General features: G+C 40.1%; 2 protein-coding genes across 2 annotated transcripts; one reads left to right on the forward strand and one right to left on the reverse strand.

The window, feature by feature from the left end:
• Positions 1 to 29,410: 29,410 nt before the first annotated feature.
• On the reverse strand, positions 29,411 to 33,746 carry LOC122023930 (E3 ubiquitin-protein ligase WAV3-like). The gene is made up of 2 exons (XM_042582373.1): positions 33,350 to 33,746; positions 29,411 to 31,567 (listed from the first exon to the last, which is right to left on the reverse strand). Exons 1-2 carry the CDS (start codon positions 33,572 to 33,574, stop codon positions 29,705 to 29,707), a joined length of 2,088 nt encoding a protein of 695 aa, XP_042438307.1. The 5' UTR covers positions 33,575 to 33,746; the 3' UTR covers positions 29,411 to 29,704.
• A 23,366-nt stretch (positions 33,747 to 57,112) lies between these two features.
• Positions 57,113 to 57,487, forward strand: LOC121997741. Its single transcript, XM_042552349.1, has 2 exons — positions 57,113 to 57,349; positions 57,401 to 57,487. The coding sequence occupies exons 1-2, from the start codon at positions 57,113 to 57,115 to the stop codon at positions 57,485 to 57,487; spliced, it is 324 nt and encodes a 107-aa protein (XP_042408283.1).
• The last annotated feature ends 14,602 nt before the right edge of the window (positions 57,488 to 72,089 follow it).

Genomic DNA, 72,089 nt, shown 5'->3' on the forward strand with positions numbered 1-72,089 from the left:
ATTTGCTTCTACCTTTTTGATAAGGTTCGCGTCCCAGTTCTCGTACGGTAGTGGCTTGCCGGCGCCGTTATTTGGCAGTTGAAGCCCGGTTTTGACGATCATCCAGACTTCAAAGTGAGTCTGGAGATACGCCTCCATCCAACCCTTCCAATCTCCAAAATCATCTCCGGAGAAAAGCGGTGGGCGAGCAGTGTTGTAGCCTTCTTGATGGGTCATCTTAGAAAGACAATCTCGCAAAATAAACACAATAAAACTTGTTCCAAGACTTAGTCTTGGATTAGTAATGCGGGAGAGAAATAAAAATAGTAATTCAAGAATTTTGAGAAAAAATAATAAAATATTATTAAAATAATATTAAAAAAATATTACTACAAATTTTTGAAAATGCAATATTTTGTTAATTCCAACCAATGGTGAAAAGATGAAAAATTAATTTTTCAAAAACAGTTTTGGAGGGAAAAAAAAACGAAAGGCGTAAGGTTATATTTTTAACCTATATAAACGACAAAGCTACGAAAAATGCTTGAATGGTGGTTGCACCAATTCAAAGCGACCCCGCTCTGATACCAATTGATGGATCGAAAGCGATAGAGGGGGGGTGAATAGCGCTCGTGGCTATTTCATTTTTCGAAATCCGTAAATCGTATGTGAAACTAATAGAGTAATAAGCAGCGGAATAAAGACAGTCAAACACAGAGACACAGGGAATTACTTCGTTCGGAGCCTAAGGCGACTCCTACTCGAAGGCCCGCGATCCTTTATCGCTTCCGGTGGGCAACAACTATAATATCATGAATAAGTACAAGGAACTAAGTACAACTGGAATTGAAACAATACCGACAACAAAATAATAACTGAAGCTTTAGGTTGTCGGCGACTGTAACAGCACTTTAGAGTCGTTTCTTGAGCAGCACACAGTAGAAGGAAGGCTTGTTCAATTGTTGTCTTTGGCTGCACCCCCGACCCTCTTTTTATATGAGGTTCCGGGCGCCTGGGACCTTTCCGGGCGCCTGGAGTGTGACGTGGCCAGCCAACTAGGTTGCTCCACGTGGTGAAGTCGCGCAGGGGATAAAGTTTGGTCCCGGGCGCCCGGACCACCTTTTTCCAGCAGGTTCTTCACCTGCAAACCAAGGTTAGTCCGAGCAAATACCCTGCAAGACAGCGTTAGAATCTGATAGAACATTGTAAAGAATAAACGACAGTCTTCGGACTGTCCGAGTCTGACTTCGGATTCCCTACCGGAAACCCTAGGTCGACCCGACGCCTAATGTTCCCTCTACGAGGAACGCGTCCTCACCTACTCCCCTCAGGAGAGATTACCTGATGTCAGTCCGGTCCTCCAGACCGACTGGACTTTCCGCCTAGGGTTACCACCCCCTAGGACCTAGGGTTACCGCCCCCTAGGGTTCTTCTCCACCTAGGGTTACCACCCCCTAGGACCTAAGGTTACCGCCCCTTAGGGTTTTCCTCCACCTAGGGTTACCGCCCCCTAGGACCTAAGGTTACCACCCCTTAGGGTTTTCCTCCACCTAGGGTTACCACCCCCTAGGACCTAAGGTTACCACCCCTTAGGGTTTTTCACCTGCCTAACCGCAGCTAGGACTTTCCTGAAACACTCATTCAACCATGTTAGATTCACACACTGACTTAACTTTGAATCCTTTGCCATTATCAAAACTAAGGTTCGATCATTGGATGCTTCCCGCACCAACAGGCTTTATTCACTATCTATCAAGGAGTAGATGAAGCCACTTTTGAGTTGATTGCTCTAGCAACAACATCACAAGAGGCTTGGGAGATATTGAAGATAGCATATGATGGAGTAGATAAAGTAAAGAAGATTCGTCTACAAGCTTTACGAGCTCAATTTGAAGCACTACAACAAGAGGCTTCAGAAATAATTTTTGATTATTTCTCCTGAGTTATCTCTATTGTTCATCAAATGAGAAGAAATGGCGAGGAGCTAAAAGATGTTCAAGTCGTTGAAAAGATCTTAAGGTCTTTAGACTCAAAGTTTGATTTTATAGTTGTGGAGATCGAGGAATCAAAAGATTTAGAGGTGATGGCTGTGGAAGAGCTTATGGGATCCCTTCAATCATATAAACAAAGAATATTGAAGAAAAGAGGAGGAAGAACTTTAGAGCAGGCATTCCAAACCAAACTATCATTCAAGCAGAATGAATCATCAAGAGGAGGTCCTCAACGAGGAAGGGCTTCTACATGGAGAGGAAGAGTTGGTTGTACTTCTAACTCCAATTGGCACACTCAAAATTAGAATGACAGAAATGAAGGACATGGACATGGACATGGAAGAGGTCGTGGTGGAAGCCGACGTCAAGGCCGTGAACGAGGTAGAAACACTGGATGGAGGTATGATAAAACTAAATATCAATGTCGTATTTGCAAGAAGTACGGTCATCACTATAATGAATGTTGGTATAACACTAACAATGGAGAAGAACAAGTGAATCTCGTCAATAAGGAGGTGGACAATGAAGGACCAGTATTGTTGATGGCATGCGATGGGCCGGAATCTGTCCAACCTATTAAATGGTTCCTAGACACAGGAACATCAAACCACATGTGTGGGTAAAAGGAGTTATTTACAAAGCTTGATGAGAGACAAATAGGCAATATCACCTTCGGATATCCATCATAAAGGTTAATTAAAGGAAAAGGTGACATTTTGTTTGAATTGCAAAATGGAAAGAAGGTATGCATCTCAGATGTTTATTATGTTCTTTATATAAAAAATAATCTTTTGAGTATTGGTCAATTATTGGAGAAAGGATATGATATACAAATGAAAGACTTAACTCTTAGTATGTAACGCCCGCCCTCCCACTGCTTAAGGAGGGATGGGGTTACTTACTTACATACGTGCATACATATAAAATCATGGCAGTGGAAACAGTTACTTAATTTTTTTTCTACACTAATCATCATGCTTATCATACTGAACATGTAGACTTACTAGTATTCATGCATACAACTTAATTAATACCAACTACTTGAAATATAATTCATGATATCATAGGCATACTAGCATGAAATATGAAGAACATAAGTGCATAACTATCCATACTAGTTAAAGTACTATCAAAGCATAAAGATAACACATGGTTCATATGGAAACTTAGAACTTAAAACATATAGCAGTTTTCTTCCACCGTGCCACTGCCACACACACACTTGCCCTTCCTGCTGCTCCTTTTTAGTTTAGCTATTCCTTTCCTTTTTCTGAAGTACAAGGAAACATAAAAAAAACTATAAGCCCATAGGCTCAGTAAGTCCCTTTCCTACTCACAAAAATCATGATTCATGCATGAACATAAAGTGATAACATGTTCATTTGGTAAAGTCATATCATATCATGTGAGAGCATAAACATAAAGTCATATCATATCATGTGAGAGAATAAACATAAAGTCATATCATATCATGTGAGGACATAAACATAAAATAGTAACATGATCATCTAAATATCATGGACATATTTCAAGAGCATCTTTAAGAAGCATAAAGAAAACATATAACATGAACTTGTAGATGCAAGATGTTCTATTGAAAACATGTATTATGAAATGAGTATATGCAAGATGTCCTTTTGAAAACATATATCATATACATACTTAAACATAATCTCAACATGAGGACCCGACTTGTACCACATACATACATAAATGCGCACATCCTAAATAGATTCAAGGTAGCTAATCTTGAACCTAATAGGAACTAGGCCAGTTTCATAGACCATCGACCTAGGGGCACTTAGGAGTCCATCCCTTTTACTAGACCCGTTTCATAGACCATCGACCTAGGGGCGCTTGTGGAGCCCACCCTTGGTACAAGTTATACAAAGTAAAATAGCATGTCATATCATGTCATATCATAATATATCATGTTCTTGTCATTTCATAACATTGCATATTCTTGTCATATCCAACTTAAGGGAAGCATCTCTTAGGCTTTTCATCTTACGTAAGCCTTGCATAAACATAGCATGATGGCACCAAGTGCACATAACATATAACATATCATAAAAACATAACATGATAACATGAAGTGCACATTATATAGCATCTCATAAAATATAACATGATAACATGAAATGCACATATCAATTTATATGGTGACATAAAAATTCATCTCATATCATAAGAATCAACATCATACATGCTTAAGGTTTTTGAAACTTCCTACAAGCCCTAAATCATGCTTGGCCGAAACATATAAACATACATCATAGATTTTCAAACAACATAGATACATGAAATCAACTACCTAAGTCTTCATAATCATTAATCATAGCATGTAAGACCTTAGGAACCCTAGGTAGCTTCTTAACCTCATTCTTCTTATCTAGGCCGAAACATGAAGGCATGTTTTAAATTTTCCTTAAATCAATTTAAAGCATGAAACTTTTGCAACTTACATAGCATAGCAAGTGAGTCCTTTGGTAACCATAAGTGAGGTTCTAACTCTAATATTCAACTTTGGCTGAAACCTCAAGGTGGTGTTTCTAGGTTTTTCATGCAACATAAGCCATGGAAATTTAACCTAACATTGCATAGGAAACCATACATCATGAGGAAGCATAAAACAAGCATGGTTAGATTTCAAAACCTTGCCCTAGACCTTGTGTTCATCCTTGGCCGAAACCTAAGGTAAGACTCTAGGTTTTGTTTATACATCATATAGCATGAAAACTTAACTAACCACATGTAATAGATCATGTATCATGAAGGAGCATAAACAAGCATGTTTAGATTTCAACACTTTGATCTAAAACTTATGTTTCATCTTGGCCGAAACCTAAAGTAAAGTTCTAGGTTTTATTTATACAACATGTAGCATGAAAACTTAACTAACAACATGTAATAAATCATGTATCATGAAGGAGCATAAACAAACATGTTTAGGTTTCAATACTTTGCTCTAAACCTTATGTTCCATCTTGGCCGAAACCTAAGGTGAGGTTCTAGGTTTTATTTGTACAACATGTAGCATGAAAACTTAACTAACAACATGTAATAAATCATGTATCATGAAGGAGCATAAACAAGCATGTTTAGGTTTCAATACTTTGATCTAAACCTCATTTTCCATCTTGGCCGAAACCTAAGGTGAGGTTCTAGGTTTTATTTGTACAACATGTAGCATGAAAACTTAACTATCAACATGTAATAAATCATGTATCATGAAGGAGCATAAACAAGTATGTTTAGGTTTCAATACTTTGATCTAAACTTCATGTTCCATCTTGGCCGAAACCTAAGGTGAGGTTCTAGGTTTTATTTGTACAACATGTAGCATGAAAACTTAACTAACAACATGTAATAAATCATGTGTCATGAAGGAGCATAAACAAGCATGTTTAGGTTTCAACCCTTTGATCTAAACCTCATGTTCCATCTTGGACGAAACCTAAAGAGTGGGGTTCTAGACCTTTTGTTACAACATGAAGCATAAATTGTAAACTTGACAACCCTAAGTGACCACAACTCCTCATCTTGGCCGAAACTTGCAAGAAAAATCCCTAAGTCTTTTTTTTTTAACAACCTTTAAACATAAAGCATACGAAAACTATTGTATTGCAGGTGAGGGGATACTTACCTCTCTCGCTTAATTCCCTAAGAGAAGTAACCTTGGTTGTGAGGCTTTTCCTAGAGAGAAACTTATTTGCTTGGTTCGGCAATGGTGAGGAAGAAGAGGTTTGGTTTCGGTGGAGAGGAGGAGGGAGGAGGAAGAGAAGAAAAATGAAACTTTCTCTTTCTTTTCTCCTTTTATTCCAAATGAAAGGAAGAAGGAAAAATAAATTTTTCCTTCCCTTTTCTTTTACTCATCCTAAATGAAGGGAGGAAGTAAAACTCTCTTTTCATTGTAAGAAGGGGAAGGAAACTTGGACTTCTCCTCTTTAGTGAAGAGAGCCTTCACTTTCCTTACCTTTAACCATAATTTCCCTCTTTTCATATCAGCACACCCCTGCTGGGGCTACTGGATATAACATGGAACCACTTACTAAGAGGTCCAAGGTTCAATCCTTGGACATGTCTCTTTTTGGTTCTTTTTATTATATTTTTTTTTTAAAGAAGAATCCACATGAAACCTATTTAATCATGCATAAATTTATGTAAAATTTCTAGGGATCCTATGGGTGTTACAGTCTCCCATACCTAATAAAAGTTCATCCTCGAACTTAAAATAGCTCCGAGTAACTAAGGTGGCCTAGGACTTCATGCTGAGTGCGTCAGCCACTTTGTTCGTTTTTCCCATATGGTAGAAGATCTCGCAGTCATAGTCCTTGACTAGCTCAAGCCATCTACGTTGTCTCATGTTTAGGTCCTTCTGTGTGAAGAAATATTTTAGACTCTGGTGATCTGTATAAATCTTACACTGTGCTCCATATAAATAATGCCTCCATATCTTGAGAGCAAAGACCACGGCTACTAGCTCTAAATCATGAGTGGGGTAATTTCTTTCATGTTCTTTGAGTTGCCTAGAGGCCTAGGCAATGACCTTGTCGTTCTGTATGAGTACGGCTCCAAGTCATAATCTGGAAGCGTCGTTGTACATATCGAACCCTTCGTTACCTTCCGGAAGAGTGAGAATTGGAGCACTGGTCAGTCTTCTTTTCAATTCTGTGAAACTCTTCTCGCAATCGTCTGTCCATTCGTACTTCTTATTCTTCTGGGTGAGAGCTGTCATAGGGGCTGCAGTTCTGGAGAAACCCTCTACGAACTTCCGGTAATAGCCTGCTAGCCCGAGAAAGCTTCTGATCTCACTGGCATTCTTTGGCCTGTTCCAGTTGCTCATAGCTTTAATTTTGATTGGGTCTACCATTACTCCATCTTTAGAGATAACATGACCCAAAAAATGATACTCGATCGAACCAAAACTCGCATTTGGAAAATTTCGCATACAGCTGCTTCTCCTGAAGAATTCGCAAAACTATGTTCAGGTGTTCGGCATGCTCCGCTTGAGTTCTCGAATAGATGAGGATATCATCGATGAAGACGATCACAAATTTGTCAAGAAATGCTGAGAATACCAGATTCATCAGGTCCATAAACAAGGCAGGAGCATTTGTCACTCCGAAGGGCATAACTACAAACTCATAGTGTCCGTATCTTGTTCGGAAAGTCGTCTTTGGTATATCATCCCGTTTCACTTTTACTTGATGATAGCCAGACCTTAAGTCAATCTTAGAGAAGATGGTGGCACCCTTTAACTGGTCAAACAGGTCGTCAATCCGTGGTAGAGGGTACCGGTTCTTGATCGTCACTTTATTTAGCGCTCGGTAGTATATGCACATTCGCATAGACCCATCTTTCTTCTTCACAAACAGTACTGGAGCTCCCCATGGGGAGTGACTAGGGCGGATAAGTCCCTTGTCGAGTAGCTCTCGTAGCTGTTCTTGAAGTTCCTTCAATTCCGCCAGCGCCATACGGTAAGGTGCTTTAGAGATCGGTTTAGTACCCGGAATCAATTCGATCTCTCTATTTGGGGCTAACCCTGGTAGTTCGTCGGGAAATACCTCTGGGTAATTGCATACAACTTTGACATCTTCCAGCTTCAGTTCCTCTGCTTGACTTGTATCAACCACATGTACTAGAAACTCAGTGCATCCATTGTCTAACATCTTCTGTGCCTTTAAGGCTGATAAGAATTTCTTAATTTCTCTCCTTGTCTCTCCGATAAATTCGAACGTCGGTTCTGCTTCTGGCCGGAAGACCACTTTTCTCTTACGGCACTCTATCGAAGCACCGTACTTGCTCAGGAAATCCATGCCCAATATAATATCATAATCCTGCATATCAAGCACTATCAGATCACAGTAGAGTTCTCTGTCTGCAATTCTGATGGGCGCGGCTCGCAACATATGAGTAGATGGCATTACTTCTTCCGAAGGCAGGGTCGTTAAGAATTTGCAATCTAAGGCTTGGGGTGGCATGTCTATCTTTCTTGTGAACAAGGTAGAGACGAACGAGTGTGTTGCCCTGCCCCAGTATCAAATAATACAGTAGCATACTGATTGAAAATAAATATCTGACCTGTGACAATGGTAGAAGCATTCGCCACATCTTCCTTAGTGAGGGAGAAAATTCTGGCATTCGTCGTAACTGGCGGGGCCTCCAATCGCCCTTGACTTATCTGAGGACCTTCTATCGCAGCCTGCATCAGGTGTAGCTGTGGGGGAGCACCTCTGTTCTGGACAAACTGCTGAGGAGGTGTCTGACTTTGGGTAGGATAGTTTCTGGCCATATGTCCTTCCAATCCACAGTTGTAGCACTTATTCGTGCCCATACGACATTTTCCAAGATGCTTCTTCCCACATGTGGTACACTGAGGAAACGTAGGTTGCTTGCTTGCTGGACCACCCTTAGAGTCGTTCCATTGCTTCCTCTTGCCACTGTGGTTTCCTTTCCAGTTGGCTTTGTTGTTTTGAGATTTTTGTCCTCCTGGCTGGGCTTGACTTTTGCCCTCGTTCAGCGCCTTCAAGTAGTGTTCGGTGATCAGGGCACTACTGATTAACTCTTCGGCAGTCTGTTGTCTATTAACTCCACCGGTCACATTCAGAGCTATCTCGGGTCTGAGCATCTTCAGCATAAGTCTGACCCTTTCTCTTTCTGTGCTGACCAACTCTGGGCATAGGCGCGCTAGATGGTTGAATCTCTTCACAGCTTCATTAACTGAGAGGTCACCTTGTCAGAACTCGGTGAACTCGTCATAGTGCTTGTTTGTCACACGCATGTGGAAGAATTCCTCGAAGAATTTAGTCTCGAAGTCCGTCCATCTCATTTGATTTACTTGTCTCTTTGCTTTAACTCGGTCCCACCACATTCTGGCATCGCCCGTAAGGCAGAACGATACACATTTGACTTTCTCATGTTCAGGCCAGTCCAATAACTCCACTATGCTCTCCATAGTCTTGAACCAGGCTTGGGCGTCCCATGGCTCACAGTTACCGGAGAAAGCTTCCGGCTTCAGTCTCTGCCAATGAATCAGATACGCCTCCTGATAAACCACTGGAGTTGGGCCTACCGGTGGTACAGGTGCCGGTGGCACTGGTGCAGCCGCAGGTATGACTGGCATCGTATTCTGATTCCCTGGTGGGGTAGCAGGGTTCCCTTGCTGATTCATCAGAGTATTTATTATTTGCTGCTGTTCTGTGACCTGACGCTGAAGTTCAGTGACTACATGCATCAGATCAGGTGGAGGTACTGTCTCATCGGCTCTAGTATTGCGTCTTCTAGCCATGCTTATCTTCCTGAATGACAACAAGGCTAGCATAAGTTATTATTATTTCTAATCTACCATCATGCATACTTAAACTAAAACTGTAACTTATCATAATAAAAAAATATGGAGTAGACATGCATACTTAAATTAAAGCATTCCTTATGATACAAAAAAAATAGAGTAGGCATAGAAAGTCTTACTTGGAGCGGTAGGATGTAGGCTTGATGTGTGTGTAGTGGAAAGGCAGACCTGCTCTGATACCAAATTGTAACGCCCGCCCGCCCTCCCACTGCTTAAGGAGGGACGGGGTTACTTACTTACATACATGCATACATATAAAATCATGGCAGCGGAAACAGTTACTTAATTTTTTTTCTACACTAATCATCATGCTTATCATACTGAACATGTAGACTTACTAGTATTCATGCATACAACTTAATTAATACCAACTACTTGAAACATAATTCATGATATCATAGGCATACTAGCATGAAATATAAAGAACATAAGTGCATAACTATCCATACTAGTTAAAATACTATCAAAGCATAAAGATAACACATGGTTCATATGCAAACTTAGAACTTAAAACATATAGCAGTTTTCTTCCACCGTGCCACTGCCACACACACACTTGCCCTTCCTGCTACTCCTTTTAGTTTAGTCATTCCTTTCCTTTTTTTGCAGTACAAGGAAACATAAAAAAACTATAAGCCCATAGACTTAGTAAGTCCCTTTCCTACTCACAAAAACCATGATTCATGCATGAACATAGAGTGATAACATGTTCATTTGGTAAATCATAACATAACATGAGAGAGCATAACATAAAGTCATATCATATCATGTGAGAGCATAAACATAAAGTCATATCATATCATGTGAGAGCATAAACATAAAGTCATATCATATCATGTGAGGACATAAATATAAAGTAGTAACATGATCCTCTAAATATTATGGACATATTTCAAGAGCATCTTTAAGAAGCATAAAGAAAACATATAACATGAACTTGTATATGCAAGATGTTCTTTTGAAAACATGTATCATGAAATGAGTATATGCAAGATGTCCTTTTAAAAACATATATCATATACATACTTAAACATAATCTCAACATGAGGGCCCGACTTGTACCACATACATATATAAATACGCGCATCCTAAATAGATCCAAGGTAGCTAATCTTGAACCTACTAGGAACTAGGCTCGTTTCATAGACCATCGACCTAGGGGCACTTAGGAGTCCATCCCTTTTACTAGGCCCGTTTCATAAACCATCGACCTGGGGGCGCTTGTGGAGCCCACCCTTGGTACAATCCATACAAAGTAAAATAGCATGTCATATCATGCCATATCATGTCATATCATAACATATCATGTTCTTGTCATTTCACAACATTGCATATTCTTGTCATATCATGAAGAGTGCTCTTGATCCCAACTTAAGGGAAGCATCTCTTAGGCTTTTCATCTTACGTAAGCCTTGCATAAACATAGCATGATGGCACCAAGTGCACATAACATATAGCATATCATAAAAACATAACATGATAACATGAAGTGCACATTATATAGCATCTCATAAAATATAACATGATAACATGAAGTGCACATATCAATTTACATGGTGATATAAAAATTCATCTCATATCATAAGAATCAACATCATACATGCTTAAGGTTTTTGAAACTTCCTACAAGCCCTAAATCATGCTTGGCCGAAACATATAAACATACATCATAGATTTTCAAACAACATAGATACATGAAATCAACTACCTAAGTCTTCATAATCATTAATCATAGCATGTAAGACCTTAGGAACCCTAGGTAGCTTCTTAACCTCATTCTTCTTATCTAGGCCGAAACATGAAGGCATGTTTTAAATTTTCCTTAAATCAATTTAAAGCATGAAACTTTTGCAACTTACATAGCATAGCAAGTGAGTCCTTTGGTAACCATAAGTGAGGTTCTAACTCTAATATTCAACTTTGGCCAAAACCTCAAGGTGATGTTTCTAGGTTTTTCATGCAACATAAGCCATGGAAATTTAACCTAACATTGCATAGGAAATCATACATCATGAGGAAGCATAAAACAAGCATGGTTAGATTTCAAAACCTTGCCCTAGACCTTGTGTTCATCCTTGGCCGAAACCTAAGGTAAGACTCTAGGTTTTGTTTATACATCATATAGCATGAAAACTTAACTAACCACATGTAATAGATCATGTATCATGAAGGAGCATAAACAAGTATGTTTAGATTTCAACACTTTGATCTAAACCTTATGTTTCATCTTGGCCGAAACCTAAAGTAAAGTTCTAGGTTTTATTTATACAACATGTAGCATGAAAACTTAACTAACAACATGTAATAAATCATGTATCATGAAGGAGCATAAACAAACATGCTTAGGTTTCAATACTTTGCTCTAAACCTTATGTTCCATCTTGGCCGAAACCTAAGGTGAGGTTCTAGGTTTTATTTGTACAACATGTAACATGAAAACTTAACTAACAACATGTAATAAATCATGTATCATGAAGGATCATAAACAAGCATGTTTAGGTTTCAATACTTTGATCTAAACCTCATTTTCCATCTTGGCCGAAACCTAAGGTGAGGTTCTAGGTTTTATTTGTACAACATGTAGCATGAAAACTTAACTAACAACATGTAATAAATCATGTATCATGAAGGAGCATAAACAAGCATGGTTAGGTTTCAACACTTTGATCTAAACTTCATGTTCCATCTTGGCCGAAACCTAAGGTGAGGTTCTAGGTTTTATTTGTACAACATGTAGCATGAAAACTTAACTAACAGCATGTAATAAATCATGTATCATGAAGGAGCATAAACAAGCATGTTTAGGTTTCAACCCTTTGATCTAAACCTCATGTTCCATCTTAGTCGAAACCTAAAGAGTGGGGTTCTAGACCTTTTGTTACAACATGAAGCATAAATTGTAAACTTGACAACCCTAAGTGACCACAACTCCTCATCTTGGCCGAAACTTGCAAGAAAAATCCCTAAGTCTTTTTTTTTTTTAACAACCTTTAAACATAAAGCGTACGAAAACTATTGTACTACAAGTTAGGGGATACTTACCTCTCTCGCTTAATTCCCTAAGAGAAGTAACCTTGGTTGTGAGGCTTTTCCTAGAGAGAAACTCCTTTGCTTGGTTCGGCAATGGTGAGGAAGAAGAGGTTTGGTTTCGGTGGAGAGGAGGAGGGAGGAGGAAGAGAAGAAAAATGAAACTTTCTCTTTCTTTTCTCCTTTTATTCCAAATGAAAGGAAGAAGGAAAAATGAATTTTTCCTTCCCTTTTCTTTTACTCATCCTAAATGAAGGGAGGAAGTAAAACTCTCTTTTCATTGTAAGAAAGGGAAGGAAACTTGGACTTCTCCTCTTTAGTGAAGAGAGTCTTCACTTTCCTTACCTTTAACCATAATTTCCCTCTTTTCATATCAGCACACCCCTGGTGGGGCTATTGGTTATAACATGGAACCACTTACTAAGAGGTCCAAGGTTCAATCCTTTGTCATGTCTCTTTTTAGTTCTTTTTATTATTATTTTTTTAAAGAAGAATCCACATGAAACCTATTTAATCATGCATAAATTTATGTAAAATTTCTAGGGATCCTATGGGTGTTACATAGTATTCATGATAAAAGTAATAATCTTATTACTCATGTCACAATGACTAAGAATAGAATGTTCCCACTGAAGTTAAGCATCAATGAAGAGAATTGCTTCAAGACAAACACTATGGATAGTTCCACTCTTTGGCATCTTCGATATGGGCATCTAAACTTTGAAGCATTAAAGCTACTTTCAAAAAACAACATGGTATTTGGATTACCAAAGATTGAAAGTTCCAACCATCTATGTGAAATATGTGTTGTAGGAAAGCAACAAAGGAAGTCATTCAAAAAGTACAATCAGAGGCAAGCATCTTCACAACTTAAGCTTGTGCACTCTGATGTTTGTGGACCTATCAAACCTATCTCTTCTGAAGTAAACAGATATTTCTTGACTTTCACTGATGATTATAGTGGAAAAACTTGGGTATATATGCTGAAAAAGAAGAAAGAAGTTTTCACCAAATTTAAGCAATTTAAAATTTTGGTTGAAAAACAAAGTGGATATCAGATAAAATATCTGCGAACTGATCGAGGAGGTGAGTACAGCTCGTTAGAGTTTGAAAATTTTTGCAAAGAAAATGGTATTCTTCATCAACTCACAATGCCTCAAACACCACAACAAAATGGTGTTTCGGAAAGAAAAAATCGAACTATTCTAAATATGGTTCGATGTATGTTGAAAGAGAAAAATATCCCAAAAGAATTTTGGGGAGATGTTGTTGCTTGTGCTGTATATTTATTGAATAGGTTTCCCACTAAAAGAATTGGAGACATAACCCAAGAGGAAGCTTAGAGTTTACACAAACTAAAAGTGGATCATCTTCGTATCTTTGGGAGCGTAGCATATGCAAAAGTACAAGAAGAGAAGTGGACAAAACTTGAAGATAAAAGTCAGAAGTGTATTCTCTTAGGCTATTGCGAGAATGCTAATGGGTACAAATTATACAATCCCATAACTCAAAAGCTCGTGGTATCAAGAGATGTGGAATTTGATAAAGAACAAGCATGGAATTGGAACAACAACAATAATGATGACATGAAGCAAATCTCATTTGAAGAAGATTATAAAGAGAAGGAAGACAAGCAAAGAGAAGAAGTATAATTACCCCAACAAGTTGATACTCAATCAGAAAGTGACGATTCAAACAGTCCAATTGTGAAAAAGATGAAGAGCATCCAAGATATATATGACTCCGGCCGAGCAATTGATGTTGATTTTGCTCTTAATAATTTGTGCTTATTTGTAGGATATGATCCTATAACCTATGAAGAAGCATCCAAGGATACAAAGTGGAGAAAAGCAATGGAAGAAGAGATTCATACTATAAAGAAAAACAATACATGGGAGTTCACTTCACTTCCACAATGACACAAAGTTATTGGAGTCAAATGGGTGTTCAAAACAAAGACAACTGCAAAAGGAGAAATTGAAAGGTACAAAGCAAGGTTGGTTGCTAAAGGATACAAGCAAAAGTACGGGATTGACTATGAAGAAGTCTTCACACCAGTAGCCCGGCTTGAAACAGTAAGGTTACTCATCTCTCTTATAGCTCAAAGAAGATGGAAGATATATCAGATAGACGTAAAATCTGCCTTCTTAAATGAAAATCTTGAAGAAGAGGTTTATATTGAGAAACCACCCGGTTTTATCATCAAAGGACAAGAAGAAAAAGTATATAAGTTAAAGAAAGCTCTTTACGAACTCAAGCAAGCCCCTAGAGCCTGGAACTCAAGAATTGATGAGCATTTTATAAAGGAAGGTTTCACAAAGTGTCCCTATGAGCATTCTTTATACTTGAAGAAGAATTCATATAGAGATATTCTACTGGTATATCTTTATGTGGATGATTTAATTTTTACAAGTAATAACATCTTCATGATTAGAGAATTCAAGCAATCAATGGAGAAGGAGTTTGAGATGATAGATCTAGGATTGATGAGATATTTCTTTGGCATTAATGTACAACAAAGAGAAGAGGGGATCTTTGTATCACAAGAAAATATGCCAAAGAGATTCTGAAGAAATTCTCAATGGATTGATTCTGAAAATACAAACTAATTTAAAAACTAAAACCACATAAATGCATGTTGTTACTTGTTTTTTCTTGCATATGTTTTCACTAACTTAACCAGGTTGTCATTCCATCAAAAAGGGAGAGATTGTTGGTGCGGTTAGCACTAACGATTTAACCCAGGTTTTGATGAATGGCAAATAGGTTAAGTTAGGTTTGTCGTTATCTAATGCTTTGATCGAGTATGCAGGCTAAGTCCAGACAGGTCGACGGGCTGACCGGATGTCTGGCACGAAGTCCAAGCGGGTTGACGGGCTGACCGGACGCTTGCCGAGAAGTCCAGCTAGGTCGACGGGCTGACCAGATAGTTGGCACGAAGTCTAAGCGGGTCGACGGGCTGACCGGACGCTTGGCACGAAGTCCATCTAGGTCGACGGGCTAACCGGATAGCTAGCACAAAGTCCAGACGGGTCGAAGGGCTGACCGAACATCTGGCAGGTAAGTAAAGGTAAGTCACTGGAGGAGAGTGACTGTGAGGACGCATCCCAGTTAAGGGACAGTAGGCTTCAGTCCAGTTTAGGTCTATTTTGGATCCCTAAATTGAGACCTTGACTAGGTTCTGGTCTCGGGAAAACAGGATCTAACTCATAAATCTATATAAAATGTCTATAAATAAATTTTTATAACTCTATTTTGTAGATACAAATGTAGAGCTTCAAATTCTACACGCGTAGCAACTGACAGAGCTTGATTCCGAGTTCGGAGTCAAAAGTTATGACCTTCGGAAGATGACTGTGTCAAACAAGTAGTTGGAGACGACTCGGATCAGCCAGATTCGAACTCTCCTCATCTGATCCGAATTTTTGGGATCTGATAAGCTCTGGAGACCCCTCCAAAGGGCTATAAAAGGAGGGGGTGAGCAAGCTTCAAGGACACAACTCTCAGAACGAAGAATCTGCTTCCTTGTGCTCCTGCTGCGCTGCGATCTCCGACAAGCTTTTCCTTTCTGTTCTAAGTCTTTTTATTGTTGGTAATTTTTCCTTATTAGCAATATTGTACTTAAATTGTAATCTATATTTCGAATTTCTAGTGAATTGTCCAACGAAAGTACTCACGGAGTACGGGCCTTCGAGTAGGAGTCGTCACAGGCTCCGAACGAAGTAAATCCACTGTGTTCAATTTTCTTATTCCGCTGCGTTTATACTCGTTGTTTTTCGAATTGATATTCACCCCCCCCCCTCTATCGACGTTTCACGATCCAACAAGTGGTATCAGAGCAGGTACCACTCTGATTTGGTGCAACCACCAATCAGAGAGGGGGAGAAACATTTCTTTTAATTTTTTTCGGCTTTCAGTTTTTCGCATAACTCCAAACTAGTATTATTACCTTTTTGAAATTTTTTTCGTAATTAAAACTAAATTGGTGCAACACCGATTTAGCTCTTTTTCATTACTCTTCTTTCTTCCCACACTGCTAATCTAAGACCAAGTCTTGGCACCACTTTTTAGTTTTCCATCTTCAGCATTCAATGACTCTTCTAGAAGGACGGAACCCTCACGAACCACCACCATACGATCAAGATTTCAACTACTGGAAGCGATTAATGGAATGCTTCTTAGGAAGCTTAGATTTCGATTAAGTGCTAATATTGAGAAAACCCTCTCAGGACTCGGAACTGAACAAAAATGTAAGTAAAATTATTTGTAGTGTTTTACCTAACAATGTTTTATGCAGACTAGAAAAGTGCAAGAATGCGTGTGAGCTTTGGACCCAGTTGATCAAGCTTCACGAGAAGTCGTTGGAGTCAGACGATCAAGCCAAAATTGAATCCGAACTCGAGTCAGATCCAACGGAGAAGCCTGCTGAATTAGGGGTTGCGCTCAAGGTTAGTAATATTTACCAAAACACCCTTGCTAGTAGTAGTTTAAAATATGTGCATGTTAATTTGGATATGTCTGAAAGTATATGTGAAAATAGTGTACATGACAATACTTGCAAAAATACCCCTAGGATATTTTCTGATAAAATAAATATAATTAATTCAGAAAATACAGAAAATACCCCTAGGATATTTTCTGATAAAACAAATATAATTAATTTAGAAAATGCAGAAAAACTAAAAATAATTAATAAATCTAAAAATTCAAATTTAAACCTAAAAAAATTTGAAAATTCAAACAAAAAAGATGATAAGGTCAATATTGATCTAGATAAAATTAATAAATTATTTAATCTAGACAATATTAATCTAGAAAGTCTTATTCAAACTCGAGATAATCTAATTAACAAAAAATTAAATATTAAAGATAAAACTTATCTAATAAATTCCACTAATTATATCAACATAAAAGGTAAAGAAAATATAAGGATAAACTCAAACACTCTGATAAAATCAAAAATAAATTTAACAAATTTAAAATTAAATGTTAAAGATAACATATTAAACGAAGATAACCTGAAAATTTTAAAATTAGCGGTTAATAAAATATTAAAAGATAAACCTTTAAAGAAATATAATTTAATTAATTCAAATTTAAAAATTAATAAAAACTCAATCGTTAACGATAATCCATTAAATAAAGACAATTCAATTAACTTAATAAAATTAAAATTGAAAGAAAATTTAAATATTAAATATACTCTCTTAAAGAAGGATAATTTGACCAATTTAATTAATTCAAAATTAAAAACTTAAATCTAAATTACAAATTAAAACTAAAACAAAAAAAAAATCTTAAAAGGAAAATCAATAATTTAGGGGGAGGCTCCAGAATAGCTAGCACCTCCAAAACTAACTTACCCGACAGGGTAACCAATAACTAATGTACCTGGCAGGGTAATTAGGACTAGTTCAAAAGGGATAATAGTTTAACTTGACCAACGGTACTGGTGAAGTCTTGGATGATAGTACGTTAGGGAAACTTAGTCTATGCATGTCTAGGAAGATATGGCTTCGACCTGGTGCATTTGGCTAAGTGGAACTGACCAAAGCTATCCTTTATGGATCCTAACCAGTTAGACCAAGGTTTTGTACTAAGTCCAGTGGATAGGACTATTTGGAAAACCTCGAAGGCATGGTTACTCTAATCATGTCCAAGTGACTCACCATAGCCCAGAAGTTTATCCAAAGAATGTCTATTTGTTAGATCCAAAGCTAAACCTGAATCTAACACAAAGTTAAACCAAACCCTAAAATGGAATCTAATTCATCCCATAAAATAATAGGATTCCCTGATTGATAATTTAGATCGGGTGAGATACTAAGGACTTAAAATTAAATTAAAATTAAAGAAAATTAAATTAAAATTAAAATTACAATTAATTTAAAATTAAAGTAAAATTAAAATTAAAATTAAAATTAAGTTAAAATTAAAATTATATTAAAAATATTTTTAATAAAAAAATTAGTTTAAAAAAAATTTAACTTAAAAGAAATTATTTTCTTTAAAAAAAAATCATTTTACAAACCTTTTAAAAATTATTTTTAAAAAAAATCTTCTAAAACTCCTTTTAAAAACTATTTTAAAAATTATTCTAAAAATATTTTTAAAAAACTATTTTAAAAATTTTTTTAAAAATTTTTTTAAAAAAAACTATTTTAAAAATACTTCTAAAAACAATTTTAAAAATTATTTTAAAAATCTTTTAAAAAACTATTTTAAAAATACTTTTAAAAACTATTTAAAAATTATTTGAAAAATATTTTTAAAAAACTATTTTAAAAATCCTTTTAAAAATTCTTTCAAAAATTATTTTAAAAAATACTTTTAAAAATCCTTTTAAAAATTATTTTAAAATGATTTTAAAAATCCTTTTAAAAACTATTTTTGAAATTATTTAAAAAATACTTTTCAAAATTATTTTTTTAAAAAAAATTTATTTCAAAAATCCTTTTAAAATTTTTTTTAAAAAAAATTCTTTTAAAAATCTTTTTAAAAACTATTTTAAAAATTATTTTAAAAATCTTTTTAAAAATCTTTTAAAAATCCTTTTAAACATCCTTTTAAAAACTATTTTAAAAATTATTTTAAAAATCTTTTTAAAAACTATTTTAAAAATCCTTTTAAAATCCTTTAAAAAATTATTTGAAAATTATTTTAAAAACTCATATAAAAATCATTATAAAAACTCTTAAAAATTATTTTAAAATTATTTTAAAAAACTCTTTTAAAATCATTTGTAAAAATTATTTAAAAATTTTTTAAAAATTTATTTTAAAACTCTTTTAAAATTAATTTTAAAAATTATTTAAAAACTCTTTTAAAAATTATTTTAAAACTTATTTTAAAAATCATTTTAAAATTATTTTAAAATTTTTTAAAAAACTCTTTTAAAAATCATTTAAAAAATATTTTAAAAAATATATATTTAAAAATTCTTTTAAAAACCATTTTAAAAATTACTTTTAAACTCTTTCAAAAATCAGTTTAAAAAAAAAAGTCTTTTAAAAATTAAATCTTTTATAAATCATTTTGTAAAATTCTTCTTAATATTATTTTTCACTTTAATAAAATTTTGTTAACTTAAAAAAATTATTCTTATTGATTATTTAAACTTTAAAAATTATTATTTAGATTTTAAACTTTTTTTTACCTTAAACATTATTTTAATCCTAAAATTATTTTTAAACTTAATTTAACCTAACTGAAAATTAAAACTTAATATTGAAATTACAATTAAAATTTAAAATTTTAACTTAAAACTTAAAACTTAAACCTAAATTAATCACTGATATTAATTTAAATCTAAAATCAAAATTGAATTGAACGTATGTTAATTGCCATTAAATAATTATAAAAATTATTTTAAAATCCTTTTAAACATTATTTTAGAAATCCTGTTAGAAATCCCTTAAAGATAATAATAATAATAATTCTTTTAAATCCTTTTAAAACTTAGACACCTAACTTAAAAACTTAAATTCCGTTAACTTTAACTTTAAACTTAATTATGTAATTAATAAGTAGAACTTAACTATTTAAGTTTAACTTCATTTGAGAACTAAAATTGACTTGAATTAAACCTTACTTAACTGTGTCTAATAATTTTAACTTCATGCTAACTTCAAACTAAATTAATCCCACTTAAAAGGAAGTAAATAAAAAAAAATTATAACTAACACTTTCATTGACAACTCAATCAATTAATATGAAATTTAAATTATTTTATTAAGTATTAAATTATTAAATCAAGTAAAAATTAATCAATAAATATTGATAATGGCCAACTATTTTTGATTTAATAAAGTTTATCTTATTAAACCTTAAACTGAAGCTTAAGCACCTAAATCTAATATTAATTATTGATTAATCAAACTCAAATAAACAATTATATCAAGGATATAGAGATAAATATGTAAATAATATAAGTGTTACCAAATCCCCTAGAACACTTAGGTAGACAAATGTGTTAGGGCTTGAAATTTAACACACTCAAACCTTAGCATTATTGTAACGACCCACCTTCTGGGTACTGGCTGTAAGGCCGGTCGCTACAATTACTGCTGTCTATATGCTGTGCGGAAAATCTGGGCTAATTAAAATTTTGCTAATCTAATTGCTGGGAACGCTGTAACTGAATGTTCTACATGTACCTAATAATTGTACACATGCTAGGGAAGGTATTCACCGCTGATACCGGACTTCTGATCGGTCCACAGACCGGTCCACTGACACTGTTACGGGGAAGAACCTTTGGATCGGTCGACTGACCGATCCATGACTCACTATTGTTTCTGTACGCACCTGGATCGGTCTGCCGACCGACCCAGGACCTCACTGATCGGTCGGACTGACCGATCCAGTGGCTCACTGATCGGTCAGCTGACCGATCAGTGGTGTGCTGTTCGCGATCCCACTATCGGGATTCTTTCTGTTCGCGGCTGGATCGATCTGTCGAACGATCCAACTATGAACAGAGAGTTAGGACTGCCGAAAGCAGCTCCCTGATCGGTCTACCGACCGATCCGAGACCCCCCCTGATCGATCTGCTGACCGATCAGGGGTTTCTGATTTCGTATCTGAAACTCTGATATCAGCACTGCTTCGTGCCAAAACCTCACTCACAACTATCTAATGCATAATAACTATTCTAATAACATGTAGTAACAATTCTAAACTTAAGCTTAAGCAAGGTTTACTGGCTCATGGCATTTTAACAACTTAAAGTGCATGAAGGTATAAATTCTAAAAGTTCTAATTGTCTAAATTGTGCATAAGACATGAAACTGAAACTAATAACTAATGAGTGCTAAAGTAAATGCTAAATCCCCAGAGGGTCTTTTATTCCAGTTCCTTCCACACACATCTTGATCTGCATTGACCTCCAGCCTCCACTGCTAGTCCACTTTCCTTTTTCCTGTATATGCAGTATAAGGAAAATAGTATCTGTAAGCTAAAAAGCTTAGTAAGAAATCATCTACCTCACTAAAACGTGCAACGATACCAACATGCTTTTAAAGAATGCTATTTGAAAACATGTACTGGCATGACATACCATGGTTGCAAGCATAACTGAAATAACTGAACATGTAAACTGAATCATGGCATAGCAACTAATCATATGAATCAATAAAGATGAACTGCCCGAACATATAATAAGCTAAACTGATACTGAATTCAAACTCAACTAACATAACTAATTCTGAGTTTTGAAAACTAATTCATAATAAGTGAAAATACATAATCATGCTGTTTGGGCCCGGCAACTGTACTTGCTGTGCGCGCATCCCTAACTAGACCCGGGTTTGCAAGTCCCGAATTTAGTAGGGTTAACTAGGTTATCTAAACCTAGGGACGACTGTGGGAGTCCAACCCATGGATATCTGATCCAGTACAGTGCCACTGAAAATAAAATACTGAATATAGCTAACTGTTTTAACTTGCTGTTTCTAGGTTATCTGAACCTAGAGCTAGGTTATCTGAACCTAGAGGCGACTGTGGGAGCCCACCCATTGGACCGTAGTCCCATAAAACTGAACTAAACTAAGGTGCTATTTTAAATGCTCCTAATGCATTTAACTGAGCTATTAACATAACTGAGGTGGCATTTAGCTACACTAACATTTTACCGGACACTTAGTGTGCTCAAACTCTCTCCTCTAATAGGGAGATCACCTCTAGGCACCCAACAACGTCTAGAACCTCCAGCTAAAGGAGAACAACGTGTCCGGCCCGTCTAGAGGTGCTCAACTAGATCCCTAATCCTCGAGGAGGGTTAAAACACACCCTATGTGCCGAAAAACCTGCATATAGCTAAAACTACAAGTATGCAATCAAACGAAAGCTATTATACTGCAGGTGAGGGGTTTCTTACTTGCGTGCTAGATTTCTTACAAATCTAATCGCTAGAGATTCCGGTGGAGACGACCTCTCGACGATTCGCTCGCGTCCACGCGTTCTTCTCGCGGAGGGAAACGTCCTCGTATCGAAGATCTCGCCGGAAAGTGCTCCTAGAGCCCTTGGGGCTTGATGTGCCGAGAGAGGAAGAAGAGGGAAGAGGCGGCGATGAGGTCTCGGTGGTGAGGGTTGAGAAGTTGCCGAACCCAAAATAAACCAAAACCTACTTAAGTTCTTAATTTATATTAAGTGGATTATTGAACCCAACTCTAATATAAATATAATTGGTTCCTCTTTCTTTCAGCACGGCCCTACTGGGTTCACCGGTTACTAAGGCTAACTAAAGGTTTAGCGGACCCGAGAGGTCCCGGGTTCGATTACCGCGTAAACCATTTTGCTTATCTAATTATTTTTGCTACTTCCGCTACTTAGAAAATTCCATAAAAATATTCTAAAATTCCAGAAAAATAATAGAATATTTCTAAAAATAATTTGAGAATTTTTGGGCGTTACAATTATATCAAGGGGGAGTAATAAATAAGGAGGATTAATAAATTAAAGGAGTATCAAATTCAGGGGGAGGTTTATTTTTTTAATTATCTCCTTAAGTGTTATTTTTTAATCTTCTCTTTAAAATCTCTCTAGAAAATTCTACCTCAATTTTTTTTAAAAAAAAAATCTACTTTGAATATTTTTAGTAAATATTTTCAAAATTTTATGTCAGGTTCAGGGGAGGAATTAATTAAAATTTTCCCTTTATTTAAAATATTTTAAAATTTGTGTTTGAAAAATGTTTTCTTAAAAATTTCTTAAACCTATTTTTGAAAACTAACTCTTATAAAACTAAGTTGCTTTTAAGAATTGGGTTTTACTTTTTATTGAAAATTGATTTTGAAAATTAGATTTAACTTAGTTTTGAAAATTGAATTTAAAAATCTAGTTCTTAAAATTTGATTTTACTTAATTTTGACAATTTGATTTGAAAGTTAAATTTTACAAAAATTAGTTTTAAAAATTGCTTTATTATTGAAAATTGTGGAAATTAGATTTTTCAAAACTTAAGTTTACAAACTAAGCTTCTCAAAATCATTTTCCTTAATTTTGAAAATTGAATCTTTTACAAACTTAGTGTTGAAAAATAAATTTCAATAAGTTTTGAAAAATAGATTTTTCAAACTTAGTTTTGGAATTTTGGTTTTGAAAACTTATGTTTGAAAAGTGTTTCAAAGTTGAAACTTGTTTTGAAAATTTAAAACTTGATCTTGAAATTTAGAACTTATACACTTATGTTTGAAAATTAGACTATCTAAACTTAGCTATTTTTCTAAAAGCTAAAAGCTAATGCTTTAAACAAGTTTCCAAAAGTTTAAACTCCCCCAGATTAACTTGACATTATTTCTTACTTTGTCTGAAGTCTGTATTGATGCTTACTTAATCCATGCTTACTTTTGATGAATGCCAAAGGGGGAGGGTTAGGTGGTTAAGTTAGCTAAACCAAACTGAAAATACAAACTAACTTAAAAACCAAAATCACATAAATGCATGTTGTTACTTGTTTTTTCTTGCATATGTTTTCACTAATTTAACCAGGTTTTCATTCTATCAAAAAGGGGGAGATTGTTGGTGCGGTTAGCACTAACGATTTAACCCAGGTTTTGATGAATGACAAATAGGTTAAGTTAGGTTTGTCGTTATCTAATGCTTTGATCGAGTATGCAGGCTAAGTCCAGACAGGTCGACGGGCTGACCGGATGTCTGGCATGAAGTCCAAGCAGGTCGACGGGCTGACCGGACGCTTGGCGAGAAGTCCGGCTAGGTCGACGGGCTGACCAGATAGCTGACACGAAGTCCAAGCGGGTCGACGGGCTGACCGGACGCTTGGCACGAAGTCCAGCTAGGTCGACGGGCTGACCGGATAGCTGGCACAAAATCCAGACGGGTCGAAGGGCTGACCGAACGTCTGGCAGGTAAGTAAAGGTAAGTCACTGGAGGAGAGTGATTGTGAGGATGCATCCCAGTTAAGGGACAGTAGGCGTCGATCCAGTTTAGGTCCATTTTGGATCCCTAAATTGAGACCCTGACTAGGTTCTGGTCTCGGGAAGACAGGACCTAACTCATAAATCTATATAAAATGTCTATACATATATTTTTATAACTCTATTTTGTAGATACAAATATAGAGCTTCAAATTCTGCACGCATAGCAACTGACAGAGCTTGATTCCGAGTTCGGAGTCAAAAGTTATGGCCTTCGGAAGATGACTGTGTCAAACAAGTAGTTGGAGACGACTCGGATCAGCCAGATTCAAACTCTCCTCATCTGATCCGAATATTTGGGATCTGATAAGCTCTGGAGACCCCTCCAAAGGGTTATAAAAGGAGGGGTGAGCAAGCTTCAAGGACACAACTCTCAGAACGAAGAATCTGCTTCCTTGTGCTCCTGCTGCGCTGCGATCTCCGACAAGTTTTTCTTTTCTGTTCTAAGTCTTTTTATTGTCGGTAATTTTTCCTTATTAGCAATATTGTACTTAACCTGTAATCTATATTTCAAATTGCTAGTGAATTGCCCAACGAAAGTATTCACGGAGTACGGGCCTTCGAGTAAGAGTCGTCACAGGCTCCGAACGAAGTAAATCCACTGTGTTCAATTTTCTTATTCCGCTGCGTTTATACTCGTTGTTTTTCGAATCGATATTCACCCCCCCTCTATCGACGTTTCACGATCCAATAGATTGTTATGCTATGGATACTCCAGTTGAATATGGCATTAGAATGACAAAAGACGGAGAAGGTAACCTTGTGAATCCAACTTATTACAAGAGTCTTACGAGTTGCCTCAGGTATCTGACATGCACAAGACCTGATATATTATTTGGAGTTGGTTTAGTAAGCAGGTACATGGAAACTCCAAAAACTTCTCACTTATATGCAGCTAAGAGAATTCTTAAATATATCAAAGGGGCAATTGATTATGGACTTCTTTATTCATCAACGAAAGATGTGGAGTTTTTTTGTTTCAGTGATAGTGATTGGGCTAGAAGTTATGATGATCGCAAGAGCACTACTGGATATGTGTTTTATCTTGGTAATACTGCATTTACTTGGTCTTCAAAGAAACAATCAATTGTTGCTCTATCAACTTGTGAAACTGAATATATTGTTGCAGCATCTTGTGTTTGTCATGCTATTTGGCTAAAGAGATTACTCCAAGACCTTAAATTGCAACAAGAAGCTCCTACCAAGATCTATTTGGATAACAAATCAGCAATTGCTTTAGCCAAAAACCCAGTTCATCATGAAAGATCCGAGCATATTGATACTCGCATTCATTTTATAAGGGAGTATGTTAAGTCAAAAGAAATAGAATTGCTCCATGTGAAGTCAAGTGATCAAGTAGCTGATATATTTACAAAGCCTCTAAAAGCAGAAGCTTTCCAACACCTAAGGAATTTATTGGGAGTTCAAGGAAGAATAAGTTTAAGGGGGGCAAATGTTGGCATATAAACTTATTCCAAGAGATAAATTGGCTTCTTCAAATGCAAGAATAATGCCAAGAACAACTTGACTTCATCAATCATGCAAGAGAGTTATCAAAATCAATTTGACATCATGTTACTCTTCATAAACAAAGTAAAGTTCAATTATTTTATTAAGTTCAATGAAACTTGTTATGACAAGAGTCATTAATATAAAAAAGAACAAAGTCTAATTGTCTTATGTTTAATGATATAATATATCAATCTAAGTATATAAATAGGACCTTGTATGATGAACAATGACAAATAGTAATATTTTCTCTTCATAAAGTTTTTTCTCCCATTCTCATACTTTGTTACAAAATCTCTCTTATATTCTTATTTTCTCATCCTAGTTCCACCAAAATTCCAACAAAAAGAGCTTCAATTCTTGCGTAGATTTATATGTATAATATAATCAAGTCATGGACTTGTTTAAAAGTTAAATATAGCTAAGAGGTGTAATCCAATTCACGAATGTTTAGTTGTAATCGTAAAACAGATGATTACGCTCATCTCTTTGCTAATAATCCGTTCCAGACTACGTAAAAGAAAACTAACTTATGAGTAGCTGAACCAAACATGCATTCCACATCATTTGAACAAGGATGGTGGTGGCACCACCAACAGCTGGCTTAGCTTGTCATCAAAAGTGGAAGCTACGGGCGGCTCTTTTTGCGCAGGAGCCAACTGTAAAGCGATGGAATTAGCTGGGGACTCCAGAAAAGTAACTATAAGCGAGTGGTACTGGATATGAAGCTGCTGTATCAGTCACAGCTGGAAGCATGAATGGAACATCAAGCTGGGCCAGTTTAAAGGAAACTGATGCTTAAAAACATTGCAAATGACTTAATAGGAAGTAGTAATAGTAGTAGTAACTGCATGCCATTACTAAAAACCACTGAAAAGTGTCTAAATTGCTTCTTCTTTTTTGTTAACTCTTGTAACAAATCTAGAAATATATATAATCAAACCTTTAATTGCAGTAAGAAGTATTCTTCATGGGCATTAAACAATATAAAAACTTTTAAATGCCAAGTTATTCCATGTCTCCCATGGGAAAGTAGAACTTACTTTTCCTTATTTCAAAATATTAATCTCATTTAAGATTTTAATCTTAATTCTCTTATTATTTTTTTTTTCTTTCATGCTTTTGTTTTTTTTATTACTACCCAAAAAATGGATTGCGTTTGATAATGGCCCATTTATTATACGATTTAAGTGGCCCAACTTTTGCCGCCGCAAACTGGCCCACTTAGCACAGTCGTAATATGCACAGAAATTAAAATCAAGTGTCACGAGTGTAGCACAGACTGCAAACAGGTTGTTCGTAGGCTTTAAAAGTATGCTTAAAACTGTAAATGAATGTAAAATCTTTTATATTTCACAGAGGGAAAATGCATAATTATATATCAAAAACATGTTTGTTTGAAGTAGCTAAAAGTCCATGCACATCACATGCAAATTAATTAAAGTCTTATTCTCTAATCGATGTATATAACACGTTATTATGATCCAATTAATTTTAAAAGTGATTGATTTGATCCTATGAACGATTTTTATCGGTTAAAATTGAAAAGCGCAAATGGCTCTTGAAGTGACACTCTACTATCAAGTGTAGTTTAAACACCACGAGTGTTGATAATTATTGATTTTTTTCGTATTCTCTTTTATCTCTCAATTACATACAACATTATTTAATCTCCTCTCTTTCTTCTCTCTTAAATTTTTTCTCTTCTCATTCCTAATTAATTTAAACGCATTCTAAATTTGTTTATTTTTAATTTTAATTTTAAAACTCTAATAAAAAAAAATAAAATTTGAATGTGCCTTATGGACAAAATCAAATTTGAAGAATTTGTGAAGGAAAAGTGCATGATAGCCGCCATATTGCAGCAAATACATGCAATGAAAATCAAATATTTATGAACGGGATGACTGATTCACCACTTAAGCAACAAAATTATGATCAATTCATCCCGTTGGATGGATGTTACTTGGTGAATCAGGTTTTTTCAATGATCAATTCAAGACTGGATTTAACCACCGGAGACTTCATGTTTGCTAGCCGGAAACAACATTTTTTTATATATATATATACATTATCTTTTTAGTAACTCCATGGAATCGTAGCATCCTCAACAGTTCAATGCTCCCGTCCATAGTGACCGGTTAAAGCTAGACACAAGTTCTTCTTCTTGATATTGAACTCCTATTGTCTGTTTATCCAGATTGAGGACCTACGGAAGGGGGAAGAGGCTGTCCGCTTACTTGCGTGTGAGGACCTCCGAGCAGAGCTATAGATCGACTGTGGCTTGAATGGTTGAGGCGGAAATTAAAGTGGTTCCGCCCTATTTGGATAGGCAAAAACTTATTCACAGATGAATCGGTGGTTGGATTTTTAAATTTGGATGATTATTTCGGAATAAGTAAATGAAGAAAAAGATAGATAATTCATTCTTTTTATTTAATTTTTAAATTCCTCTTTCCAAATATAGAGAGCATTAAGAAAAAAAGATAGACCAATTACCTAATGGCTCTCCTAATATGTAGTGAGATAAATATAGATATGTAAATGTTAGATATAAAATGGGATAAATTTTAGATTGTTTTCCTGAAAATTACGTAGAAGATATCATGTATCTATCACGTGCAATACACCCTGGATATATAGAGAGCATCAAGGATATGTAGAGTGGATATACAGAGTGATGGCCACTGTTGGTGGTAAAAATTGTCAAAGAAAGAAGTTAAGATGGCATCCAAATTCTAAAGATTGGAACCGTCCAGCATGGACCACAATTCCCACCCACATGCAATCGATCCTCAACCCTGACAGGACGGGGTCCAATTACCACATGCAAGGTTCCATGGAAAGAGGAAAAGCTAAATGTGACACTATAAGTCATGTGGAAGTCGATGACTAACCTGCCAGTCAAGAGCTCTACTACAGAGCGAGAGCAAAACAGGTGACAGACATAGGAGACACATTGTCCAAGCTCTCTGTACACCTCATGTTTGGCTTGAAGGGAACGTAAGCTCTGATCTTGTACTGTCACGAGTCACGAGTCACGAGTCACGAGTCACGAGGTCAATAGATTAATGTTATTGGACCCATGCAAGTGGAGTTAGAGAAACGAAAAAAAAAACTGAAATTAAATTAAACTGATTGTACACTTTTGACCATTCTCTACGCCATGATATAAGCTAATTTAAAAGGTTCTAATCACCATCACATTCAAGCTAAATTTGTTCCAAAATAATAAGGGGCATTGACCTAACTTAATCTAGTCAACTAAACGAATTGTCTCTAGCAAAACAATGTCACGAAGGAATCATGTCACACAACTGTGCTGTAAATAAGTCCTATGGCACAATTTATTTGAAGGAAAATGTGCCAATATTTTTTTGTTATTAACCGTATGAACAAATGTTGAAGTGTGGAAAGGCTCCAAAATGCACGAGCATAAAGAGCGAACACATGAGTTAGATACCTTTTAATATGTCCATCCCTGTCTTCTGGGGTCCTAAATTGCCGCCATAATTTTATCAGTTTTATCCAGCACTATCTACACAAAGGAAACTATAAGTATATATCAACTTGCATCAATATATTAACTTGATAAAGAAAACAAAAAAAAAAACTAGCAAACTAAAGAATGTTTCACAGATCATGCGGCGTTTGTTCTTTATCTCAACAACCACAAAGGCACAAAGGGACAAAGGTATACTTGTTTCATATACATACAATCTTTATATACACGCCATTAGACCCATTTAACAATAGGTAGAATAAATCCCAATCTACTTAACCAATCCGACTTATTCATTCGCAGTAAAACAATGGCTCCAGAACCAATTTAAAAGGCCTTCTCTTAGTTCTTCAGGATGTACCTACACTTGCCCATTTTCTCCCACAACCAACTGAAGATTAACAAATTACCTGGGTTTTGGTCCTGCCGGAAATGACATTGTGTGACGCATCTTGGAATTTGAATGCTGTATCGCAGGACTAAATGTTTGGGACCTCTGTATCATATCAGCCATGGAAGGTGTCTGATAGGATTGAGTAAAGTTTCCGCTATGGGTTGAGTCCCCCCGCATAGTTGCCCGCTGGCACAAGTGGGAGCTCAAACCTGACAAAACATATGCTCGTCCTGATGCCTCATATCGTTGTCGATCAACCATTCTCGCTTGCATCTCCGTGAGCTCCGCATCAAGGGTTGCGCACAGTTGGTCACCTGATTTTGCAGCCTCAGACTCAAGAATCCTTTTACGGCATTCTTCCAGTAAACAAACAGCTTCTGAGAGTTCACCATGCTCAGCAGCTGCCTTTGCTTTGGCCATGGCCTCTGCAGCGTGGAGTCGGTTCCTTTGACGATCAACCTCGATTGAGACTGGTTGTGACACCACTGACTCTGGCCTAGAAATCTTCAATTCTACAGCTGCTGGACTAATTACTCCCTTTGTCACGGGATCACTATACACACAGCTAACTTTGAGAAGTTGAGTCTCATGGTGGTCAGGAGGAACATTGACAGAAACAAGATAGTCCCTCTCTTCATCAGCGTACAAGTCCCCAGCATCTATGGTCCCACTACGTCGAGCATCTCTAATCCAACTAGCATATCGGCCAGATTTTATGCATTGTAGCTGTACATCGTGATGCAGGCACTCAAGCTGCACATGCATTTCTTGCACAACCACACTAAGAAGCCCTCCGATGCACTGAGCAAATGCATCCTGGATTGCACCCTCAGCTTCAATGAACGAGAACGTTCCCCCAGAGGTCTCAGAGATTGAATGCATTGATACAGAATCATGATCAGAACCAAATCCAAACACATGAACAGGTACATTATGGACAGTTCCATCTCGAATAGATGATGGCACAAGTGACCTATAGTCTGGTTGCATGTGTCGTCCATTACGCATTGCTGGAGAAAGGATATAGGTATCCTGCCCATCAGACAATAGGATGATGCTGCAGACAGGATTCTTCTCCTTGCGTTCTTGGATCACTTTGGCACCTTTCCTAAGTCCCTCTGTGATATTTGTTCCACCGCTTGTTGCCAGTGCATTGACAGCCTGCAATGCCTCCTGGCGGCCAAATTCAGACATTCGACGAAGTGGAAAGAGCCTTCTGGCAGTAGATGAGAAGGCAATAACGGACAATCTATCAAGCGGGCCGAGATTTTGGATCACAAATCCCATTGCCTGCTTCAGAAGTGAAAGTTTAGTGCCTGACATGCTACCACTTACATCAAGCACTGTCACAATATCGACTGGGGCTCGATGTGTTCTAGGAAATTCATCACCTACATGGACATTTTGTGATGAAGTCTCTGTTCTGGGAGCAAGAGGAGCCTTGAGATGAATCAAAATTGTAAAGTTATCTGTCGAAGTTGACTCTGGAATAGCTGAATATTCTGGGGATGTTGTTATCACTACAGTGTTGGCGAATCCACTGTGGCAAACTCCAGAAGCTTTGGGGGTGGTGTCTAATGCTTCATCATCATTGAAAATGCACGGCTCCAAATTGAGCAAGAGGCGATGCTGAAAACTATAAGCATGATGCCTATTTATGTTCACTGGATTAACTGTTGACCTTGCACGAGGAGAATTAGAAGGGCCTTGGAATGGTATTTCCTTCCATTTTGCTCTACAAACTGGACAGACATGGTTGCCATACTTTATGCATGAGGCAATACAATGGAAGTGGAAGCTATGCGAGCATTCTGCAGTAAAGATTGCATGACCTTGCCCTGGTTTCATGGTTGTCAGACATATGGCACACGTCCTCTAGATATAGATAAAAGGGAGATTAATTTCATATAGCATGTCCGACATTATGTTGCTATAGAGTAAGAAACTGAAAAGCATGAAGCTCAACTAATATACAATCTGAGAATAAAAGTAAGAGAAAAAACAAACAAACAACAGTGATAGAACAAACAATAAAAGCAAATTAATTGTTAATAAAACATTAAATTGTTACAGAAGTCTCCTTCCCAATATATATGCATAATTCAGAGAGATAATAACTATCAAAACAACCACAAACTTGACATTTTCCAAGCATATCAGAATAATATCAAGCCTTGAGTTTGTTGAGATTTTTGTCAAAAAGAAACAAAGGCTAATAATCATACAAATGCATGGAAGAGGGCGTTACTCTAACAAGATTTTGGAATATTTTTGCTATAAACTTCTAAGAATGCCAATAGTATAATACATTTTAAATTGATTCAAAAAAGTAGCTGAAAATCGAGATAATTTGGTTATATTCTATAGGTGTATATGATGTACTACTTGATCATCGAAGCATAACTAATGAATGCATGCCTACAGAACTTGTAGATGTTGATCGAATCATGAAAAATTTAATCATTGACAATATTAGAACCTAGGACACCCAAATTCTCTATCCAGATTAGAAGTGATAACATTGAGAAATTAAACATTTATTTTTGGTAAATGACAAGAAAATGAAAGGGAAATGATTTGAATGATTATAAGTGAAACATAGGTAATAAGCATGACAAGTGCAGATCAAAAGTGATAACGATTGTAAAATGGACAATCCGCAACATGATTTAGAAGGTTCCAGAAGGATCTGGCCAGGTATAATATGCAAACAACCTCTATTTCAAACAACATAATCCAACATTATTTTGAGGATTAACTAACTTGCTCCTTGTTCCACCTTACTGGGAACAACAACCACTCTGTTTGACGAATGAAAGGGTAGGCTTTAAAGGACATTGTCCCATGTAAACCTTATGGCTTTCAGCCAATGAGAATAATAGAACTTTGTTGGAAACATAGCAAATATTGTCAAATAAGGTAACCATTTCAAATTCTGATGAATCTAGAAAGTAACTATAGTTCTAACAGAAAGGGTCAGCTAAATCTGTAATATGTGCTTTAATGAAACTTGATCACAACCATCTGTGTAACTAGAATTAGCATAATATAAAACTAACTATTCTACTTTAAACTTATAATGCAATAGAATAAACACATTAATGGTTGTTAGGGGGATCAAGGTGATCTTCACCAGGGATGAGGAACTTGAGGACTTCAAATAAAAACACCCTTATGTCCCAAACATCATGCCTTTTTGTTGAATTTTAGTGTAGGATACATCAAAAGGCGGGATAATGATCGTGAAAACTCCAGATCTGCTGCTGCAAGCTTGCAGCATCATTTTCTAACTAAATTAGTAGCACGTTTCAAGTTAGGGCAAGAATATGCAACGAAAAGTTAGAATATGATCCCATTTTCTTTTGATAAGCACAACATGCAACGGATGATGACTGAGATCACACAACGATCTCTACATGGCAGTGAAAGTGGCAATGGAAAAAACAAGTAGGCATGTAGAGAACCAGGAGAGAGAGAGAGAGAGAGAGAGAGAGACTGCACGTTCCACGCCTAATTGAAACACTAGCTGAGCACTAAACAGATCCAGAGACCAAGCGCGGACACTGACGCGACCTTTGGAATTTGCTTACCCACTCGATAGATCGAAACCAAAATCCCATGAGACCAATAGATCAAAGAGGAGCAAGTGCATCCTACCTTGGAAAGGCCGCTGCCGGACGTGGAAACCCGCGGGCGGACGCCTGAGGACAACTGAGTGGGAGTGGGCGGCTGTGAATCCGACGGATCTGGCGATGGCGAAGCGGCGGAGGGGTCCGAGGGCGTGACAGGGGGCCTGACGTCGTTATCGCCTTCTTCAGCCAGGGGAGAATCGACGCAGAGCTTGAAACCCCTTAGGGCCTTCCTCCACCCGCTCCCGCCCATTCGATCTGCCAATCTTCACCCGATCGCCGGCCGTCCCTACAGAAGGCGGAGGAGAGAGCGAAAGGAACGAAGGGAAGCGAGTGATTCCCGTACGGGGAGGGTGCCGGTGGTAGTTGCGGGTAATTATCGTCGGCCGGCGGTGGGAGGAGGCTACTCGTTGATTGGATGAGGAATTGAGGTTTAACTTAAAGATAAGCGAAAATTTCGGTTCACTCTTTAAAGTTTAAGGAAATTCTTAAAATGCTCCCAAAAACTCAATATATTTTTAAAATGCGACTTGATATTTATTAATATTAAAACCCCTTCGAATATCGATATTTTAATAATAGAAAAAAAATTCTTCATTAATAACAGACCAATTTAAAAAGCAATCTAATAGATAAAATAAAATATTCTCATACACTTCGACAAAAATAGAAATATTAATAAAGTGTAAGAGGGATTTTAAACTTTATCCTGAAATTAATTGTTGTATTTAAAAATATTTTAAATTTTAAAAGCAATAAAAATTTTAGAAGTACGTTGAAAATACGTAAATGTTTATAGAGTGGAATTAAATTTCCACTAAAGGATAAGTATCGTTGAACACAAAGACATTTCGATGTGCTACTACTAAAACCACAAATCTTTCAACGTTGATATTTTTTATCACTAAATAAAATAAATGATTTTTTTTTTAAAAAAATATTTATTAAGAGGAAAGTGTTTCCTTTTAATTATAATATAACCATAAAAAATAAAAATGTATTCCAAATTATATAAATCATCGAAAAAATGTCTCGTTTTCAAATAAAAAAATCGAAATGACGTCTCATCTAATATTATATAATCAAAATACTCCTTATTTTAATATTATTATAGCAGCTACATGTAAAAATAATAATTATTTTATTTTAATCAAAATTAATATATATAAAAAATAGTGTTATACCAAAATAATTTTTAAATTATATCAAAATTATTTAAAAATAATTATTAGCTAAATTTGAAATCCTAAAAGTTGAATCTTAAATCTTAAATTGGAACACTATTATATTAAAAAAAATAATCAACTTATTCAAAATTATTTACTTAATTAAAATCATCTTAAATTAATTAAAATTATTTTAAAATAATATAATATTAATTGATACACATTGTAAGAGTTAATCGTAGTTTAGTTATTATAATAATACTGAGAGTAAGAATATAATATTTTTAAGATAAAATATGTCATGGGATGTCCATTCATTTTTTTTATTTTTATATTTTTTATTTTATTTTATTTTATTATAAAGAGAACTCCTTTTTTACAATTTACATTATTTAGAGGGCCTTTTTAATTTTTACCCTTATATAATTTCATAAATGTAAATATTTTGTGATTCATAAAATAAGATTATAATTTTTTTATTTGATTTGATGAGTTAGGATTAGGTTTTTTAAAAATAAGATAAAATCCAAATGGATTGGTTAAGTTAAAAGCAAAAAATGTTGAAAAACAAGTCCAATTAATTAATTAAATAAGTAGGATGCATCGATGGGTCTGTTGAACTTAATTTAGTGAGTAGGTTAGATGATTTAATTGGACTGATTGTTAAATAGAATGAATAAATTAGTTAGACTGAATGAGTGAACTGAGTTAGTCAAAGTGGTTTTATCAAACTAAATCGAGTAGTTCATGTCAAATAAAATATTTTATATAAATATATTATTATTACTATGAAAATTAATGTTTATAATTATACGAATGAAATATAAACGTGATTTGGACGAATGACTCGAGGTTTATTTATTTCACTTCTTAACCCCTTAAACTTTAATAATCTCCGGCATAAGAGGCAAACACCTTGATGTATTAGGCCACGAAACCGAAATCTATTTTAAAAGATTAAAATAATTATGGTGGAATTTTGTTTTGAGAATAAAGGAGTGAATAAGAAACCTTCATGCATATGCATACACAAACGTTACGATATAATAGTTATTTTGGGCAGAGTGTCATGGTTAAGTCCTATAATAATAAATCAAGGATCTAAAATTTAAAATTCAATTCCTATATATTATCTTTTGTACTCTACTAAAATCTGTTAGTGAATCACTTTTAAATCATCATTATGTTTTCTTCTCATAGGATAAGTGAAAAAGTGATTAATCTAGAATAATAATAATAATAATAATAATAATAATAAGCTTGAAACATTTGTTCTTTGTATTACGAACGCTAACCTTTAAAAAATAACTTCAACCGACTTATCTTTATTTTTAATGTGGTGATAAAACTCTATCCATCAAGAATCGGTCATGATAAGACTAAAAAAGGAGGATTATATTAGGTTATAAATAAATATTAAAACTAAGATAAATTTTTAATGAATGTATTAATTAAATTATTGTGCTAGTGTTAAGTTGCTTTTTTTTTAAAGAATGTTTTTTAAGATTTGATTGTAATATCTCAATAATGACAACTTAGGTATAGTACCAAATATGTAAGAGAGTGTTGCATGGTCCGACTATAATATATCGGTAAGGATCATAACATCTCTATGAGAAATTGGGTGTTGTATTAAATAGATAAGAGTTCTCACACCATAGGTTGGATAAAACAAATATTATAGGAAAACTAATAGTCTAAAATTTGGAACATGAAACATATGTATTGGTGTGGAAAGCATCCGACGATCGAACCTAAGTTTTGATAATGGCAAAGGGTGTTGGGACTGATTATGTAACTAGAGGGAGGGGATGAATAGCTCGGTGCGCTCGTCGTGCTCTTCGTTGCTTATTTCTTCAAGATATGCAGCGTAAAATACAAAGAAACAAAATACACAACGCTAACAAGAGAATTTACTTGGTATCCACCTCACAAGAGGTGACTAATCCAAGGATCTACACACTCACGCACCCTCCACTAATAAAACACTCCTTTATGGTAACTACCAAAGGCGGAGAAGCCCTACAAGTTCACACTACAAGAAGAAAGGGAAAGGGAACAAAATACAAGCAAAAGCTTACAAGTTTGCACAAGAAAAACCCTAACCCTAGATTTCTTCTTCTTGTTGTAGATCCGCCTCTTGACTTAGAAGACCCTCCAAGAACTTCAAGAACTGGCGGTGAGAACTCTATGGAGAAACTCTGTGAAGATCTATGCTCGCTGGAGAAGAAGGCCGTGGAAGTTCTTCCGAGAGAACAGCTCGCCAGTAGCTAAATATGACGTCAACGGTCAGATCCCGATCGATTGGATCGATAAGTCGATCGATCCAGAGCGCCTCTGTACTCTCGGGAATTGCCTGGATCGATCGGCTGATCGATCCAGCCTTTATCGCGCAGAATCGCGACCCCCAATCGATCCACTGATCGATTGGAGGCTCCCAATCGATCCACTGATCGATTGGGAGGCTTTTTGTTCTGGCGACACTTCTCCCCAATCGATCCACCGATCGACTGGGAGAAGGCTTGTCACGGGGACTCTCCCAACCGATCGATTGGGCATGAGCCAATCGATCGGTTAATCGATCCAGCCCATGTAAGACTTGACAAATCAAGTCCAAACATCCCTCAAACCAACATCCGGTCAACCATGACCTGTTGGTACATCATGCCTAGCATCTGGTCACCCTTGACCTACTAGGACTCCCTTACCAAGCGTTCGGTCAATCCCTTTGACTCACTTGGACTTCCACCAGATGTCTGGTCAACCTTGACCCATCTGGATTTCCTCGTGCCAAGTATCCGATCAATCCCTTTGACCTACTTGGACTTCCCAACACCAGATGTCCGATCACCCTTGATTCATCTGGATTTCCTTGCCTGACTTCACTCACCAGGACTTCCTTTCTGCCTAGCTTCACTCACTAGGTCTTTCACATCTGCCTGGCTTCACTCACCAGGACTTCCTATCTGCCTGGCTTCACTCACCAGGACTTCTCTTCTGCCTAGCTTCACTCACTAGGTCTTTCACCTGGCTTCACTCACCAGGACTTCTCTTCTGCCTAGCTTCACTCACTAGGTCTTTTACCTGGCTTCACTCACCAGGATTTCTCTTCTGTCTAGCTTCACTCACTAGGTCTTTCACCTGGCTTCACTCACCAGGATTTCTCTTCTGCCTAGCTTTACTCACTAGGACTTTCCGTCTGCCTGGCTTCACTCACCAGGACTTCCCTGTCAAGTATCCAGTCAATTGTAACCTACTTGACTTTCCTTTGCAATCTCATCACATGAACAATTGCACCTGCAATCTCCATGTCTTGTCTCCATGTATTGTCAAACATTGAAACCCAAACATCAAGACTCGAGCTTGAACCAATTCAAGCTCAGTCAACCAGGTCAACCTTGACCTAGGGAATATTGCACCAACAATCTCCCCCTTTTTTATGTTTAACAATACCACTTAACAATACCACATGTAAGTTAGGCTAATCACATAACCTGAACTTACTTCATGCCAATATGAGAATGAAGGCCTAACTTAATCTTACATTCTCCCCCTATTGGCACACATCAAAAAGAAACTCTCCCCCTGAAGAGTTACTCATCCGTTGTTCACAACTTCACTCGTTGTTCACTACACGATTCAAATAAAGGTCTTATACCCTTTATTTTCATCAAATGCTCATCCTTGAGCATATACCACTAAACAATGAAGATATCTACTCTTCATTTCATTCAAATGCCCAACCTTGAGCATTTTAGCTAAAGAAGGTTAACCATCTTCCAAGGTGTATGAAAAATATTTTTCATGTCCCTAAAGAGTAACTCCCCCTAAAGACATGCACGAAACTTCTGTCATTGCACCAACAATGACTTGGAATCCCTAAACCTTTAGGAAACCCAAAATTAGAAGTTTTGAGGTTCATAAATTCAATAAAGAAACCAAACCTCAACCTAAACTTCTACTTAGTCTTCTTTAACCAAACCGTCTTTGTTTTCATCGAAAAAAAACTCCCCCGAATAGTATACAAATGTGTTTTGAGGGGTTAGGAATGGTTACCTAGACTAAAGGGAGTTCAAAATGCTGAAATCAGGCTTTACCATCCAAAATCAGCATTCCCAATCGATTGGAGTTGAGTTCTAATCGATTGAACCCTGCTGAATTGATCCACTGATCGATTCAGACTGCGTGGATCGATCGGCTGATCGATCCAACGAGCTTCTGCTCGCGAGAAAACTCTTCTCAATCGATCGCCCGATCGATTGAGGCACTTCAATCGATCGGGTGATCGATTGAAGCACTGAAAAACTGAAATTCAATTTCAGTGAATTTCATAACCCCCTAGAAAATTCTATAAAATTCAAAAAATTATGAAAATCGTTGTAGACATTATTTAGGGCATATATTATCATGGAAAAATAGTTTTCTAAGAAAATACTTCATATTTTCCAAGATTGACACAAACTAGAAAACTTGTAAAAACTTTAGTGTTTTCCTCTAGTTTGTGTCTTAACTTTTTAATGATGATTACTATCAAAAGATAGCCTTCACCAAGGTTTTCCAAAAGCATTTTAAAACCATTTTCCAAACTAATATCCAACCATGTTCCTTGGGTTCAATGCACATGACTTGTACATTAGCTTTCCCAATTGATCCTGTCCGAACCAGGGGTCAACGAACGCTGGGGATGTGGCGCTCCCTGCTGGATCCTCGAGTGCTCCGGCGAACCTGCAACAAAACCGAGCCGGGGGGGTGTCCCGGCGACGGCCCTCCGACGATCAAGTCAGGCGAGGGAATAGATGAAGAAAGTGGCTGCAGGATGAAGACTAGCGTACCTCCGGTGAAGAAATGGAGACCTTATATAGACCTCTCGAAGGAGCCTGGGCGCGCCAATCAAAGCAATCACCTGCTTTCGACCATGCCTAGGTATGGGTCTGTCAGAAGGGCATCCATAAGGTCATACCGCTACTGTATCGACCTCTCTATGATGTGACGGCAAGACCCTCTATCGTGAAATCTTGTGTACGGCATAATCATCAGACATGCCTTTGCTGACATCCCATATCCCGAGCCGAACGAATAGGTCGTTCAGCTAACCTTTGTATCCTCGCCCTTATCCTGGCCGAACGGACTACCCGCTCGGCCCTTCGGTTCCAGCCGGGCAGACACCCGCTCGGCCATTCAGTCCTCCCGCCTTGGCGTCGGAAACCCCAGCCTATGGCTATGTTATCTATGGCTCCGCTCGGACCTGCTCAACTGCTTGACGCGGCCATTACCCGCTTAGTCAGCCCTCCATCCGTCCTCAAGCTGGGACCCTTCAGGAAGTGGGTCCCCCATTCTTACTGCCGGATCACTTGCCTCCCCTTCAAGTCTAGTCGAAGGAGGCAGTGAGTCCGACTGACTGGACTATGTGTCCGAGCGGGTGGTCGTCGCCTTACCGTCGCTTATAATATCCCTTGAGTCGTTCGGCCTTTATGCCAAATTCAGCCGCTCGACTCTTCGTTTTGGATGTCTTGGCGCTCAACGTGGATGTTTGCTTGTCTAAATCTTCTCGAAAATCACGCAAATCCTTTTCATTAAGTCGAAGCATGCGCGGTATGGGCGCATTAATTGCGCCTGGTGACAGAGCGCCACGTGGCTCTTCTCGCGTGGCGGTGATGATCCGTACGATGGGACGCCGATTGTTTTGAAATGGACGGTTAGATGATGACCTCGTCTCTCGTGACCTGCATCCGACGGACGAGGCTGACCAGCCTCGTTCGCATAAAGCCTTCGTCTTCGCCCTTACGCTGCATTCTCTGTTTAATTGCGCGTCCTCCGTCGAAGGTGCCCACGGCTGCATCGTTCCGGCTGTCCTAGTTCTTGCCTCTTGGTGGTTTTCGGCTTTCTGGTGATCCTCTCCGTTCATCTTCCCTTAGTAAGCTTCTCCCTTCCTTTCGTTCGGCCTTTCCCTTTCGCGGGGAACTCCTTTCATCCCCTTGCTTGCGAACTTTTATCTGTCCTTCGTTTCCGAGTTTCTTTCGGCTTCCTTCTTTCTTTTTCTTGGTACTTTAGTCATGGCGAGCACTTCCGTACCCGCTGTTGATGTTCATGGTCCCTGGTATATGACCATGGAGAGTAAATTTGACGAGGAGGGCGCTCGGCGTCTCGTTCGGACGTACGGGATCCCGGACGACCATGAAATAGTTGTAGCCGACCCGACCGACCGGCCCCATAACCCGCCGATCGGTACCATTTATTTTTTTCTGGACCAATTCCAGGGCGGCCTTAGATTTCCTACCCATCCATTTATTTTGGAAGTTTGTAATTATTTCCGCATCCCGCTCGGCCAACTTGTGCCGAATTCCTTTAGGCTGCTGAACGGGGTGGTCGTCCTCTTTAGGCTGCATAGTATTCCACTTGACCCCAAAATATTCCACTTCTTCTTCTACCCCAAACAATCCGAGTTGGGCACTTTTATTTTCCAAAGTAGAATAGGCTTCAAATTTTTTGATAATATGCCGACCTCCAACAAGCACTGGAAGGAGTTCTTCTTCTATATACGGCTTCCCGAGCGGCCAGTATTCCGAACCAAATGGCAGACCGCTGTGCCGACCCAGCCGGAGCTCGGCAAATTCAGAAGCAATCCAGCCTAACTTCATGCGGCAAACTGGTTGTCCGGTCAGCGGTACAAAATCGACCAGTTGCTTCTCAAGGGGGTGTTGTACATTTTTGGATTATCTCCCGTTCGGGCCAATCTTCCCTACCGCATGGGTAAGGACTCTTTACTCACTTCACCTTTTTTGTCTAACTGATTTTAATTTTTTCTACTGCAGCTGAAGTCATGTGGCGCTCCAAGGCTACTGATCATATGAAATTGAAAGCCATGGAAATTGAGGCGGCTACCAAAAAAGTACTCGCCGAGCGGGGTCTAATCCCCAGCCGCCCGGCAGCTACAGGAGAGGGGGGGACGCAGTCCGCCCCTGAAACAGAAGTTACCCAATCCGCTTCAACAGAGGTTGAGGCGGATCCTATTTCCTCTGCTCCAGCCGAGTTGGGAGTCCCCCAGGCCGGGGATTCACCACTGGAAGTTTGGCGGAAACGTCGAAGGGACTCCAGCCTTCCGCCGACCCCAGAGGGCGAACTACAGGCGCCGATCGAGATCGCTTCGCCAGATCGCACGCCGTCGCAGATCAGGACCCCCGTGGCCTCGCCCACCGCACAGCCCTCTGGCTCTCCTCCACGGACTCATCGTCGCTTACGACGGTTGGGCGAGACTTCAACCATAGGGGAGTCCTCGGGCCAGGCGACTGCGGCTGAGGAAGTGCCGGCCGGCCACCCGACCATCAAGACTACCCTTCGATTCCCATCGGAGGAATATTTATTGTCTGCCGATCGGCCATCAAGCCTCGTTCATGAAATAACCTTGACGGGTCCGCTCGCCAAACTTTTCGAGGGCCCTTGATTGGTGGCCCTCATGGCCTTAAGCGACTCGGCGATAACCACATCGTGAGCCACTCGGTAGGTTCATTTTCTTCTGCGCCATACTCTTGTTTGGTTTCGATTTTATTATTTCACTTACGATTGGGACAAATCGCTACTAGCCATCGGCTGGCGAGCTGGAGGATCTCATGGAAAAACTCCAAGTCTCGGGGTCCATCGTCGGCGGGAGAAACAAGCCCATGAGGCCGAACAGACGACAGAGGTGGCTCGACTTGAAGGCCTGGTGAAGAAACGCGAAGCAGACGTGAAGCGCGCCAGTAGCCGGAAGAAGCGGGCGATCGCTGATCTGGACAAGATGAAAGTTGAAGTCCGAGCCCTAGATCAACAATCTAAGGATCTGGAAGCCCAATTAACTGCCGAACGGGATGGGCGCTCAGCTGAACGCACTAAAGCGGAGGTGGACCAAAAAGTTCTCCAAGATTCACTAATTGCCTCCCGAGCGGCGCTCAGAAAGTACAAGGAGGGAGAGCCGAGTCGCCTAGCAGCAGCGCGCCAAGAATACCTCCGCTCGGAGCGGTTCGGCGCAAAATTTGGTGGCAACGTCTCCTCAACTTTCGCCGAGGCGGTCAAGGTCACCATGGCGTACTTGAAGAAGGGTGGACACCTTCCTGCTGACCTGAGCATTCCCTCTTCAGATCTGGCGGCTATGATTGACGATATCCCGGACGCCTTTTTTAATTTTGAGGACCCGGAGTGAGGCGAGTTCTTCCAAGTACTTTCTGTATTTCATCCGCTTTGCGGATGTAAAATTTTTGTACGCGCCGTTCGGCCTAGTTGTGTTCCTTTGCTTGTATTTTTGTTTGCCCTTCATTGCCCCTTTTTTTTTTTTTTGTCTGTTTGGTGCTTATCCGTAGAGTCAGTTAAGCTCCACGAGTTCCCCACTAGGCGACCGATCAGGTTAATCAGTTGACTTGTTTTCCTCGAAATCGTTTAGCGCTTGGCTATGCTGTTTGCATTCAGTGAATGCGAAGTATTGGCAAACTGATGGCCGATCAGACTTAATCAATTTAGCACTTGCGAACGCTCGTTATTTGGCGTCCTTAGTTTCGTCCAGTAAGCTCACAGTCGCGGGTTCGACTCTCGATCTTTAACGACGGAGCTCGTCGGCGCGGATATTTATAGCCGGTCGGCGCGGCTCTCGATCTTTAACGACGGAGCTCGTCGGCGCGGATATTTATAGCCGGTCGGCGCGGCTCTCGATCTTTAACGACGGAGCTCGTCGGCGCGGATATTTATAGCCGGTCGGCGCGGCTCTCGATCTTTAACGACGGAGCTCGTCGGCGCGGATATTTATAGCCGGTCGGCGCGGCTCTCGATCTTTAACGACGGAGCTCGTCGGCGCGGATATTTATAGCCGGTCGGCGCGGCTCTCGATCTTTAACGACGGAGCTCGTCGGTCTTCCGCTCGGTTTTTATAGCCGGTCAGCGCGGCTCTCGATCTTTAACGACGGAGCTCATCGGTGCGGATATTTATAGTCGGTCGGCGCGGCTCTCGATCTTTAACGACGGAGCTCGTCGGCGCGGATATTTATAGCCGGTCGGCGCGGCTCTCGATCTTTAACGACGGAGCTCGTCGGCGCGGCTATTTATAGCCGGTCGGCGCGGCTCTCGATCTTTAACGACGGAGCTCGTCGGTCTTCCGCTCGGTTTTTATAGCCGGTCGGCGCGGCTCTCGATCTTTAACGACGGAGCTCGTCGGCGTGGATATTTATAGCCGGTCGGCGCGGCTCTCGATTTTTAACGACGGAGCTCGTCGGCGCGGATATTTATAGCCGATCGGCGCGGCTCTCGATTTTTAACGACGGAGCTCGTCGGCGCGGATATTTATAGCCGGTCGGCGCGGCTCTCGATTTTTAACGACGGAGCTCGTCGGCGCGGATATTTATAGCCGGTCGGCGCGGCTCTCGATCTTTAACGACGGAGCTCGTCGGTCGTCGGTCTTCTGCTCGGGGATTTATAGACGCCGGCTCGTCTCTACGGTTTAACGTCTGGGCTAGACGGTCTTCCGCTCGGAGAGTTTATAGACGCCGGCTCGTCTCTACGGTTTAACGTCTGGGCTAGACGGTCTTCCGCTCGGGGGATTTATAGACGCCGGCTCGTCTCTACGGTTTAACGTCTGGGCTAGACGGTCTTCCGCTCGGAGAGTTTATAGACGCCGGCTCGTCTCTACGGTTTAACGTCTGGGCTAGACGGTCTTCCGCTCGGAGAGTTTATAGACGCCGGCTCGTCTCTACGGTTTAACGTCTGGGCTAGACGGTCTTCCGCTCGGAGAGTTTATAGACGCCGGCTCGTCTCTACGGTTTAACGTCTGGGCTAGACGATCTTCCGCTCGGAGAGTTTATAGACGTCGGCTCGTCTCTACGGTTTAACGTTTGGGCTAGACGGCGCGGATATTTATAGCCGGTCGGCGCGGCTCTCGATCTTTAACGACGGGACTCGTCGGCCTTCCAAGGCTAACTCCTTACCAGGTCGAGCGACCTTGGCCTTCGTATCATATCCCGCGCTAGAACAATATTTATGCCCAGCCGAACAGCACGGGTCATTCGCTTACGAGTAAATATATACACCTCCTGGCCGATCGGCTCGAGGGCCTTCACTTTTTTGAGCATTTTGCATGAATAATTTACCTCCGGCCGAGCGGCTCGGGGCCTTTGTTTTTTTGAGCATTTTGCATGAATAATTTACCTCCGGCCGAGCGGCTCGGGGCCTTCGTTTTTTCGTTGATGATGCCTTATATTTGTTCTCTTGATTTTTCATTTCTACATTTCAAGTATTCAGTCGAAAAAAGTACACAGTATGATTTACATTGGCACACCTTTCACCGCGCCCGGTAAGGCTGGAGGTGGTTCGCGCTCCACGGCCTATCTAGCTGCCGACCGTTCTCATCCTCCAAATAATACGCGCCCGAGCGGAGCTTTTCGATGATTTTGAAGGGGCCTGCCCACGGAGCTTCAAGCTTGCCGACGTCGCCGACCGGCTTGACTTTCTTCCAGACAAGATCGCCGACCTGGAATGATCTGGGGATGTAGTTTTGCTTCATCCGTTGATGGTACGCCATCAGCCGAACAGATGCCTTGGCCCGCTCCTCATCAACCAAATCCAGCTCCATGTTCCTCCGCTCGGCGTTGCCTTCATCGTAACATTGGACCCGGATGGACTCGATGCCGACTTCAACCGGAATGACCGCTTCGCCGCCGTACACTAGATGAAAAGGTGTGACGCCCGTTCCTTCCTTAGGAGTCATTCGGATGGCCCATAAAACGCCCGGCACTTCATCCGGCCAACTTCCTCCCAAGTGGTCGAGCCGAGCGCGCAGAATACGGAGAATTTCCCGATTGGCTACTTCGGCTTGACCGTTGCTTTGGGGGTAAGCCACGGACGTGAAGTGTTGCTCGATGCCGTAGCTTTTGCACCAATCTTCTAGCACCTTCCCTGTGAATTGCCGCCTATTGTCAGAAACCAATCGGCGAGGGATACCGAACCTACAGATGATGTGTTGCCAGATGAATTTTTTGACCATCTGTTCGGTGATCCTGGCTAGTGGCTCGGCCTCCACCCACTTGGAAAAATAATCGACCGCCACCAATAAAAACTGTCGCCGTCGGAAATGGACCCACAATATCCATTCCCCATTGATCGAACGGACACGAAACGGTTGATGCCTTCATCTCCTCTGCCGGTAGGTGGGAGAAGTTGTGATACTTCTGGCACGAAAGGCATGTAGATACTGTCCGAGCGGCATCTATTTGTAAGGTCGGCCAAAAGTATCCAGCTAGCAGGATCTTCTTAGCTAGTGATCGTCCGCCCGGATGCCCTCCGCACGATCCTTGATGTACTTCTTGGAGAATGTAAGCTGAGTCTTCCGAGCTCACGCATTTCAACAGCGGGCGAGAGAAAGCCTTTTTGTAAAGTTGATCGCCGATGAGTGTGAACCGACCGGCTCTTCTTCTCAGCAACTGGGCTTCATTCCGGTCGGCTGATGTAGCTCCCGAGCGGAGGAACTCTATGATGGGTGCCCTCCAGTCGCTTGGAAATGTGAGGCTTTCCATCCGGTCGACGTGCGCCACCAGCAGTACTTTTTCAATTGGTTGCTGAATGGCGACCGGCGTTATAGAACTTGCTAGTTTGGCCAACTCATCGGCTGCCTGGTTCTCCGTTCGGGGAATCTTCTGAATAAGAACCTCTCGGAAAGTAGCTTTAAGTTTTTCAAAGGCCTCAACGTAGAGTTTAAGCCGAACGCTGTTGATCTCAAAGGTGCCAGAAAGTTGCTGAGCGGCCAACTGTGAATCCGAATAGAGAGTCACCCGACCGGCTCCCACATGCCGTGCTGCCTGCAATCCGGCTATGAGGGCCTCATACTCTGCTTCATTGTTGGTGGCTTTGTAGTCCAGCCGGACGGATAGGTGCATCTTTTCTTCTTGGGGTGATAGCAGCAATATTCCAATCCCACTTCCGAGCCGAGTGGAAGACCCATCCACATATATTTTCCACATAGCTTCCGGCTCTGGCCTTTGCACTTCGGTCACAAAATCAGCCAAGGATTGCGCTTTGATCGCCGAGCGGGGCAGGTATTGGATGTCAAATTCACTTAGTTTTGTCGTCCACTTGATGAGCCGTCCGGACGCTTCTGGATTCAACAGTACTCTTCCTAGTGGACTGTTCGTCCGGACAATGATGGTGTGAGCCAAGAAATATGGTCGAAGGCGCCGAGCGGCTAGAACCAAAGCAAAGGCCAACTTCTCGAGCCCAGTGTAACGAGATTCGGCATCTTTTAAAATGTGGCTCAGAAAATACACCGGCTGTTCCTCGCCGCTGGACGTGCTGAGCCTACAGCATGCTCAGTTGAAGACAGATAAATATAAAGTGACTCACCCCCGATCGGCTTGGCTAGTATAGGCAGAGAATTAAGATATGTCTTCAATTCTTCGAATGCTCGGTCGCATTCCTCGTCCCAGTGAAATTTAATGGCCTTGCGCAAAATTTTGAAGAAAGGGAGGCTCCGGTCGGCAGTTTTGGAGATGAATCGGGACAATGCGGTTATCCGACCGGTCAAACGCTGCACTTCCCTTGTATTTCTTGGAGGCGGCATGTCTTGTAGAGCTTTCACCTTGCTGGGATTAGCTTCAATTCCCCGCTCGGTCACTATATACCCCAAGAAACGCCCTCCTTTTGCTCCGAACAGGCACTTCTGGGGATTTAGCTTGACTCCATATTTGCGTAGCGTTCGGAAGGTTTCTTCCATATCCTTGAAGAGATCGGCCGCTCGGGCGGATTTGATAAGAATGTCGTCCACATAAACTTCCAGATTCCGCCCGATCTGCTCCCTGAACACCTTGTTCATCAAGCGTTGATAGGTGGCCCCGGCATTCTTCAATCCGAACGGCATCACATTATAGCAATATGTGTCATCGGTCGTTACGAAGCTTACTTTTTCTTGATCTTCCCGGGCGAGCGGCACTTGATGATAGCCTTGGTAGGCGTCGAGCAAACAAATTAATTCGCAGCCGGCCGTAGAGTCCACCAGGGCAGAGGATAAAAGTCCTTGGGGCATGCTTTGTTCAAGTCCCGAAAATCAATGCAGACTCTCCACTTGTCCCGGCTTGGAGACTAATACTATGTTAGCCAACCAACTCGGCGTACTTCTCGTATATGGCGGCTAGAAGCTTCTCGACCTCACTTGGGATGATGGAGTTACGCTCGACCGAAATCTCTTTTTCTCGCTTTATCGGTAGAGCGTCGGTCGGACATGCAACTCATGCACGCTATGCTCGCGAAATTCGGGCAACTCATGTGTCGACCAGCACGAATATATCATGATTTCGTCGGAGGCATTGGATCGGCTCCTCCTGCTTCTTCTCCAGATCAGAGGCAACAAAAGTCGTGGCCTCCGATCGGGTCGGGTGAATCTGCACTTCCTCTTTTTCTTCATAAATTAAAGAGGGTGGCTTTTCAGTGATGGCATTTACCTCGATTCGAGGCGCCTTCCGAGCGGAGTTGGATTCTGCTCGGACCATCTCAATGTAGCATCGCCGAGCTGCTAACTGATCTCCCCGTACTTCTCCCACCTTGTCTTCGACGGGGAACTTCATCTTCTGGTGGAAGGTTGAGACGACCGCTCGGAATTCGCCGAGCGCCGGTCGTCCCAAAATGACGTTGTAGGACGAGGGAGAGTCGACCACCACGAAATTTATTGTCCTGGTCCTCCTGAGCGGCTCCTCTCCCAGCGAGGTAGCCAGCCGGATCTGTCCGACCGGCTGAACTTCGTTACCCGCAAACCCGTAGAGCGGGGTTGTCATGGGAAGCAGCTCGACTCGATCAATTTGCAGCTGGTCAAACGCCTTCTTGAATATGATGTTGACCGAACTCCCTGTGTCAACAAATATGCGGTGAATAGTGTAATTTGCTATTACCGCTTTAATGAGCAGAGCGTCGTCGTGGGGCACTTCAACTCCTTCTAAGTCCCCGGGCCCGAAAGTGATTTCCGGTCCACTTGCCCGCTCTTGGCTGCAACCGACTGCGTGGATCTGGAGCTGCCGGACGCCCGCCTTTCTGGGTCGGTTAGAGTCTCCTCCGGTCGGCCCACCAGCAATAACGTTGATCTCGCCCCGGGCAGTATTGCTCCTGTTTTCCTCTTCCCGAGTGGACGGTCGGGACCACTCTCTGGACGCCCGACGATTCTCCTGTCTTGGAGATCGGTGCCGATCGGGCGTCTGTTGATGTCGCCTCTCGGTGCGGGTCCGGTCGACTTCATGGGTCCTTTGTCTCCTGTCGATGGGAGGAGACCGTCGTTCGGCATTCCTGGGAACGGGATTAGCCACGAAGGGAAGATTTCGACAATCCCTCGTGTTGTGCGTGTCCATCCGGTGGAAGGAGCAGAACATAGGGGTCCATCTCTTCTTTGGCTTGGGCCGAGCGGCAGCCACCTCTTGTACGTGTGATCTGGCGTGGGGGGATCGGATTGCTTCGGCCCTCGGTCCTCTGGGCGGCTGATGAGCGGCGTGCTGTTTCCGTTCGGCATGAATAGGTGCCCGCTCGGTTGGAGTTTCCTTTTTACGGGCGGCTTGCGCTTCTTCTACGTTTATGTATTCGTTGGCCCGTTGTAGCATGTGATCATAATCTCGGGGCGGCTTCCGGATGAGCGACCAGAAGAAGTCCCCATCCACTAGGCCTTGTGTGAAGGCATTCATCATGGTCTCCGATGTGGCCGTTGGAATATCCATCGCCACTTGGTTGAATCGCTGGATATAAACTCGGAGCGATTCACGGGCTTCTTGCTTGATAGCGAACAGACTAACGCTAGTTTTTTGATATCGCCGACTGCTTGCAAAGTGGTGGAGGAAAGCCGTTCGGAAGTCTTTGAAGCTGGTGATAGATCCGTCCGGCAGCCTCCGAAACCACCGTTGAGCCGATCCCGAGAGAGTGGTAAGAAAAACTCGGCATTTTACTCCATCTGTGTATTGATGGAGCGTAGCTGTGTTATCAAACTTACCCAGATGATCATCCGGGTCTGTTGTTCCATTGTACTCGCCGATCGTCGGAGGCACGTAATGCTTGGGCAGAGGGTCTCGTAGAATAGCCTCCGAAAATTGACGATTGATCCGCTCGGGAGATGAGTCCGCTCGGGGGGCTTTCCCCTTTCTGTCATCTCGCCTAGGCATCTCGTCTGAAGAAGATCCTCTATCTCTTCGAGCTGGTACGGCTTCAGGGGTGCGAAATAAGGCTCGATGGAATGCGACGGTGGCTGGAGGTGCTTCCGCTCGGCCACCCGACGCAGACGTTGCTTGTTGCTCCGGCCGCTCGGCTGCTGCTTTCTGTTTTTGCTCCATAAGTTTGGCGGCCCTTATCTCGACCAGAGCATCGAGTTCTTCCGTGGAAAGCGTCACCATGTGTTGTCGTCCATCCTCGTCCATTATTCCCGTTCGGATGCAGGAGCATTCCCACAGACGGCGCCAAATTGATCCTGTCCGAACCAGGGGTCAACGAACGCTGGGGATGTGGCGCTCCCTGCTGGATCCTCGAGTGCTCCGGCGAACCTGCAACAAAACCGAGCCGGGGGGGGTGTCCCGGCGACGGCCCTCCGACGATCAAGTCAGGCGAGGGAATAGATGAAGAAAGTGGCTGCAGGATGAAGACTAGCGTACCTCCGGTGAAGAAATGGAGACCTTATATAGACCTCTCGAAGGAGCCTGGGCGCGCCAATCAAAGCAATCACCTGCTTTCGACCATGCCCAGGTATGGGTCTGTCAGAAGGGCATCCATAAGGCCAGACCGCTACTGTATCGACCTCTCCATGATGTGACGGCAAGACCCTCTATCGTGAAATCTTGTGTACGGCATAATCATCAGACATGCCTTTGCTGACATCCCATATCCCGAGCCGAACGAATAGGTCGCTCGGCTAACCTTTGTATCCTCGCCCTTATCCTGGCCGAACGGACTACCCGCTCGACCCTTCGGTTCCAGCCGGGCAGACACCCGCTCGGCCATTCAGTCCTCCCGCCTTGGCGTCGGAAAGCCCAGCCTATGGCTATGTTATCTCTGACTCCGCTCGGACCTGCTCAACTGCTTAACGCGGCCATTACCCGCTTAGTCAGCCCTCCATCCGTCCTCAAGCTGGGACCCTTCAGGAAGTGGGTCCCCCATTCTTACCGCCGGATCACCAATGATTGGAAAACACATAACTATGTGTTTTGATGAATTTAAAACTCACAAGAATGCACTAAATCAACATCTTGAGTTTTGTTCATCGTCCTAACATCTCACTTATATTTAATGTGTATGAAACCACATACAAGTCACCTTATAGTTCATAGTGAGATGTAAAGTTTGGTTTTGCCCTAATCTGGGGATCATGCATATCTACCTAGGCATTTTGATATTATGAACATCCACCAAGGATGCTATTTGTTAATAAATGTCATTTGTCCTTAAATTTCAAGGAATTAAAATAATGTATGATAATGTTATGGCATACATCAAAGAAAAATAATTTTCAAAAGAAAATTTTCTATGACTATATGATGTATGTATGACATGATATGGTATTTTTATGGTTTTCATAATAAAATATGAATGCAAAAATAAACATGATGTCATGACATATGATGGGCAAATAAAGCATGGCGAATTAGAATAAAAGAAATACCTAGATTATCTATCTAAGTATCCTAAAACCTTGGCTAATTTAAAATTTAAGTCCTAGATTGCCCTTAAGTCCCTAATAAAATGTCAAACTCCCAACTTGACATTTCTTTTACCCATGTTTTGTTGTTCCATTGAAAATACATCAAACATTCTCAACTCATAGCACATATTACCCCAATTAAGAGTAAATAATAATCCTTTTCATTTTCAAATGTTAATAATAACCTTGAAAATGCTCCTTGAGTGTCAACTTCATCATGATTAGGCTAACTACCCTTTCAATTTGAGTTGACACTCTCTAACCCATCTATGGGGTAGAGAAAATGCTCCTAGGAACCCAAAATATATTGGTGCTCCTTGGATGCTCTAGGTACTCGCTAGGGATAACCTCCCTAGATACCTTCCTAGTGACTTTGTTTGGCTTCTTAAAAGCTTTGGTCACCTTTTCTAAGTCAGCCCTAGGGATTTCTTCCCTTGTGACCTTTTTAGTGACTTTGTTAGACTTCTTAGAAGTCTTAGTGACCTTAGTTGCAAAAATACTCCTAGGGATAACTTCTTGTGTACTTTTGACTTGACCCTTAGACCTAGACTTGGTTCCATAGCTATATGGAACCCTATGGTAAGAAATTACATCCTTCTTAGCCTTAGGTTTGTATCCCAAACCTCTATGGTCATTGGATGGCTTTTGTACTCCTAAACCTAGGCTATGCTCATTTTGCCCTTTTAGGATATTTTTTATCCTTTTTAGGGTCTTTTCTAATTTGTCAAGTCTTTACCTCAAGACTTGATTTTCTGCCATTAAGTCCTTAGTTTTTGGTTTTTCATTAACACCATGAGCATTTTTGTTTCTAGACACATAACTAAAATTCTTAGTTTCCTTGTCTAGATTTTTATCTACCTTTCTAAACCTAGGTGTGGTAGTTTTAGCATATAGAGCCACATGTTTTTCTTTAAAGCTCTCATGCTTTCTATTCTTATGGTAAATAGCATTAAAATGATAAAAATTAGAACTAGCATGCTTTTTACCATTATTCAAGGGAGTAGGCTCAATGAACGATACCTTTCTTTTTACCTTGGAGGCTCCCCCTTGAGTTGTGCTTCCTCCATGAGCCTTGACCGCTTTCTTCCCCTTGGGACACTGGCTCCTATAATGTCCCTTTTGATTGCAAGAGAAGCACACAATGTGCTCCTTGCTCTTCTTTGTTGTGGAGGCGGTCTCCTTGGACTTCTCCTTGCCCTTTGGTGTCACTTGGCTCTTTTTCTTGGCCAATTTAGGGCATTTGCTCTTATAATGTCCATGCTCCCTACACTCAAAACATATGATATGATTTTTATTTTTATTTGAAACATTTATACCTTCATGTGTAGGGATGGCATCTTCTCCTTTTGATCCGGAGGTAGAGGCTTCCTCTTGATCCGATAATGATACTCCTCCAATAGATTCGACTCGACTTGTGGAGGAGGAAGCTTCTTCATCCTCTTCTTCTCTTGACCCGGATGTGGAGACTTCTCCTTCTTCTTGATCCGGTGTCATCGAAAATTGCTCCCCCTCAATCCTAGAGATGGAGGCTTCTTCATCTTCGTCTTGTGTATGGAACAAGGAGTATGCCCTCTCCTTGCCCTCTTCATTGCATTCCTTTGAAGATGAGGCTTCTTGGACTTCTTCTTCGGAAGATGAGCATCTCTCACCTTCGGAATTTTCCTCCTCTTAGTCTTGCTCTAATGAGTCACCCTTTTTGAATTTTTCTTGGATTGGTACAATGGAGGGAATCTCATGAATCTTTGCCAATTTACTCCATAGCTCTTTGGCATCTTCAAAATCTCCAATTTACTCCAAAATGTTGCTCGACAATAAATTGACCAAAAGCTTGGTCACTTTGTCATTGGCCTCACATCTTTGAATTTGGTCTTGACTCCACTTGCTCCTCTTGAGAATTTTGCCCCTTGAATTCTTTGGAGCTTCGAAGCCTTCCATTAGAGAAAACCATTGCTCTATCTCCACCATCAAGAAATTCTCGATCCTTGATCTCCAAAGATCGAAGCTCATCATTGTGAATGGTGAAGGCACCCTTGTGTCGAATCCAAGACCATCTTGGAATTCCATTTGAAGTTGAGCTTGATGATGAAGTCTTTGACTTGATAGAATTTGCTCCAACTTCTACACCCTCTAGCTCTTTGCCCCTTCTGGCGATGATTCCGGTGAAGAGCGGCCTCACTCTGATACCAATTGTAGGATCGAAAAGAATTTAGATATCTCCACAATAGCATGATATTGTCCACTTTGGGCCTAAACCCTCATGGCTTTGCTCTTGGGCTCTCCCCAAGAGGCCTCATGCCAATGGAGATATCTTTTTCTCTTATAAACCCATGATCTTTCCCATGTATTTTCAATATGGGACTATGTTTGCAACCTTGCAACCCCAACAATCCCCCCCCTCAAAAGGAGCATAGGTTTCCCATGTCCGATCCTTAACCCACCGGGTTTTCCTACCCCTCGGTCCACCTGACCTACTAGGACTTCATTGCCTAGTCGCAACTAGGACTTCCTGCCTGGTGTCTGGTCCTCTTGATCCAAACATAGGAGCCCCCACTTTCTTTGTTCGAGGTCAATATTCTATCCACATGGCTCAATCAGACCATAGCTCCTGTGCACAGTCGACGGTTAAACCTTCTGGTAGTCCGGACTCTGATACCACTTGTTGGGACCGATTATGTAGCTAGAGGGGGGGTGAATAGCTCGGTGTGCTCGTCGTGCTCTTCGTTGCTTGTTTCTTCAAGATATGAAGTGGAAAATACAAATAAACAAAATACACAACGCTAACAAGAGGATTTACTTGGTATCCACCTCACAAAAGGTGACTAATCCAAGGATCCACACACTCACGCACCCTCCACTAATAAAACACTCCTTTATGGTAACTACCAAAGGTGGAGAAGCCCTACAAGTTCACACTACAAGAAGAAAGGGAAAGGGAACAAAATATAAGCAAAAGCTTACAAGTTTGCACAAGAAAAATCCTAACCCTAGATTTCTTCTTCTTGTTGTAGATCCGCCTCTTGACTTGGTAGACCCTCCAAGAACTTCAAGAACTGGCGATGAGAACTCTGTGGAGAAGCTCTATGAAGATCTGTGCTCACTGGAGAAGAAGGTCGTGGAAGTTCTTCCGAGAGAACAGCTCGCCAGTAGCTAAATACAACGCCAACGGTCGGATCCCGATCGATTGGATTGCCCCAATCGATCGGGAAGGCTTTGGATCGATCAGCCGATCGATCCAGAGCGCCTTTGTTCTCTCAGGAATTGCCTGGATCGATCGGCTGATCGATCCAGCCTTTATCGCGCAGAATCGCGACCCCCAATCGATCCACTGATCGATTGGAGGCTCCCAATCGATCCACTGATCGATTAGGAGGCTTTTTGTTCGCACGACACTTCTCCCCAATCGATCCACCGATCGATTGGGAGAAGGCTTGTCACGGGGACTCTCCCAATTGATCGACCGATCGATTAGACATGAGCCAATCGATCGATTGATCGATCCATCCCAGGTAAGACTTGTCAAATCAAGTCCAAACGTCCCTCAAACCAACATCCGGTCAACCATGACCTGTTGGTACATCATGCCTAGCATCTGGTCACCCTTGACCTACTAGGACTCCCTTACCAAGCGTCCGGTCAATCCCTTTGACCCACTTGGACTTCCACCAGATGTCTGGTCAACCTTGACCCATCTGAATTTCCTCGTGCCAAGTATCCGATCAATCCCTTTGACCTACTTAGACTTCCCAACACCAGATGTCCGATAACCCTTGATCCATCTGGATTTCCTTGCCTGGCTTTACTCACCAGGACTTCCTTTCTGCCTAGCTTCACTCACTAGGTCTTTCACATCTGCCTGGCTTGCCTCACGAGGACTTCCCATCTACCTAGCTTCACTCACCAGGACTTCTCTTCTGCCTAGCTTCACTCACTAGGTCTTTCACCTGGCTTCACTCACCAGGACTTCTCTTCTGCCTAGCTTCACTCACTAGGTCTTTCACCTGGCTTCACTCACCAGGACTTCTCTTCTGCCTAGCTTCACTCACTAGGTCTTTTACCTGGCTTCACTCACCAGGATTTCTCTTCTGCCTAGCTTCACTCACTAGGTCTTTCACCTGGCTTCACTCACCAGGATTTCTCTTCTGCATAGCTTCACTCACTAGGACTTTCCGTCTGCCTGGCTTCACTCACCAGGACTTCCCTGTCAAGTATCCAGTCAATCACGACCTACTTGACTTTCCTTTGCAATCTCACCACATGAACAATTGCACCTGCAATCTTTATGTCTTGTCTTCATGTATTGTCAAACATTGAAACCCAAACATCAAGACTCGAGCTTGAACCAATTCAAGCTCAGTCAACCAGGTCAACATTGACCTAGGGAATATTGCACCAACAAAGGGTTCAAAGTTAAGGTTATTTGTGATCTAACGAGTTTGAATGAGATTGCAGGAAAGTCCTAAGTGTACTTAGGCAAAAGTCCTAGCTGCGGTTAGGCAGTTGGAAAACCCTAGGGAGCGGTAACCCTAGGTCCTAGGGGGTGGTAACCCTAGGTGAAAAGTCTTGGTGAGTCGAAGGCTTCAGGCAAAAATCCTAGAGTCAGAGACTCTAGGTTGAAATCCTGGTGTCACGAATTGGGTGGAAGACTTGATGAGTTGTGGAGTGAATGTCCAGCAGAAAGTTCTGGAGATTTGGACGCTGAGCAAAAGTCCAGCTGATCTGGAGGATCAAATTGGCAAACAGGTAAACTCTCTTGAGTAGAGTAGGTGAGGGCGCGTTCCCCGGTGAGGGAATAGTAGGTGTCGGTTCGACCTAGGGTTTCCGGAGGTGAAATCTGAAATCAGAACCAAACAGTCCGGAAACTGTCAAAATTACTTTTATTTGCCTTATTTTATTGTGCTAACTTTGTTTTGCATTGTATACTTTGTTTGTAGACTAGCATGCCTTGCAGAACGGAAATTGCATAAGAAAGCCTCGGATGAACAGTCCTGAGATGCCCTCCATGGAGCTTGGAAGCGCCTCAGGTGACTTGGTCAACAGCCCCGCAACAAGACGCGAGGGTGCCCTCTATGGAGCTTAGAGGTACCTTGGATGCTTGATGGAGAGCGCCCTCCATGGTGCTTGGAGGCGCCCTCGGGCGGATAAGCAGCGAAGATGCAGGAGCTTATCAACGTTACGGATTCGGCGGGATTGGAGGTGCCCTCAATAGGCAATATAAGCCTAATTCGACCAGCAGTAAAGACAACACTCAAAATTGTGATCCTACTTCTGTGTGTTGCTAAAAGAATGACCCGATAAAGCTGTAACTCAACTCCGACAACCAGAGGCTTCAAATTTACTGATTTTTGTTGTCGATATAATTTTCTGTTATTACTTTAATCTTGTATTTCAAATTGTAATTTTCTGAATTGATAGTGATTGCCCAAAATAAACACTCAACGAGTGTGGACCTTGGAGTAAGAGTCGCCACAGGCTCCGAACCAAGTAAAAATCATTGGTGTTTGTGTTATCTACTTTTCCGCTGCGTGTTTTACTCTAACGAACAAATTAGCCACGAGCGCTATTCACCCCCCCCTCTAGCGCCATTGATCCTACAATTGGTATCAGAGCGGGGTCGCTTCGAATCGGTGAAATCACCATTCAAGCTTTTTTTTTCGTGGTAATTTGTTATTTTTTGGAGTCGATCGGAATTAGTAAAATTGTTGTCTTCTGATCTATTTTATCACAATTGAAATTTTCTCTCGAAGCTGATGCAACACCACTCGAGTTCGCATATTTTTCCTTAATCTCATACTATTAATCCAAGACCAAGTCTTGGAACGAGTTTTCTTATTTCTTTGTGCGTACTAGATCCTTAATAGCCCATCAAGAAGGCTACAGCATAGCCTGCTCGCCTCTTTTCTCCAACGAGGATTTTGGCTACTGGAAGAGTCGGATGGAATACCACCTCAAGACGCAAGTCGAGATGTGGATTAATATTCAAATTGGTCTTGAGCTTCCACGAGATGACACTGGAAAGCCAGTTTCATGTGTGAACTGGGGCGCTAGTTTAATGAAGAAAGTTGAAGCCGACGCCAAAGCAACCTGCACCCTACAATGCGGCTTGACAAAAGAAGAACTGAACAGAGTCGGCCCATTCTCAAGTGCGAAAAAGCTGTGGGAAAAACTGATCGAGCTGCATGAAGAGACTTTTGATACTAAAGTAAGTAAAAGAGATCTGATTTTAAATAAGTTATATAACATAAAAATGCAGGAAGGTGAGACAGCTAGCCAACTTCAATCACGTATTCAAGATCTGCTGAACGGTCATCATCGAATCGGACAGAAGGTGGAGAATTGAGACGTAATCAGGTAAGCACTAAATGCATTTCCGATGAATACATTGTGGGCATCAATGGTAGACGCCTGCAAAGTATCTAATGATTTGTCATTAATTAAATTAGATGAACTTTTTTTTGAATTTGAGTTACATGAACAGATTAATGCACACTCGGCCGAGAAAGGCATTGTTTTGATTGTAGGTTTTGGAACCCCAAGGTTGTTTTGGTGTGATCAACAAGTTAAGTTAGGTCCTGTGTGTTTTTAACCTTGTGTCTAAGTGTGCAGGAGCTTAGGAGCACAGGTAGTCGAGCGGAAGACGCAGCTAGCGAGAAGGATGGCACGCGGTGCGTCCGAGGGATGAGGCGCTGCGGAAGAGTACACGACGGACGAGAAGGAAGCGTGAGTGGTTCTGAGGGACGAGAAGCCGGAGCGGAAGACTACTCGAGGAGCAAGAGACACAGCTAGCGAGAAGGTCAGCACGAGGTGCGACCGAGGGACGAAGACTGCGGATGAGTACGCTGGCGAACAAGAAGGAAGCACGCGGCGATTCCGAGAGACGAGAAGCCGGAGTGGAAGCTTGCTCGAGAAGACTGGAAGTTGGGTTCATGTGAGCCTTATTCCGGATGGCAGAGATCACTCAAGCGAGCGGAAGACTTGCACTGAAGCGAACGGAGCCGAAGCAGAAGACCTAGGCTGAAAAAAGTCAACATGGTTGACTTTCCCAGCCGGGGCGCCTGGAACAGTCCGGGGCGCCCGGATCAGTCCGGGGCGCTCGTAACCCTTCCGAGCCCTCGGACCAGTCCGAGGCGCTTGGAACCCTTCGGAGCGCCCGGAGTTGACTTTTTGACCAGATCGCGTCAATCGTGATCTGAACGTTGGGGGATAAAGTTTTATCCCCCCCAGGGCGCCCGGAACCCCTTCGGGGCGCCCCGACCAAGCCTATAAATACAGCCTTGGTCCAGAAGCTTTCAATCAACTCAGAAATTGTAATTCCAACACTTGTGTGCTTCTTTTAGAGTTTAGCTTCTTTCTTTTTGCGCGTTCATTGCTGTAAGAGGCTTCTCCGCCTGAAGGAGATATTCTAGTGCGACATCTTCCTTGGATTAACAACCTCCCCGGTTATAACCAAGTAAATCTCTGTGTGCCTCATCTTTTCAGTTTTAATTTATTGCTTTCTTAATTTATGCAAGTGTTAGTTTAAGAAAGTTCGAGAAAGAATATTTTTGTTTACAGGCTATTCAACCCTCCTTCTAGCCGGTCGCCGCGATCCAACAAGTGGTATCAGAGCCAAGGCGCTTCAGGAGGACTAACCGCCAAACGAAGCAACGATATAATGGTCGAACCAAGCATCTACCCGCCGAAGTTCGAAGGGGAATTCGCTAGCTGGAAAAAGCGAATGCAGGTATTCTTTAAAACTAATTTTTATTTAATGTTAATTATGAAATTCGGTTTTACAGCACCAGAAGGTAAGGAGAAATACCACTGGACGAAAAAGGAGCAGGTCGACTACATGGCAAATGGCAAAGCTGAGTACCATCTACTAACTGTTCTTCCACCACAAGAAGTCAACCGGATCGGCAACTACGACTCCGTGAAGGAACTTTGGGAGAAGTTCCTTGAACTACACAAAAGAATGTTCGAAGCAAAGCTCGCAAAACGGGATTTACTCCGCAACAGCTCACCAGCCTACGACTTGGGGAAGACGAGACAGTTGCGCATCTGCACTCAAAGATAAAGGAAATCATCACCGGACTTTCGAATCTCGAAGAGACGGTAAGTAACCGAGATTCGCTAAGGTACGCACTAAACTCCTTTCCTAGAAATTCAAAATGGGCGTCATTAGTAGATGTCTTTTATATTTCAAAAGACTTAGAAAAAATTACATTAGAAAATTCTTTTCTACATTTGAAGTGCACGAATCAAGATGTGCAGGTATGAAGGAGCCCAAGAACAACATCGCCCTCAAAGCATCGAGAGACAAACCTGAGTCGGAGTCTTCTCTCGACGACGAGGAAATGGTAATGATGGTAAGACGATTCAAGAAATTATGTAAGTCTAGAACTACTAACCATTCGCAGAGTAGAAAGAAAAGGACCATCCACTACTACCACTACGACGAAGAAGGGCACGTCAAGGGCAACTGCCCCAAGCTAAAGAACAAGAACAAAGATAAAGGTAAGAAGCATGTTCAAAAACGCAAAGCATTAAAAGCGACGTGGGACGATACGTCGTATGAATCGGAAGTCAAAGCTTTCTCCGGACTTGCACTAATGGCAAGTCATCAAGACGACGACTCCGAGTCAAGCTCTTCCGAAATGAGCATCGAGAGCATCGATGAAGGGGGAGCCACGTCGAAAGATAGCAACAGTTCAGGGGGAGACACGGACAATGAGATCGACAAGGTAACTCATGTACGATCTCTTCCTCCCGATAAACTCTTTAAATTCGTTAAATTATTAACAAAAGATTGCTATAAATTAGAAAAAGAAAATAAAAATTTAAAAGTAATACTAGCTAAATCTTGCCCTCTAAAAGATTTAGACAAATCAAAATTAGAAAATGAAAAATTGAAATCAGAAAATAATAATTTAAAAGTGCAAGTAAATGATTTGAAAAACCATGCATGCTCATCTAAGATCAATGTTAGAAAATACAACAATTTAAATTGGTATTTTCGATATCATACGGGACAGATTAGAAATATTTCAAAGAAAAATATCCCTAAGAAATTCCTAGTTAATCCAGTAGGTCGAAACCTATATTGGGTTCTTAAGTTTTGTTTAACTTGAATTTTTAATCGGAGAGCTTTCAGCAAAAAAATTAGACATTAAAATTTCTCTATAAGGCTTTGTCTAAGGAAGTGGTTGTTGCTCCAATAACCAAGAAGGTCTAGTGTCTTGCCACGACCTGGAAGCCAAAGTATCGAAATAAAATGTTTAATTAACTTTTTGATAAAGCATTAAGATTAAAATTTAATAATGCTTTAAAAAGTTTTTTTAAACATGTTTTTAAATTTTTTTCTTAGAATTTTTTTTTACGTAAAACCTTTTAATAAAAGTTAAAAAATTTTCTGAAATTTATGCTTAAAATCTTTACTTAGAAAAATTTTCAAAATTTTTGTAAAATTTCTTAAGTTAGAATTTTTTAAATTCAATTACTTAAAGCTTTACTTAGAATTTTTTTTTATATACTTAGAGTTTTTTCCTTAGAAAATTTTCTTACCTAAAAAGTTTTACTTAGAAATTGTTTAACTTAGAATATTTTTTGCTGAAAATTATTGCAAATTCACTAACTTAGAATTTATTCAACTTAGATTTTTTTTAAGAAAGTTAGAAATTTTTTAACCCTTAGATTTTTTTTTTGGGACCCCATTTTTTTATGTGATCAAAGGGGGAGAAGGAAAAGTATAAGTCTAGGAGGAGGTAGACTAATTTTTCTATCTTTTTGCACTTTATTGCAAAATTAGTTAGTTTATTTTTTATGTCTATTTTCCCTAGCTTAACTTGGGTTGCTCACATCAAAAAAGGTGAGATTGTTGGAACCCCAAGGTTGTTTTGGTGTGATCAACAAGTTAAGTTAGGTCCTGTGTGTATTTAACCTTGTGTCTAAGTGTGCAGGGGCTTAGAAGCACAGGTAGTCAAGCGGAATACGCGACTAGCAAGAAGGACAACACGCGGTGCGTCCGACGGACGAGGCGCTGCGGAAGAGTACACCGGCGGATGAGAAAGAAGTGTGCGGTGGTTCCGAGGGACGAGAAGCCGGAGCGAAAGACTGCTCGAGGAGCAAGAGACGCAACTAGCAAGAAGGTCGGCACGAGGTGCGACCGAGGGACGAAGACTGCAGATGAGTATGTTGGCGGATGAGAAGGAAGCACGCAGTGATTCCGATGGACGAGAAGCCGCAGCAGGAGCCTGCTCGAGAAGACCGGAAGTTGGGTTCGGGTGAGCCCTATTCCGGATGGCAGAGATCACCCAAGTGAGCGGAAGAGTCGGACTGAGGCAAACGGAGCCGGAGCAGAAGACCCGGGCTGAAAAAAGTCAGCGGGGTTGACTTTCCCAGCGGGGTTGACTTTCCCAGCGGGGCGCCCGGAGCGCCCAGACTAGTCCGAGGCGCCCGGAACCCTTCCGGGCGCCCGGAGTTGACTTTTTGACCAGATCACATGAATCACGATCTGAACGTTGGGGGATAAAGTTTTATCCCCCCAAGGTGCCCGGAACCCCTTCAGGGCCTCCCGACCAAGGTTATAAATACAGCCTTAGTACAGAAGCTTTCAATCAACTCAGAAATTGTAATTCCAACACTTGTGTGCTTCTTTTAGAGTTTAGCTTCTTTCTTTTTGCACGTTCATTGTGTAACGACCCAAATTTCCTCATTTGGAGTTCTAATAGTGGTTTAAAATATTTAGAAATATTCTAGATATTTTTAGAAATTTTTAGAGTATTTTTATGTAATTTTTGGAGGTCGTTTGGTATTTTTACTAAACGAAAGAAGTTTCGACAAAAAAATGTCCAAGCCGAGATTCGAACCAGAGACCTCTGGCCGAGCCAACTCTTAAGCGAATCCGGCTGACCAAGTGTTCCAGCGAGCGTTGCTGATTAAAAGGGGAATGAAATTTATTTAAGTAGTAGAAGTTAATAACAGGAAATAATAGGAAGAAAAGGGTTGCAGCCGAGATTTGAACTCATGAGCCAAGCCTTAAGCAATGTGCGGCTGACCAAGTGTTCACGCGGACGGATCTATTTAAAAAAGGTAGCGAATTTATTTAAGATAGTTAACAAAATATTGAGTTATAAGAGGAGAACTTAGGGCTTGATTATTTTCCCGTGACCTAGCTTTTCCCTTCTCCTTCCTCGCGTGCGACGTCAGCCCTTCTCTCGGGCGAAAACGCAGCAGCAGCTAGGGCACGATTCCGGACGGGTGGCTAACTTTGAGGGGGTTCTTCACCGTCGTGATCCTCGCGTCAAGGAGGAGCCGTGAGAGCGAAGCAGGGGTTGAGAGCTCGAGTGTACCGAACCCTAGAAGTTCCTTCCTCCGATTGTGAGTCCAAGAAAGCATGGTAAGTTGCTACTCACTTGCGGTAAGAGTAGTTTCGAGTTGATTTAGTGTTTTCTTTGAGTTTTCGGAATGAATTGTACAGAATTGTGATATGCAAAGGATTTGGTTTCCTTTTTCCTCTGCCATGAGTTTTTAAAGAAGATGGAAGGGGCTTTTGATTGGATTAGGTTTTGGACCTTGCTTCTTCTTGTTTTCAAATTATACTGTGAACATTATTGTGATGGGTTTGCTGCCGTGAGTTCCAAAGAAGGATCATGAATGATAAAGTTCAAGTATGTGGGTAGTTACCTCAAGCTTTGTAGCTGGATTTCGGTCTTTTGTTGTTCTAGGCAGTAAGCACGAAGAATAGATTTGAATTTAGGTTTTCAGTGACAATTTCTCCTTATTAGTAGCACTTCGGTTTCTTTTGTTTGTTTACTGTGGCACTGATCAGAAAGATGGTTGAGGTAGAAGTTTTTTTTTCTGTCGTGAGTTTTAAGATGATGAGAAGGGATTTGAAATAGCATGGATAGCTAGTTCTGGAAGGTTTCAGATTGCGGTTTTGATCCATTAGTTGTGTTGCGTAGTTTCAATCTCAGCATTTTGTTTGTTAGATTTGGAATAGATATTGGTTCTTATGCATTTGGTCATTTACTGTTACAGTATTTAATGATTTTATGAAGCGTTCAGGATTTCTAGTGCAGGTTCTGTTGGGGATAAGTATACCTGGACAAATAAAAGAATATGGAAGAGGTTAGATAGGGTTTTAATGTCTCCCTCTTGGAATGAAAAGGATTTAGTTGGTGCTATGTTCATGGGAACGAATAGTCTCTTTTGAGTTTACTGTTTAGTTCTGGTTTGAGCTATGCATTGGGAATAAACAGCTTTAGTTCTAGGAGTATCCAGTTAGATCTTTAGTAGTTTATTAGACTAGCAGTTTGAATTTTGTGGATTTGTTTTCTTATGTTGAGGTAGGGAAACTTAGCCGACTTTGTGTGGATGTGTTTTAGTGCAAAATCTGGAATTTGGCAGACTTAAAGACAAGTCTTGCTTGGGGATCTAATACTGTCAGGATTTCTTTGAGTAGACACGCTTTGGTAGAGTTTGCACTTGGTGATAAAAAAATTCAAGTTTATCCCTGCTAGTTTGATAAATGTCATGTGTATTGCTTGCTGTTCCTTGAAGCACTGGGTCTAGTATAGCAAGTTTTAGTTGCAATTTATCAGTTTCCTCATGAAGCTTAATTCAGAATTCATTAATTGGAATAAATATTCTTCTAATTATAAATGGATCATGTTGATGATGAAACAGAAAGTTTAGAAAGCAGTTGTTGATACTAGATGAGTGGGGAGACTAAAATAATTGAAATCAATTTGGAGGTTTTAGTGAAGTTTAGATCTCCTTGTAGTGTAGAATTATAGTGCAGTTTCGTTAAGCTTATAGTGCAGTTTTGTTAGCACAATATGCAGATTTCTGTTAGCTAAATATGCAGAATTTTGATTAGCACAGTATGCAGATTTCTGTTAGCTAAATATGCAGAATTTTGATTAGCATGGTATGCAGTCTTATTGAGCATTTCGTACAGTTTTATTAAGTATTTTCATGCAATTCTGTTAAGCATTTCAGTACAATGTTAATAAGCATTTTAGTGCAGTTTTGTATGAGACATCTTTTTAATAGAGGTATTAACAAGTATAAGAAAGATAAAGAAAAGAAAGAAAAAGGCCAAGGCCTTAAGTAGATCCCAAAGTCAAGACTTTAGGGATTTTTGGCACACAAGGTGCTTATTAAAATGCCGAGGCATTATATATTAGAAGTATTAAAAGATAACAAGTATTTTACTTTTATCAGTGGCACTGTGCTGGACTCTTAGTTGTCCTTGAGTTGGGCTCCCACAGTCGTCCCTAGGTTCAGATAACCTAGTATGCTGGACTCTCAGTTGTCCTTGGGTTGGGCTCCCATAGTCGTCCCTAGGTTTAGATAACCTAGTAAGCCCTACTAGATTCAGGACCAGCTATCTCGGGTCTAGTTAGGGATGCGTGCATAGCAAGTACAGTTGTCGGACCCAAGAAGAAAGTTGATTATTATTTTGAAGTATTATAAGTATAAGCTTTTGAACAAGTAAAATAAAAGAATAAGTTTTTAAGCAAACGAAATAAGTTTCAGAAAGTGTTTAGAATTTAGCAAGTTTTAGTTTTCCTTCTGCTAGCATGTTATTCTGATTAGCTTTACATGTTTAGCATTCCAGTATGCATTATTCTTTTGCTATTAGATGAGCATGTGTAGTAGTTTCCTTAGAGTTTTCAGTTCTTGGATTTCAGTATGTTTACATGCATATTCGAGATTTTTGTGAGTTAGATAACGCTTACTAAGCATTTTGCTTATAGATTGCATTTCCTCTTACTGCAGATAAAGGAAGGAGACAAGGAGGTGCGGATGGTGTGTGATGCCAGGACTATGGGAGATGCTTGGGCATTTTTAAGTTTTCGCATTTTAGTGATTAATAAATATTTGAGATTGTATCTTACATTTCTTGTCCTTGGAGATTATTTTGTTTTAGATTGTATGCTGAGATGAGTTTGACACTTATTTAACTGTATGGTTGTTTGATATATGTTCAAGTCACCTGTGGCTGACGTATACTATGTATGTATCTCAGTTTATGGTCACCGGTACAGGGGAGATGCTGTCGAAATTTTTCGGTAGAGACTCCTCGTGGTTTCGATCATACCGGTTAAGTAGAGTTAGTAGTTAAGTAATGGTCACCCTTAGAGAGTAGTATAGTAGTGAGAAGGGTGGTCGTTACACATTGCTATAAGAGGCTTCTCCACCTGAAGGAGATATTCTAGTGCGACATATTCCTTGGATTAACAACCTCCCCGGTTGTAACCAAGTAAATCTCTGTGTACCTCATCTTTTTAGTTTTAATTTATTGCTTTTTAATTTATGCAAGTGTTAGTTTAAGAAAGTTCGAGAAAGGGTTTTTTTGTTTACAGACTATTCAACCCCCCTTCTAGTCGGGCGCTGCAATCCAACAGCAAGTACGAGCAGAACTCGGGAACTAAAAGCTAAGCGCGGAACCGAACCTAAGTCCGAAGACAAATTGAACTCAGAAGATGATGACAACGAGATCACAGCCAAGATCGTCAACCTAGTACACAAACTCTACAAAAAGGTAATCTAGTCCAAGAAGGTACAATCAAGTCTAAAAGTGAAGCTCGATGTAACCTGTTATGGTTGTAACCAAAAAGAACTCATCAAAGTCAACTGTCCAAACCAAAAGGAAGACAAGAAGCAAAGGAAGAAGCAAGCGCTACAAGCAACATGGGATGAGTCTTCATCAGAAGACTCCGATGAAGAGCTCGAACAGACGAACTTTCTCGCGCTTACGACCCGGGAACAACTCGAAGAATCAGAAACCGAGAGCAAATCAGAAACCGAGTCCGAGCGAAGCCATGGATCCGTATCCATTTCTGAAGGGCCTAACACCACTGTAAGAAATTCTCAATTTACTAAACTTCATAATTTAGTCAATTATCTTATGCGTAGGTTAGCAAAATCCAACCTCCGAGTCAAGTCACTCCAAAGGAAGTAACAATCCTTAAGGAGGAGACTAAATTAAGTCCTTTGACTGAGCCAGTTCAAATTGAAAATTCAACTCAAGTCAAACAACTTAAGGAAGAAAATTCCAATTTAAAAAGTCAAGTCAAAGAACTTAAAATCACGTTGGAACGATTCAGTTTGGGTTCCAAGAACCTGGACCTAATTCTTGGAAAATAAGGAGTCGTTTACAACCGATCTGGACTTGGGTTTAAGGCTAAACAAAAGTATAGATCTTATTTATCACTTGTAAATAGAGCTAATAGAAACTTAGTCCAAGCATGGGTCCCCAAGTCGAACTTGATTAATCAAGTTGGACTTGGACAATATTGGATCCCTAAGGATCAAATCCATTACCTTGATAGACCTTATCGAGCCTATGATCCAAGGGGAGCTAATAGAAAAATTATTTTTATAAATAAACTTGTTTGATGCTTGAATTAATGCTTTTATTATATATGCTTAGACTAGGCTAGATAAAGACCTAGGCTTGATTTACACTTGATCAGCTAGACCTAGGAGTTACTGTAAAGAAATTAAATATTCAATTTCTTTGAAAGACTTTGTCTAGAAGTGGTATATGATCTCATACCCAAGAAGGCCTAGTGCCTCGCTACAATCTGGAAGCCGATCATCGAAATAAATATTTAATTAACTTATTTTAAAACCTGAGTCTAACTCAAATATAAACCAATCCTTAGATTGTAACTTAAATTGAAGATAAAACTAACCATCTCACAAACAACCCATAAGGTTCCCTGATTACTAATTTAAAAAAGGGTGAGATGAACTTAGGTAAAATTTAGATCTAATTAGTCAATCAATTAACATAATTAATTAATTGAATTAACTAATTAACTAATCAACTAATCAACTATTTAACCTAATCAATTAATTAACCCAATCAACTAATAAATTTTATTAATATAACTTCTAATTAGACTTAAACTTAATTAAACTTAACTAAATTTAACTTATTTAAATTTATTCGATTTAATTTCTTAATTAATTTATCTTACCTAATTTAATTCCAAATTAACTTAACTCAACTAAACTAACATAAATCCCTATTAAAATTGCTTTAAAATTAAATCTAAACTTAATTAAAAACCTAAACATAACTTAAAATAAATAAATAAATAAATAAATAATAATAATAATAATAATAATAATAATAATAATAATAATACCGTAGGGCGCCTCCCGATGGCGCCTCCAAATGATAGGAGGCGCCCTCGGGAGCAACGAGAATATTCCCGCTAAAAGCAATGGAGGGCGCCTCCCACCAATAGGAGGCACCTCCCATAACGCGCTGAGGGCGCCCTCCATGAGGTTGGAGCCACCCTCAACACCGATTTTTCTAGCAAACAGAGATCTCTCTGTCCGCGGTTTTTCATGATTCAAGTCACGCCGAGACGCCCTTTCAGCCCAATTTTCTCCCCTTCAACCCCATTAAAATACCTCCTAGGTATACCCCATTTCATTATATAATTGCTTCTTTATATATTTTCTGTGCATTTTTTATATGTGTGCCTATATAAAAATAGGAAAAGATGAAATATAGGCCTTGCTCCTAGTAGTGCCCCATCCACCGATGCTAGATTTCCTACTGAGCGACATAGTCTAGAGTTCATTAGACATACATTTTCTCCATTAAAGTGTAGATATTTGAGCAGATCTTTTTTTGCTAAATATTATACTCCTATTATCCAGATGATTGGGCATTACCAGCTAGATAGGTTGGTTTACTGCACCCATGCAATTAATTACGACTTATATGCTCAGTTTTTTAACAACCTAGATAGAATAGATGTTCTGACTTACTCCACCAGAGTTGGTGGAAAGGATTTTCAGTTTTCTCCCATCCTCTTACGTACTAGCTTAGGACTTAGGCCATCTACATGTTTATTTTTGTGTTACCCTAGTAGGGACCTGCCATTTGGTGAGCCATATTCCCATATTACATTAGATACTATCTATATATATTTTTTGGGGGGAGAAGAGACCACCTATGGTGACTGACTTCATGTCACTCTCTCTTAGGGTCCAAGATTATATCATGTATCGGGTCCTAACTCCCTGCATTTTGTCGATCGCATCTCAGAACTTTCCGACGATGCACCCTTCTCACTCCTTCTTTTTGTACGCCCTCTGTCAATATTTAGATATAGATATAGCATTGCATATGTTTCATAACATCATACATGCATCCAGTCTTGTCACTAGATTTGAGGTCTATGCCCTATTGTCATATTTTGACATATATCTTTTCGACCTTAGAGATAGATACGACCCAGAGGAGGGTTACTTCCCTTAGTCCATATGACGAGATCGGTCAGTGTTAGTTATCCTTAGTGCATATAGACGTTACCAATCAAGGGATCCTAGCCTGGAGAGGTAGGCCACAGCCAGCTGCTCCAGTCGAGGATGAATTTCTTGCTCTAGCTGCGGGAGATGAGTTTTATGTCCCAGCCGAGAGAGAGGAGTGGTTAGAGTTTACGTATGCAGAGATCTTTAGGCATCCTCCTTCTCTGGCACATCCCTCGACCTCGACCCAACCCTCGACTTCACTGTCCATCGAGGATAGACTCACTCACCTCGAGGAGTCCTCCGCACAGATATAGCGGTCAGTCTCAGATGGTTTCAGCGCACTCCGAGGGGAGATGACTACTCTCTGGGATGACATGACTACCAGACTTGAGCAGATCCTTCAGACTCTGTAGGCTCCTAAGCGACCACTACCATGACCTGCTGACGATGATCAGACTTGATCAGACTACATACATTATTATGCATTGTATGTGATTGATATGCTATTTATAGACAATTTGGTTTGGTTCGGTTCGTTTGATGAATATGCTTAACAGACTAGGATCTTTCCTTTTCAAAAATGCTTTCAAATTTTCTTTAAAATTTTAGGAAAATATTTTCAAAAATTCCAATTTTAGTAGCATTTTAAAATTTGGACTTACCCTAGGTCTCTACCCCCTAGAAAGCATGTACCCGTAGATTTAAGCCAGAGCATCTCATAAGCACACTAAGATTACCTTGCTTGCATATAAAAAATACTTAAAATGATGTGAGATACATAGGGTACTGCCTGGACTGCAGAATGTTTATGTCTGTGCATCAATATAAGTCTGGGCAATAAATGTCAAATTCACATTAATCAAATTAAGTTATCTAAAGTTAGTTAAACTAACTGAAGCACTTACTTAATTTGATTAACCAAGTGAAAGCTACTACCTTATGGTAAACAGTTAGTAACTAAATGTTAGACATTTGTTTAAAGGTAAATGTTTTATTACTCATGCTTGGACTTTAGGAAATTGGCTAACATTAATCAGGGGAAGTAAAAGAAGCCAAATTGCAAATTAAAGTCTTTTTTACTTTTTAAACCTTTAGTTTTTTAAGCTTAATATTTAAACAAAATTTATTTTTAAGCTTAGTTTTAAACAAAATATTTTTTGGTGTTAAAACAAAAATTATTTTTAAGCAATCTTTTAAGCTTGGTATTGAAACAAAAATTAGTTTTCACACTTAGTGTTTTAACAAAAATTATTTTTAGTGTTGAAACAAAAATTATTTTTAAGTTTGGTGTTTAAGCAATCCTTTTAAGCTTATTTAAACAATCTTTTTAAGCCTAGTGTTTAAGCTTGGTGCTGAAACAAAAATCATACTTTTAAAGCTTAGTGTTTAAACAAAGTTTTTTTTTAACTAAGTGTTTAAGCAGAGTAATTATTTTATAAAAAATTTTATCTTAATCTTTCTATAAAATTTTTAAAGTACTTCACTCAGCTTTTATCTAGATTTTTTTAAAATTAAAGTACTTGGCTAAATTTTAAATTTTTGGTAAGTCATTTTTCAAAGCTAAGTCATTCTACAACCTTCTCTCTATTTTTGTTTTTGATATATGGCAAATGGGGAGGAAAAAGTGAGACTTAAGTAATTAAGGGGAGGAAAAGTGAATAAGTGATTAAGGGGGAGATAAATACATTTCCATTGAAATATTTTTAATGCACTTGATTTCTTGAAACTTGCTGTTACATCTTTTTAACTTATGCTTTTATCAAATTATGATTAACTTTGAATTTTGTTGTCATAATTAAAAAGAGAGAGATTGTTGGTGCAGAAAGCATCCGACGATCGAACATGAGTTTTGATAATAGCAAAAGGTTTAAAGTTAAAGTTATTTATGATCTAACAAGTTGGAATGAGATTGCAGGAAAGTCCTAAGTGTACTTAGGCAAAAGTCATAGCTACGGTTAGGTAGTTAGAAAACCCTAGGAGGCGGTAACCCTATGTCCTAGGGGGTGATAACCCTAGGCGAAAAGTCTTGGCTGGTCGAAGGCTTCAGGCAAAAATCCTAGAGTCGGGGACTCTAGGTTGAAATCCTAGTGTCGAGAACCGGGTGGAAGACTGGACGGGTCGTGGAGCGAACGTCCAACAGAAAGTCCTGGAGATTTGGATGCTGAGCAAAAGTCCAGTTGATCTGGATGATCAAACTGGCAAACAGGTAAACTCTCCTAAGTGGAGTAAGTGAGGACGCATCCCCCGATAAGAGAATATTAGGCGTCAGTTCGACCTAGGGTTTCCCGAGGTGAAATCCAAAGTCAGAACCAGACAGTCCAGAGACAGTCAAAATTACTTTTATTTGTCTTATTTTATTGTGGTAACTTTGTTTTACAGGGTATACTTTGTGTGTAGACTAACATGCCTTGCAGAACGGAAATTGCACAAGAAAGCCTCGGACGAACAGTCCCGAGGTGCCCTCCATGGAGCTTGGAGGCGCCTCAGGTGACTTGGTTGACAGCCCCGCAGCAAGGCACGAGGGCGCCCTCTATAGAGCTTGGAGGCGCCCTGGATGTTTGATGGAAGCACCCTCCATAGAGCTTGGAGGCGCCCTCGGGCGAATAAGCAGCGAAGATGCATGAGCTTATCAACGCTGCAGATTCGACGGGATTGGAGGCACCCTGTTGGAGGTGCCCTCAACAGGCTATATAAGCCTAATTCGACCAGCAGCAAAGACAACACTCAAAATTACGATCCTACTTCTGTGTACTGCTCAAAGAATGACCCGATAAAGCTGTAACTCAACTCCGACGACCAGAAGCTTCAAGTTTACTGATTTTTGTTATCAGTATAATTTTATGTTATTACTTTAATCTTGTATTTCAAATTGTAATTTTCCGAATTGATAGTGATTACCAAAAATAAACACTCAACGAGTATAGGCCTTGGAGTAGAAGTCACCACAGGCTCCAAACCAAGTAAAACTCATTGGTGTTTGTGTTATCTACTTTTCCGCTGCATGTTTTACTCTAACGAATGAATTAGCCAAGAGCACTATTCACCCCCCCCTCCTCCCACCTCTAGCGCCTTCAATCCTACAATATGACCCCTAACTAGTAAATTAATAGAGGTGGTAGATGTGATAAATAGGAAAAGAATTAATATTTTATGTATACAAGAGATAAAATAGATAGACAAGAAGACAAATATGATAGAGAACTCGAGTTTTAAGTTATGATATATATGACAGAGTAAAACAAAAAATGGAATGAGTATTGTTGTAAATAGTTCATTAAAGAATGAATTTGTAGGAGTAGTTAGAAAAGAGAATAGAATTATAGCTCTCAGAATAGTAGTGACGAAATAAACTATGAATGTAATTATCATATATGCACCTCAAGTAAGATTGGATGAAGCTACCAAATCAAGATTTTGAAACGACCTAGATGAAGTATTACAAAATATTCTATCAAATCAAATGATTTTAATATGAGACGGTCTAAATGTAAATACCCCAGGTTGGTTTTGATGTGGTCAACCAAGTCAAGTTAGGTCATATTATATTTGATCATTGTGTCTAAGTGTGTAGGAACTTAGAAATACAAGAAGTAGAGCAGAAGACGCAGCTAGCGAGAAGGATGGCACGAGAAGAAAGTCAATGGGCTCAGTGCATTTGAGGGACGAGGTGTTGTGGA

Source organism: Zingiber officinale, chromosome 1A (assembly GCF_018446385.1).
Source record: "Zingiber officinale cultivar Zhangliang chromosome 1A, Zo_v1.1, whole genome shotgun sequence".
NCBI lineage: Eukaryota > Viridiplantae > Streptophyta > Magnoliopsida > Zingiberales > Zingiberaceae > Zingiber > Zingiber officinale.

Bases quoted from the DNA above. Each gene is read 5' to 3' on its own strand.
- LOC122023930 (XM_042582373.1), bottom strand. From the start codon at position 33,574: ATGGGCGGGAGCGGGTGGAGGAAGGCCCTAAGGGGTTTCAAGCTCTGC. The intron at 31,568-33,349 runs GTAGGATGCACT...ATCTATATCTAG, and splicing joins CCGGCAGCGGCCTTTCCAAG to AGGACGTGTGCCATATGTCT.
- LOC121997741 (XM_042552349.1), top strand. From the start codon at position 57,113: ATGTGGATTAATATTCAAATTGGTCTTGAGCTTCCACGAGATGACACT. The intron at 57,350-57,400 runs GTAAGTAAAAGA...ATAAAAATGCAG, and splicing joins AAGAGACTTTTGATACTAAA to GAAGGTGAGACAGCTAGCCA.